The sequence below is a fragment of the Balaenoptera acutorostrata genome, chromosome 3, assembly GCF_949987535.1.
Source record: "Balaenoptera acutorostrata chromosome 3, mBalAcu1.1, whole genome shotgun sequence".
Taxonomy (NCBI): Eukaryota; Metazoa; Chordata; class Mammalia; order Artiodactyla; family Balaenopteridae; genus Balaenoptera; species Balaenoptera acutorostrata.
In genome coordinates, this window is record NC_080066.1 from 36593452 (window position 1) to 36664785 (window position 71334).

Sequence of the window (71334 nt, forward strand, 5' to 3'; positions counted from 1 at the left end):
CATCATTTTCTTGATTTTCTCCACATTTTCTTAAGTTATCTGAGCATCTTTAAGATAGTTGTTTTAAAGTCTGTCTAGTATATCTGCCATTAGGTCTTTTTCAGGAACAGTTTCTGCTGATTTATTTTTTTCCTTTGAATGGGTCAAACTTTTCTATTTCTTTGTATGCCTTGTGATTTTTTTTGTTGAACACTGGACATTTGAATCTAGTAATGTGGTAATTTTGCAAATCAGATTCTCCCTTTTCCCCAGCATTTGCTATTTTTTGCTATTTTTGTTGTTTTGATTACTGTAAAATCTGTCTCTTTGCCAAGGATCAGCCTGAGGTATAAACTTAAGGTCTTCTCAGGTCTTTTCTCAGCCTTTTGGGCATGTATGGTTACTTTCTAATTTTCCCCATGAATACGGTTGCTTTTTAATATACTAGTCTTTAATACCTGGCTCCCCAAAAGGTAAAAAGTGAAAATGAAGGATGGGGGTTGGGGGGGGGTGGGGGAGGGAAGGTGCTGGTCCTTTAAATCCCCAGGAAGTCACTTCAGCTAAAGCATCTTGCAACAATGGAGAGAGGTACTACGACAACAATAGCTGCCCCCTCTTTGTCTGTACATTTGTGTTCAGAAACAGAAATCAGAGCACAGATCCCCAATGTTTGGAGGATAGGTGACTTTTTGCCCTCCCTGGCTCCTACAAGCTGTTGACTGAAAAAAAAATGCACAACGTGAGAGTTGTGAGTTAAGTTTTATTTGGGGCAAAATGAGGACTATAGCCTGGGAGACAGCATTTCAGATAGCTCTGAGAAACTGCTCCAAAGAGTGGGGAGGTCAATATACATGTGATTTTGGTGAAGGGGGAGTACATGCAATCAAGCACATATTTTTTGCAGTTTTCTGCTAGTCTTGTGAAGGTTACTGATAGTCACAAGGAGCAGACATCACCGTAAAGGATTTTAGTGCTTTTCTAGATATGAGGAGATACAAGAATTGCAAGAATTGGACTCCTGAAAATATCTAACTATCCGAAGACCTGTTCTGCCAATTTTTCCCAGAGCACAGAGTGCCTCATTCCTGATCTCCACCCTGAACTCCTTTCAGGGGGTGTTGAAGGTCAGCAGCTGCAGTGGCTCATAATTTGATCCTTATAGAGGTAGATGGCAAGTGCCAATTTGTAGGTGACAAAGCTGTGTGCAAGCTGCTCCAGGAACACGTGTACTGCCATGCAGCTGGTTGTGAAGGATGGGTAGCTGCTACTGTGCAAAGAGCTGAAGTTGACCAAAATTAACAGCGATTTACTGTCCAAGTCTTCCCCTAGAAGTTACCAGCCTTCAACAGAGTCCAGAGTTCCAAAATAAGTACATCAGACAGATTCAGCTAGTGGAATTGTTATTTAGGTGGGGAGTCAGATTCCTGGTGCCTCCTACTCTGCCATCTTCCCAGATCCTCTATTTCACTTATTTTCATTGTTTTCATTTTGGTAAACAACTGCTTTTGGCTATGCTCTAGCCTTGAGCTCAACTTTTGTGTTCCACAAGTTTTGATAACAGTGTCTTCATTTTTTTTGCTATTAAATTATGACTTTATTGTCCCATACCAGATAATGCAGCCTATACTACTTGTATTATTTTTGCTTTGGTACCTTTGAGGGTTTTTTTGAGATTTAAAATACGGTTAATTTTTGGTAATGGGTTAAAATACATTTTAAAAAATGCCTGAGTCCACACAGATACCACAATTAGAGACAGAACAGGAAGAAGGAGGAAAGGGAAGGCTGTTAGATGCAGAGGGTCTCCAAGCTGTGCTCCGGGGATTACCACAGGAGCAGCGGCCCTCTGGAGCGGGGAGGGGAGGGGTCTACGTGGAATCAGGTCCAGTGACTTCCTGGGGATTTAAAGGACCAGCACCTTCCCTCCCCCACTGGGGGAGGGAGCTACGTGGAATCAGGTCGTCCCCTCCCACATGCTTTGCCGGCCATGCCCTCGGGCCCCCTCCACTTCCAGGCGTGCGACTCCTAGAAGGAGAGCCTAGGGACCTGTCCTAGATACACGTGGGGGGCGCTGCAGCTGGTGACGAGGGGCCTGAGGGAAGGGAGGGGCGAGAGCTTCGGGGCCCGCAGGTCTGAGGAGGCGCCCGCGCCGGGCCGCATGCAGCCCACCGAAGTCCCACCACCCGGAGCGCGGGGCTCGGGTGATCTCGGTGCGCCCAGGGCGGCCCAGACGCCGCAGGGGGGACCGTCCCCTCCAGCTCCGGCCTGGGCGGCCACACGCACCTCCACCTCCCGGCCCAGCGGGGACGCGCGCAGGGCAGCTCGGGGCGGGGCCGGCGGAGGCGCGCGGCCTCCGGAAGCGCCTCTCCCGGAAGGTAGGGAGGCGGTGCCGGCCTCGGGGGGCGGCCTCGGCGATGGCGGGTGGGCGGCGGGAGCGCTGTTTCTAGCCCCCAGAGCCGCGCCGCTGGAGGATGGCCTCGCTCGGACCGGCAGCTACGGGCGAGCAGGTCCCGGGGGCTGAGGCGGAGCCGGGCGCCGCGGGGCCGCCGCCGCCACCGCCGCCGCCGCCGTCCTCTCTGGGGCCCCTGCTCCCCCTGCAGCGGGAGCCGCTGTACAACTGGCAGGCGACCAAGGCGTCGCTGAAGGAGCGCTTCGCGTTCCTCTTCAACTCGGAGCTGCTGAGCGATGTGCGCTTCGTGCTGGGCAAGGGCCGCGGCGCCGCCGCCGCCGCTGGGGGTCCGCAGCGCATCCCCGCCCACCGCTTCGTGCTGGCTGCCGGCAGCGCCGTCTTCGACGCCATGTTCAACGGCGGCATGGCCACCACGTCGGCCGAGATCGAGCTGCCCGACGTGGAGCCCGCCGCCTTCCTGGCGCTGCTGAGGTGAGCGGCGGGCGCCGAGCCGGCCTCCCCAACCCCGCTGTGTCCCTGGGCAAGGCTCTCCTTACCCTCCCGGCCTCAGTTTCCTCCCGAGTCTGTGATGCTCGGGAAGGGCGAAACCGAAATCTGTCGGCCGGGACGGCTGCCCGCCGGCTGTGAGAGTAAATATTAGTGTCTAGGGCCAATTAGCGTGCGTTTTCACGTTCCAGTAGCGGGTTGTTGCCCACGCTTGGGAATTAGAGAAGTGGTGAGGACAAAGTATGGGTCAGGTTGTCCTGATTGCCCATTTGCGACGTTTTAGGTTTTTGTTGGGGGAGAGGGATACTTGGGAAGTCTTGTAGACGAGATGACCTTTACAATTTTTTTTAATTTAATTTTACTTTTATTTTATTTTATTTTTATGGCCTTACGCCTTTTTCATTCGTGTTAGTTGTCATGATCCAGGACAGTGAATATCAAAACAAGTAAGTTTGGCGTTAGCTACCTTTTGTTCCTGCAGACAAGGTTATGTTTGCTTAAAAACGAATCTCCCTTTCGATGTTAAGAGTTTGCTTTTTGATTATTTGAGGATAGAAGATTGACTTCTGATTAATTTTATTTAATGGAAGAGAGCTAATAGTTTGGCATTATTAGTTTTATTCACGAAAGGCCATTTAGGAAGGTATAGGTATTGTTTTCTACAATTTTACAAATGGGACTGCGGCCCAGAGAAGTCAAGTAACTTGAAGAGGTAACAGAGCCAAGTGTGTTTCAATATACCAAGATGGTTTTAGCTGCCTGAGTAGAATGTATCATTAAAATAGCAGTCTTGGGTGGTACTGAGACAAAAACAGGTAGGTCAGTGGAACAGATAAATACTCCACAAAGGCTCACAGCTCTCAGGAAGATCAAGGAAATTGAATACAAAGTTAACACAACACAGGTAGAAAAGAAATACTAAAATCCCATTAATAAGTGGATAAAGACAGGATAGATAGGGAAAGAAAAAATAATAATTAACAATGAATGTTTAACTTCGATAGTAATTAAAGAAGTGCAAATTAAAAAGTGTAGTACTTTTCCTCTTCTATTAAACCCTCCAGTTTTTTTTTTAAGATAACATCTGGGGAGCCCTCTCTGACAGAGGTGGTGGTAAAACAGTCTGGCACTGTAGATTGTTTCCCCCACAGGTAGGAAGTATTCAAGTACTGAAAATGTTCCCCACAAAAATATTTAAGGCAGGATTATTTATAGTAGTGAGGAGGTAGTCAAGCAGAGAGAATGGTTAGATAAATGGTGATAGGTGCATTTGATGGAATGTAGTGCAGCAACTAAGTATGATATTCATGAAGACTAGGTAATAATATTAATGTGGAAAATGTATATAATTAGCATTTGAAACTGTGCTCACTATGATTAAAAACTGGGAAAAGAAACAGCAAATGTATACTTAGAGAAAAGGAGAGAAGGAACTATACCAAAATGCTAACCAAAGTTGTGTTGGAATGGTAAGATGATGTTGACTTTCTTTTTCTCTTTGTTTCTCATACTTTTTATAATTTAGTTCAATTACATTTATAAAGGGGGAAAAACAACTCAAAAGCTAGGGTCTAGCTCATTTTGGTTTTTGGTTTGAAGTCAGCCAGGAGGATTGGTTATAGCTCATTTAGATTTTCTAAACTAGAAGTATTCTTTAATGAGCTGTTGGTCCACCTGCATTGTAATCACCTGGAGTACTTGTTAAATTTGTAGGTCTCTTCCTCCCTCCTTACAATATTGTAATGTTTGGAGGTGGGACCTTGAGAGCATATTTAATACTCTCCCTAAATACTGATACGTGAGAGCCACTGATCTAAAAATATTGTTGGGTAGCTTTTTCCTTTAAAAAATATTGAGATTGCTAGGATAAGAATGTAGAGGGAAAATGCTGATTTCATATTTTCACTGAAGCTGTTGATGAGTCAATCCTTTCCCATCAATAGAAAATAAGTGAATTAATCTGAGTCCTTGAAATTTTCCTGTTTTCAGCGTAGTCGTGGTATTTGTCCTTCAGGTTCTAGTCATTGTTCTATTCTGAAAGTGATTTTTAAACTTAGGTTATTGGCTGGTTGTGAAGCATAGGTGCTGTACTTACCTATTATTGTGTGACAAAAAGATGTCTCACAGTACTTGCTGAGGTGGAAAAGCAGGTTAGCTTGGGCATACTTTTATGTTTACAACTTGAATTAGTTAATATTACTTAAAGGCTTTTGAACTTGAGTTTGAAGCACTTTAAGAAACTGCTCACTTTGATCTGCCAGACCTTTAAGTGATTTTCTTTAGTTGCTCATTTGAGAAATACTGCCTCCCTTGTTATGGACTTCGTCTTCTTTCTCTATTATATCCACATATCCAGTCCTGTTTGTTCCACCTATTTAGCAATCTCTTGAATCTTCTCTTTATCCCAAGCACCTTTACCATAGCTGAGACACCTGCTGTAAAAATCTCCTCTTTTATTTCCCCACATGTACCCCTTATCCCTTCCGATCATTCTTTGTACAATAGCTGAGGTAACTTTATAATAATACAGACCTTATTATATTCTTTTCCTAGTTTAAACCCTCCCAGTGACTCCTGATTGTTCTTAAAATAAATCCGAATCCTTAATGTGGTCTCTAAGGCCCTATCTGGTCTGAGACCTGTCTAGAAAAAAGAAAAAAGAAATACTGCCTCCCTGTGCCAGTCACTGTTTTAGATATTGGATACAGCAGTGAACAAGAAAAAGTCCCTGCCCTCGTGGAGCTTATAATCCAGTAGGGAGAAACAAAGATATAATGTCAAGTACTGGTAAGTATTTTAAGGAAAAATGATCAAGTCATGAGGGAAGGAGCATTCTAAGCAAGGAAAAACATGTTTAAGGCCCCAAATTTCTCCTGTTAGAGGAATTGCAAGAGTAAACCAGTGTGATTTGAGCAGATAAATACAGGGGAAAGTGGTAGAAGATGAGGTCAAAAAGATAGGCTGGCCAGGATCATGCAGGGCTGTAGAGCCTGTGGAAGGACTTGGATTCCCTCTGGTGTATGGTGGGAAGCATTTGAACAGGGGAGCGATATGATCTGGTTTACATTTTTAAAAAACTCATTCTGGCAGTTGTTTGGAGATTAGACTGTGGAAGGAGTAAAATGAGTAGCAGGGAACGAATAAAAGAGGCTTTTGCAGTAGTTCAGGCAAGAGCTGATGGTGGGTTATATATACCAGGGTGGTAGTGATGGACATGATGAGAAGTAGTCAGAATCTGGATATATTTTGAAGGTAGAACCAAGAAGATTTACCAGACATCCAAGGAGGGATATAAGAGCAGCCAGTTAGAAATACGAACCTGGAGTTTAGGGAAGAGCTTCTTGCTGAATGTAAATTTGAAAGTTAAGAGTAAATGGTATTTAAACCATGAGGCCAGATGAGATTACCTAGGGAAGGAATGTGTAATAGACTGTGAAGAGAAGGAGGTACAGGGATGAGCTCTGGGACCCTCCAGCAGGTAGAGATGTAGCAGAGGAGGAGGAGCATAGGATGAGACTGAGACACAGCTGTCAGTGGAATTAGAAGGGAAAGCAAGGAGCCCACTTGGTGTCCTGAAAGTCATGTTAAAGAAAGTGCTCCAATAAAGAGGGAATTGTTGACTATGTCAAATGCCGCTGAGAGTTGGGTAAAATGAGAACATTGAATTGATTATTGGTTTTGACAAAATGGAGGCTATTGATAGCCCTGGCAAGAGTGATTTCAACAAAAGGATTAGAGTAGATTGGGGAGAAAATATGAAGTGAGGAGCTGGAGACCACTAGTATAAATAATCCTCTCAGGGAGTTTTGTTGCCAAGAGGAACAGAGAAATGGAGCGGTGGCTGGAAGGAGACATGGGTTCCTCAGGTGACAACTATTCCTCAGGTTCTGTCTTCAGCTGTCTTCTTCCTTTCTCCCATTAACCCATGGCACTACATACTCCCCCAGCTATATTGCCAAACTTGTACTCAGCCCGAACCCAATTTCCAGCTGGACAATCACAAACGAATGTCTAGTACCCATACAGATGAACATGTCAACCGTAAAAATATCTAACACTTAATGAGTGCTTGCCACGTTCCGCTTACCGTTTGTTCCTAAGCACCTTGTGGGAACTCAAATTCCAGAACAGTCTTTGAGGCAGGCACGCTTATTAGGCCCTGTCTCAGTCAGCTTTTGCCACAGTAATGCTATAAAGCACCCCAAAACTCAGGGGCTTAAAAAAAAACAATCATTTATTCTTCCTTTGAATATTCTTGTTCTGTGGGTCAGTTGGGGATTGACTCAGGTGGGCTTGGCTCCAAGCTGTAGTTTGGTTCCAGTCTGTTCCATGTGTTTCTTATCCTGTTTGGACCAGTCTTGAAGATTCAGCCCCCTTCTCTTAATTTTTTCCAGCATTGCTTCAGACAGACCACTGCCTTTAGACTTAGCTCTCTCCATTCTTCACACTGTTAACAAAGTTATTTCTCTCACATCCAGACATTATCACGATTCCCCTGAATCTCTTAATGTCTTCTTTTTGCATACAGGATGCAGTTTAAACATTTCAGCAGGTATACAAGACCTTTATGATTTGATATCTATTCCCCTTCCTCTCCATCTGCTCAGTGCCCCGACTCTACTGATGGCCTTTCCCTTATTTTAGTACTTGCCTTCTAAAGCCTCCTTGCCTTTGTACTTAGTCTTTCTGCCTAAAAGATTTCCACACTTAATTACCACCCTTCAGATATGCTTCAGGCTTTATCTCCTCTATAAAACATCATTAATTTTGCACTCTGCCTCATCTAATCTCTTGTAGCAAGTTTTGTATCTATTGCTGTACAACAAACCGCTCCAACACTTAGCAGCGTAAACATGGTTTTATTATCTTTCAGGGTTCTGTGGGAGGTTCTTATAGCATATTCTTCAGGTCTCCCATGCAGTCATAGTCTGATAGCAGTTGGGGCTGGAGTCATCTGGAGGTTTGATTCAGACTGAGTTGGCTGAACCTTTTTCTCTCTTTCTCCATGTCTTCTCCAGCTGATCTTTCCAGCAGGGTAGCTTGACTTCTTGGATAACAGCAGCCCATGGCTCCAGAAAGCACAAAAGTAGGAGCTGCCAGGCATCCTCAAAGTTTAGGTCCCAGACTGGCATAGTGTTAACTTCTGCCACATTCTGTTAGTTAACGAGAGGCAAACAGGATTAGCCCAGACTCCTTATGGGACGGATCTATATAAGGGTATGGATAGTAGGAGGTGTGATTTACTGGTGCCATCTTTAGAGATTAGTTATCAAACCATGCCTAATGCATAATTCTGTTATAATTACGACATTACTTTTTAATCATTTTATTACCATACCATAAGCTTTTTTTTTTTTTTTTTTTTTTTTTTTTTTTTTTTTTAAATGGAACTGATATGTTTTTTTTTTTTATATTTATTTATTTTTTTATTTTTGGCTGTGTTGGGTCTTCAGTTCGTGCGAGGGCTTTCTCTGGTTACGGCAAGTGGGGGCCACTCTTCATCGCGGTACGGGGACCGCTCTTCATCGCGGTGCGCGGGCCTTTCACTATCGCGGCCCCTCCCGTTGCGGGGCACAGGCTCCAGACGCGCAGGCTCAGCAGCTGTGGCTCACGGGCCTAGCCGCTCCGCGGCATGTGGGATCTTCCCAGACCAGGGCTCGAACCCGCGTCCCCTGCATTAGCAGGCAGACTCTCAACCACTGCGCCACCAGGGAAGCCCCCATAAGCTTTTTATGGGCAGAGCTATCTCTCCCATATTTGTATTTCTAGGACCTGTCTTAGTGTCTTGTTATTATATAGTCCCTCAATAAATGTTTTTGAGTAAAATGAAAGAATCAGTAGTGATACACAGTTTCTTGTACATGATCTTGTGATTTTTCTAATTTAAAATGAAGTTTTTGCCTTAGTCTTTTAATTTTTAAATTAGATTAAATGTAACCTAAGTTTTATCTTTTGGAAAGCCATTCATCTTCGGGGAGAAATCAGAAATAGTTTGATGACCTGTAATTATTCCTCTGTGCTCTTGTCCTTAGAGGTAGTGTATCAGAGCTGAAATGTTCACTTTAAAATACAAAGTATTGTGCTAATATTATGTTTAATTTTTAATTATATTTTGTAAACACTGGCTTACATAGTTTTTATATTATAGCAGTTTTAATAATTAAATAGAATGTAGAGAAAACATGTATGTATTGGTAAAATATGAACCAAGATGATTCTTGGATTTTCAAGTAGCCTTTTTTCTTATTAGAAATGAAAATGGTTTCCCTACCAGTGTTAGCTAGAAACCTGTACTGAATTGTCTAGTCGGCTAACATGTATTCATTAAAGCTTAGCCAGGTGCCCACACTGTGTCCGATGCTGTAGGAAAGATATAGGGAAAAAATATAAGAAACACAGAGTTCCCTTTCTTATTGTTTATAGTCTAGTATTTATTTATAACTTGCATTGCTCCAAAAAGAATTTAAAATGTCTTACATGAAACACAAGGATAAGAAATAAAAGAGAGCCAAGATGAAGCCAATACAAAAATGCATGCTATAGGTACTCTACAAACTTAATTTTGATAATTTTAGCAACTATTACAAAAAGAAACCTGGCTAGTCAGTTACAATTCATAGTGTTTGTAGATTAAAAACAAACCAACTGCTTAGGAGATGCACAACTCTGTCTGACAATAAGATCAGTTAAAAAAAAAATTCCTGATGCAGTCCCCTCATAAAGAAGGCATTACTGGGACTTCCCTGGTGGTGCAGTGGTTAAGAATCCGCCTGCCAATGCAGGGGACACGGGTTCGAGCCCTGGTACAGGAAGATCCCACATGCCGTGGAGCAACCAAGCCCGTGTGCCACAACTACTGAGCCTGCGCTCTGGAGCCCGCGAGCAACAACTACTGAGCCCGTGCGCCCTAGAGCCCATGCTCTGCAATGAGAAGCCCACGCACCACAACGAAGAGTAGCCCCCGCTCGATGCAACTAGAGAAAAGCCTGCGCGCAGCAACAAAGACCCAACGCAGCCCAAAAACATAAATAAATGAAGGCATTACTGACATGAGTAGTATCCTCAATCTGTCTTTAGATATAAATGTAGATGTTTCTTAAATATATTCGAGCCAAAGGTATATTACTGAGGTATAATTTCATAAAAGCAATTTGAATGGGGTTTTGGACCATATAGAATAGTCTAAAAACACAATTCTTTGGTTCCTGGAATGTTCTTCCTACCGTCTTTTCATCTTTTAGATCTCAGGTAGAAATTCTTGTAGGAAGCTTTTCCAGATCTCCCTGTCGCCCACTTACAGATTCTTAAAGAACCATGTACTTCAACTTTGTGGATCTGGTTTCCTTAAGTTTGAATCTACTCAAACAAATGGTAATAAAGGCCCCACATTTCAGCTCTATATTTTATAACTCTAGTAATTTTTGCTTGAAAAAAAATTAAGACAGATGTAAAGACTTCTTCCTATCTTGCCCTTAAAACAAAAACTTCCCAGGTTTCTAGTTTAGGAAGGGAACTGAGCATGATGTTAGCCTTCTCTCTGCCCCAGTTAAACTGTAAAGAAATACAAAAGAAAATAAATCCATTACAGTGAAGACAAAAAAAGGAGAGAGATTGGAAGCCAATGTAGAAAAGGAACAAGGCAGTTGGAAGTGTGTTGATGATGAAATGGAGTGGCCAAGTCTGGAGCCCAGAATCCAGAGCACGAGGAACTACAGTGGTGGTGGGAGCTGCCTTTCCTGGCTGAGCCCCAGCACGGCTCTTGGTGGAGAGTTGGTAGTGCAGAGGGTGAAAATGAGAAGGTAGGGTTAAAACATAGGCATTAATTTAAAGCCTGTTTATAGGCCATCCCCTCAAACCCCCTCTTGTATGCTAACTCCCGGTGACATCTGACAGGCTCCTCTTTAAATAAACTAGACAAACCACCTGGGGAGAACTAGGGTGCTGATTTGGTTTAGGGACTCCAGGGTAATGGCATGGGGGGGGGCAGTTGGTCTCTCTAACCTAAAGGCTGCTTTCCCACTCTAATGCAAGGTGCCAGTCAGCAAGCCTCCCACATGCACAGCTCCCAGCCACCCTTTACATTTTGGAGAAGGTTTTAGCTGGAAAGCACTCCTATACTTACACAGCAGCAAAGAAAACTTACCAGCTACCAGGATATTCAACTGGAGATAATCATTAATCTTTTGACATATAAGGAAAATCAGAATATGAATGATAAAGACCAATAACAGCTGATCCTCAAGGAAATAGGTAATTCAGGGAACAGAAAGGAACTTTTAAAACTTGGAGACTTGAGAACATTTTTGCATCCATAAAAAGGAGACATAGTGCTGTGGAGTAAAAAAAAAAAAAAAGGAACGCTCAAGAAAGAAGCAAGAATTCTTAGAAATTTAAACATGTGATTGCTGGGGAGAAAAATAGAAGGGCTAGAAGACTGGCAAGGAAACCTTCTGAAATGCAGAGGAAAATAGCAGAGAGAAACGAAGCAATATAAAAATAAACAGCTAACATTTACTGAGGCTAAGTATTTGTCAGGCATTATTCAAAACACTTTGTGTATTTTAACTGATATTAATCCTCACCAGAACATTATGAAGTAGATACTGTTATCCACATCTCTTTTCAGAGAGGAACACAATGATAACTCGTTTAAAGTCACATAGCTATCAGGTGATGGAATAGGCTCAAACCCAAGCCATCTCTCCCTGAGTCCAGGCAAATTAAAACAGCCCTCACCTGACGGGCCTGATAGTCTAGCACTAAGAGCAGCCAGAGGCCCAGAAATGGCGTGTTACGGTAGACAGCTCTTGCATTTCCTCAGCCTCTGTTTCCCCATCTTTAAAATGCAGGTAGCAGCACCTACCCTCCTTGTGGGAGGATTAAATGAATTGGCATCTGTCAGATGGTAGCGATGCAGCAAATGTTCATTTTCTCTCTCTCCTTTTTATTCATTCCCCTACCCCTGACTATAAGGGACTAAGTGGTTTTTTCATTCCCTGTACTCATCACCAAGTGGCACGTGACGTTAAATGAGTATTATGAGGGTGATACAGATGGCTGACTTGAAAGGTTTTTGAAAAAATGTTTGAAAACAATGTAATCTTGAAAACCAGCAACCTTCACTTGAACCTGAGACATAGGGAAGTATGAGAATGCACAGCCTCCATGGAGGTAGTTGTAAGGATAATGATATTATTAGAGGAATGCCAGCATTTGGTTAGGGTGGGATGTTAGGGGGATATAACAGGCTAGAATTTCATCTTGGGCGGTGAGTCTGCCCACCAGAATAAAAGAAGAAATTGAAAAGCAGTGGATAGGGACATGAAATAGAACTTCCTTTCCTCACTTTACTGTATAGAGTGTTCTGAAAGATGTTAATGGGTTTTCCTTTTTTTTTAAAAAAATATATTTATTTATTTATTTTTTGCTGCGTTGGATCTTCATTGCTGCGTGCGGGCTTTTTCTTGTTGCGGCGAGCAGGGGCTACTCTTCGTTGCGGTGTACAGGCTTCTCATTGCAGTGGCTTCTCTTGTTGCGGAGCACAGGCTCTAGGCTCGCGGGCTTCAGTAGTTGTGGCACGCAGGCTCAGTAGTTGTGGCACACGGACTTAGTTGCTACGTGGCATGTGGGAATCTCCTGGACCAGGGCTCGAACCTGTGTCCCCTGCATTGGCAGGTGGATTCTTAACCACTGCTCCACCAGGGAAGCCCCCTAATGGGTTTTCTTAAACTCCTATTTTACGACTTGGGTCCTGGGAATATAAGTGTAATAAGTGTTCTTTCTAAGTCTTTAGTATTGCTAAAATGAAATACTTGTTCTTAATGCCTTATTTCTCCAGCACCCTCAGCTATCCTGAGTGTAGCTGAGAACTGGGCAGTAAGCACAAAGGTCTCTGAGGAACCACAAAGGAGCCCTGAAGTGGATATGCAGAAGCTTCAGTATAGTTCAGCAAGAACTGCCCAGGCCTTCTCTGAGAATCTTATGCTTTATCTGCACTTCTAGGAATCTGATTTATCTAGTGACCTAGCAGTTAGAAGCAGCCAACCGGGGTGGGGGAAGTGTGGGGGAGGAGGTATTGGTTTGATAGTATTTTGAAAGAAAGTTGGATCTAAATACTCAAAAGCACATAGCAATATGGGGTCATTTAATATACTATTAAACTGTTTTATTCCTCCAAAGCCCCAGTACTCTAGTCTTTGGTCATAATGCTAATTCTGGGATAACAAAGAAAGGTTAAAAGATGCCCAGAATAAGAAGACACCATTATCAGGAAATAAATGGATGTTTGACATTTAGAGATGTGAACTTAAGCCATCTGTAGATTTGCTTACAGGAACATCCTTTGATGAAGGAGACATAAATGAACCACTCATCCTAAGCTGCTATAGGTGCTAAAAGACCTCTAAAAATTTGACTTGGAGACATGAAGATCCCATGATCTTCACTTAACTTTAGTCTCCTCTATAAAGGGACACTGCCTACCTCTCAGGATTGAGTCAGAATAAAATGAGGTGATGTGTGTGCAAATGCCCTGTAGCCCTGGAAAGTTTGATGTACTTTTCAAGTTATTTTGCACTTTGCTCATTATCTTTTAAAATATTCCTCAGAGGTTTAACTCTGATGGATTGCTTATCTAAAACCCTACTGACCATCTCTGCAATTTCCACTTGTTTCCTAGATTTCTGTATTCAGATGAAGTTCAAATTGGCCCAGAAACAGTTATGACCACTCTTTATACTGCTAAGAAATATGCAGTCCCAGCCTTGGAAGCACATTGTGTGGAATTTCTCACCAAACATCTGAGGGCAGATAATGCCTTTATGTTACTTACTCAGGTAAGTAAATGTAGCTAAGGTATGTATCATTTAGCTTTAAAAATTGGGTACAACTATATATGAATATTTACTGTTTCCTGGAGAATTAGTCCTAGATTATTATTTTAAAGCATATAAAATCTTCTGGTATCATTCAGGGAAATACATCAGAGTCATATAATTTTAGAATAGAAAAGCAAATTAGAGTTATAGGTAAAGAAACTGAAGCCTTATATAAATAGGGCATTATGACTCAAAGTTATATAACTGTTTAGGATAGGAGTTGAGGTTAGTATCCAGCATTGTTCCTGCTATGATTGAGAGTATGATAGCATGAAGCTTTCTGGACATTTTTGTTCTTGATTTGTGTTGCGTCTGAAATTAAGATTGAATATTTCAAGTCCAGAAAAGTTGTAAGATTTACTGTCTTCTATCTTTAAGCTTGCTGACCCACTTCTGGAGGAGTTAGAATTTAAGAATATCCTTACTTTGACATTTAAAAAAGTTTTCACTGAGTATACTATACATGCAGAAAAGTACACATATCATAAGTGTACAGTCTGATGAATGTTTATAAACTGAACACATCTATGGAACCATTAACCAGTCTTTAACTTATACTATTTAGCATCTGTTAAATGCCTGTAATCTGAGCTCCATACATGAGATATAAATAAATTGTTGTTGTTCTTTTTAGACAGTGTTATGATGCCCTTTTACAAATTTGTTTTCAAAATCCTAAACTAGTCTATATAACCCTGTGCTAGGGGTTGAATTGTGTTCCCCAGAATTCATGTGTTGAAATTTTAATCCCCAGTACCTCAGAATAAGACCTTTTGGGGAGATAGGGTCTTTACAGAGTTAAGCAAGTTAAAATGAGGGGCGGGGGGGGAAGTCTAAGCTGATAATATATAATCCTACTGAATATTAGTAATGGAAATAATCATGGCTATTCCTTAGCTTAACCCTCTCATTTTCCAAATGAAAAATCTAAAACCTGGCTAGTTAACTACCTGCCCAAAGTCTCACAATAGGCTAGGTGGGGCCAGAGCCCAGAGCTCAAGTTTCCCAGTTCTACATCCATTTTGTCACACCAAAAATGACTGATGGCATTTTTTTTTTAATCTTTGGCCATTAAGTATTTATAGTTATAGAAGAAAGAACATGCTGGTGTCACCTCTTCTTAGACATAATCACAGAACTCCATGTCTGTATATATTGTATGCCAGACACTAAGCTAGTCCCTTTGTATATATTATCACATTTACTCCTCATTACAGCTGTGCTGTTGTTTATTATTATTATCCCCATTTCAAAGATGAAGAAATGGAAGCGTAAAGAGGTAAATATCTTATATAACATGAGACAGCAAGTGGTAAAAGTGAGGTCTCAACCTTAAACCAGTAAGGTACGGTGATATCGATGATAATAATAGCAAAATGTATTGAGTGAGTATTGTGTGCCAGGTACCATTCTGAATACTTCATATGCATTAATTCATTTAATCTTCACAATAACTTTAGGAGATGTAGCTATTCTAGGTGAAGATTTTCTTATCATCCCCATTTTATAGACAAGGAAATTGAAGCACAGGGAGGTGAAATAACTTGACCAAGATTATATAACTAATAAGTGATGTCTCCCTGCATTTTTTTCCTCTTTTGAATTTGTGATGAAAATCTAATAAAGAAGTTGATAGTCATAAGATTCTTTATTGTGTAAAGAATTTTGTTGTGTGTAGAGAGGGTCACTTAACTACTCTTCTTTTTTAAATTCAGTCATAAAATTTAGAAACCAATAGGACTTCCCTGGCGGTCCAATGGTTAAGACTCTGCACTTCCACTCCAGGGGGCACGGGTTCATACCTGTTCGGGGAACAAAGATCCCGTATGCTGCGCGGTATGGCCAAAAGAAAAAAAAAAATTTAGAAACCAGTAAATTAAACTTTGACAATTAAAATACGCTTTCTAGTTCAGGAGGCCAAGGTGGGGCCTGAGAGTCTGCATTTCTAACAGACTTTCAGATGATGCTGGTGCTTCTGGACTACACTTTGAGTAGCAAGGGTTAACAGATGTAATTGAGAAAAAGAAACTTTTCAGTGTCTTATTGGTCTTAGAACTCAGCATTACTCCAAAGTTTTCATGGTGGGGTCATGTGAATTAGCCCACAAATTGTCATGTGAACATCTTGTTCCTGCCAAGTGAGTCATTTGAACTGAGCATATTCATTTACTTGAGAGGACCTATGCTAGTTTCCCTCTAAAACAAAGAGCCAGTATACTGTACCAGCATAGATTACAGAGGGAAAAACACCCTCTGTGAAGTGATACAATCATTAAAAATAGTGCTATTTTATCAGGTAATGCCAGACTCAAACTAAATTTAGAGAAAATTTATTTTACTCCTAAGTAGCAGCAGTAGATTCTAAAGGAAACTTGATACTGTATCTGAGTGACTGAAATATTGCTACTCTGAATTAAATAATTTTTACCAAAAATTTTTTCCTAGAGTAAAATATCAATTTTTGCGTGAACACTAACTCACCTATAAAAACTGAGTTGGCCAGTTAAAATATCTGCTGACATTAGAATTTTAAAAATGTACTATTTTTCATATTTTAAAAATACAAAAACTATGATCCTAGACTGGATCCCATGCTAGAAGGAACAGTGTTATAAAAAGCATTATTGGATCAGTTGAAAAAACTGAAATACAGACAGTAGACTTCTGTTTTGTCCATGCTATTAAATGTAAACAGAGCTGACCCTAGGCCAAAAGGAAAATTGGTCATTGGCACACCTATCATCATATCTCGTTTTTCAGTGTTATGGTTTTTTAAAAATTTCATTTCTCCTTTTTCAGTGTTACAGTTTTTAAAAAAATTCATTTGAGTTTGAACACCCCCATTTTTAAACTTGTTTTTTTGAATTATAATATGCATCCTGATAAAGCACATATTGTAAGTTTGACTTCTGACTTCTTAAAGCCTAGCTTAGCTTTGCTAAAATCATACAGTATACAGTTGATCCTTGAACAACACGGGTTTGAACTTTGTGGGTCCACTTATATGTGTAATTTTTTCAATAGTAAATACTATAGCACTACATGATTAGTGGTTGGTTGAATCCAAGGATATAGAGGAACCTCAGATACAAAGGGCCAACTATAAGTTATATGTGGATTTTGACTGCACAGAGGGTCAGTGCCCCTAACCACCAAGTTTTTCAAGGGTCAGCTGTATACTCTTTTGCTCAATATATACAGTACCTTCTTTTGCTTACCATTAAGATTGTGGGATTCCTTCATATTGTTGTGGGTAGTTGTAGATCGTTCATTCTCATTATTGTGTAATATTCCATCACGTGAATTTACTTATTTGCTCCTCTGTTATCACGCCTAGTTTTTGCTTAGGTTCCCAGAACTTTCATGCTCTAAAATTCTTGTACTTTATTCTCTTCCCCCAATCAAAACAGGAAATGGAAAAAAAAATCTAATCTGTTGGTACTGGTATGCTTGACAGTTGATATTACCGTTTAGTGAAAAGATCTTAAGACTTGGACTTAAGTACTGGCTTTGGAGCATAACTAGCTAGATGTTACTAGGCAAGTCAGTATACCTCTCTGAGCCTCTGTTTCCTCATCTGGATAATGGGATAATGTCTGCCTTATCTAACCTAGAGTGTTTCATTAAGGATAAAATAAGTGATGTATAAGAAACAACGCAATGCATATATAGGCATATGAAAATAAAAATAACAGGGTTGTTAGTGGTAATATGAATTAATTGTTATCTCAGCAGGGCATTTGTGCTTTTAGCTTTTCTGATTGTGGAATGAAAAGTTTTAAGCACATATAGACATTATAATTGTATTTTAAGTATGTGTTTTTATATAATTAGCAATTATAATTGTTTACAGTATTAGCTTTGAATATATACAGCCTGAAAGTAAAATAACTATGAAAATAAAATAACTAGCCTTTTATATGTTTAGGCTCGATTATTTGATGAACCTCAGCTTGCTAGTCTTTGTCTAGACACAATAGACAAAAGCACGATGGATGCAATAAGTGCAGAAGGGTTTACTGATATTGATATAGGTAAGTTCACTGTGAATTAAAATGTTACCTTTTGGGGTGGGGCAAAAAAAATAAAATAAAATAAAATAAAATGTTACCTTTTAAGTACAGTAATGCCTTACTAGTCAGCCTTGTTGGCAGACAAGCTGTTTTTAAATTAGTGGTTTTTCCAAGTGATTTAAGTCTACCTCTTTAAGAGTTTTGCTTTCTTTATTTTGCTGAAGTATTCCTAAAAGTCTTAACTACCTCATTGCCTTTTAAAAGATGTCAAATCAAACAAATATTCATTGAATGCTCACCATATGCACGGCATTATACTGGGGTCCTATAAGAAATACAAAGAAGGGTAAGATGTGAATTTTCTTAAGGAAACTATCATCTAATTGGAGAATCAGGGAACGAATATGTGAAAATTAAGATTTAAGACATTAAATAGAAGGGATGACATACGGCAAAATGTGACTTTCGCCTTTTCTGAACTAGATACGTAGAAAATAATTACTATGCAAATCCAGAACGTGAAGAGAGCACCTCACATTGGAGTGTTAGGAAAATCTTGACCCAGAAGGTTCTGACATGGGCCTTAGAGAATGGATAGCATTTGCATAATGAACAGGGGAGGGCATTAGAGGCAAGTGGAACCGCACGAAGAAGTGTGTGTAGAGGAAGGGCAGTGCAAGGCAGGTGAAAACCAGCTTGTGGAGGACAGTGCAGTGACAGGCTGAGGAGTTTGAATTTTGTCCTGTAGGAGAGCAGAGAGAGCTGATCCAGGCTTATGACTTAAAATATTATCACCATCATGAACCCATAATATCTATCTTTAATCTTGTCTTCTTCTGGGCTCCAAATTTATATACCCAACTATTTACTTGACATCTTCATTTGGAGATTTTATAGGCATTTCCAACAACACAGCTAAAAGAGAGCCATTGATTTCCCCCCAACTCCCTGTTAAATCTTTTCTGTTCCTTTCCAGTTTTTTCTCATTCTTCCCTAATGGCACCACCATGCGCAACTAAAAACCTAGAAGTTATTCTTGATTACTCTCTTTCATACCCCACATGCAGTTTATCAGCACGTGCTCTCTGCTCTCCACTCAAAAATGTATCCTGGGGGAATTCCCTGTCAGTCCAGTTGTAGGACTCAGTGCTTTCACTGCCGGGGCCCAGGTTCAATCCCTGGTCAGGGAACTAAGATCCTGCAAGCAGCACAGCACAGCCAAAAAAAAAAACAAAGGTATCCTGAATCTGACCATTTCTTACCATATCCATTGCTCCCACCTAGTCGAAGCCACTGTTCTCTCACCTGGATAACCTCTGTGGTCTCCTGTTGTCTCCCTGCTTCCACTCACCCTTGCTTTCATACTGTCCATTCTCTACACAGCAGCAGATTGTATCACATCCTTGCTTCCAGTGTCTTCCCACTGCAGTTAGAATAAAATTCTAACTCCTTACAAAACTTACAAGATCCTATGTGATCAAGCCTTGTATTAGTCAGGGTAGGCTAGGCTTGGCTGTGGTAACAAATAGACCCCAAAATGCAAGCTCAACACATTTGCACAAATAAACCCCCAAAATGCACACTGGCTTCAACACAGTAGAAATTTTTTTCACACTCACGCAGCAGTCCAGGGCAGTGTTCCTGGCCAGTGAGTGGCTCTCTTCCATCTTGTGGCTCTGCCATTTCCTACAGCCTGCTTATTATCTGTATCTTGGTAGCACATGGGAAAACGCCTTGGCAAGGAAAATACCCACATCTTAAAAGCTTTGACCTTGAAATGGCACCCTCATTTTGCCTCTTATTTCATTGGACAGAATTCAGTCACCAGATCCCACCTAACTTAAGGGGAGGCTAGAAGATGCAGACTACTCACATCCCAGGAAGAAGAGAAAACAGAATTTTTGTAAAGAGCTGGCAGTTAACTACCTGCCTCTGTCTGTAGCTGACCTTGTCTCCTACCATTCTGCTTCTCATTCACTATGTTCCATATCCACTGGCGACAGTTACTTCAGTGTTTTTGAGCCTTTGTATTTTCTATTCTTTCTGATTGGAATCCTTTTCCCTGTGAATCTTTGTATGGCAACCTCCTTTTTTTTTTTTTGGCTGCTTTGGGTCTTCGTTGCTGTGCATGGGCTTTCTCTAGTTGTGACGAGCAGGGGCCACTCTTCCTTGTGGTGCACGGGCTTCTCATTGCGGTGGCCTCTCCTGTTGCAGAGCATGGGCTCTAGGCACGCGGGCTTCAGTAGCTGTGGTGCATGGGCTCAGTAGTTGTGGCTCGTGGGCTCAGTAGTTGTGGCTCGCGGGCTCTAGAGCGCACGCTCAGCAGTTGTGGCATACGGGCCTAGTTGCTCCGCGGCATGTGGGCTCTTCCCAGACCAGGGCTCGAACCTGTGTCCCCTGCATTGGCAGGTGGATTCTTAACCACTGCGCCACCAGGGAAGCCCCTACCTCCTTTTAATCATTCAGATCTCAGGTTAAACAAGACCTGAGACGGGCCATCTCACGCCTACGTAAAGTACCACATTCCCCTAAACAATCCCTGTTCTGTTACTCTGATTTATTTTTCTCATAATATGTATCACTCTCTGAAAATCTTATCTTGGTCTTTGTCTGAATATGTATATATTGATTGTCTACCTCCTCCTTCTAGATTGTACACTCCTTAAAGGCAGAGACTTTGTCTTGTTTACCGCTGTATCTCCAGCACTGAAAGTAGTAGAACATAGTATGTGTTCAGTTAATATTTGTTGACCAACTGGGCTGACCGGCTATGTCTAGAATGTTGCCTTTGCTTCCCACCTTGGCTAGTTCTCACTCAGTCTTAATGTCTTGGCTCAAATTATAACTCTTTCTTAAGAACTGCTACCCTCCCCTCTTCCATGAAATTTAATATATTCCTGTTTCGATAACATCCCTTTCTTAGTTTGCCTGTCTGCTGCACATTACCTTGGGAAGGATTTGTGCTCTTCTTGCATTATGCTGAAGGGCAGGGACTAGATTTGGTTCCCCCCCCAGCACCTGCACGTTGTGTGCTGTTGAATTTTTGTTGAGTTACTGAATGTTTGAGAGCCCTAAGCACTGCCCACGTTGGTAATGAAACATTGCTTAATCCTAGTTTCCTTCCCTTTAAGGAGCTATCAAATGCTCCACTTCAGTCTACTGTCATTTGAAATAATACTGCCTCCATCTGGGTGACTCACTCTGAGAAGTTGTTTTGTAAATAGCTCCTCCATTAGGCATGCCATTGGATCCTGGGAATCTTGAAGTAGGTACCTTGCACAGGATGAAAACCTTATAAATATTTGTTGATTTGATTTGATTTGATTTGCAGTGGTTTGTATTAAAACCCAGTATTGTATGATGTTTATAAATATCCTATGTGTTTTTATGATCTTTATTAGGCTCTCAGCTGTCATTTCTTATTATAACACATCTGTCAATAGAGGACCTATGTGTTTTCACCTCATAGTGTAGTTTGTTGCAAATGTTAAAAATTGGGAATGAAAGAGAATTCTAGGATCTGAAAGAAAGACCTGGCTTCAGGAGCTTTAATAGCTATTTTAGATTCTGGGGATGCTTTTTCTCCTCTGGCATTTGAATATGTGCTCCAGAGGGATATGCTTACCTTTTTCCAAGTAGAGAGATACCGTCTCTCTCTTGTAGGTTTTTGCCAAAGGAAAAAGATAATATGTCACATTGATAGAACAGAATTAATTTACATTATGCCAGGGGCAGTATAATGTGCTTGTTTTTTAGCCTTTAAGTTTCTACGTTTACCTTTACTGAAGTTTTTAGCATACAAGGTAGAGAAATGTAGGTTCAAGGTTGTCTGTTTTTCTATTGAATGATTAAATATTATGGTCATGGTATATTCCTAATCCTACAAGTATTGAGGTATGTTGACTTACATTCATTTATCTTTGAAAAGGTTTCCTGGGACCTTAGTTTATACTCATCTGCTCAGCTACCGGAGGAGGAAAAAGCTTGATTTTTAAAAAAATTATGTTTAACCTCTTCATTTTTAACATATTGTTGGGCCCCTTCTATGTTCCAGGGACTGTGATATCTTTGCTGTAATGATACCTATGTTTGTTATTAAACAAATATTTGGTTCTGGTATGAATGTGTAGACCATTGCATAGTAGAATTTTGTTTTTAATAAATTTTTCTTAGGTGTGTGTTTCTGGGCAATTTAATTATATTTTAATGTTTTCATTGATTTCTGGTCTACTGTCGTTTAAAATAACTCAGCCTATTTTAATTTTGCCTATGATAAGAGGGAAAAGGATTCTGAGTGAGGACCTGAGTTACGGTCATGACATTTATACTTGGATGTCAGATAGGGCTTTCAAACTTAATATGTCCAAAATTAAGCTTCAGATCTCCCCTCTCACCACCCCCCACCCTGCTTCCACATAGTAGTCTTTCTCATCTCAGTTGACGCCACTGTCATCCCTCCATTGCTTAGACTATACACCTGGGAATTATCCTTTACTCAAGCTCTCTATCACCCCCTATATCCAATCTGTTAGGAAATCTCCAGTCTCCTTTCAGAGTATACCCTGAATCTGATCATTTTTCACCACTTCCGCCTGGTCCAGGCCACCATCACCTCTGACCTGGATCAGCGCAAGAGCCTCCTAATTGATCTTGTTTCCACTCTTGCCTCCATTACTGTCTCTTCTCATCACGGCTGCCAGGGTGGTCGTTTTAGAACATAAAATGTCACAGCTCAAAACCCTCCAGGGGTTCCCTTTTTCACTCAAAGTAAAAGCCAAATGATTTACAGGGTGCTGCATGATTGCACCCCGCTTCCCACCATGTTTCTGGCCTCGTCACCTACTACTTTTCCCTCTTGCTCACTCTCCTCCAGCCACACTGACCTCCTGGCTGTTCCTTAGGTATGCCAGGCACACTCTTATAAGAGAGCCTTCGCACTGGCCAGTCCTGGAGTGCTCTTTCTCTCGAGGTGTGTTTGGCCTACTGACCCCACCCCCCCTCGACCTCCTTCAGGTCTTAACTCAAGTGAGGCCTATCCAAAGTATCCTATTTTAAGCTGCATTTCTGATTCCCCTTACCCTGCTATCTTTTCCTACATTTATTATGTAACACAGTATAATTTACTTATGTTTATTGAATGTTTCCCCCATTAGAATGTAAGCTCCATGAAGGCAAGGAATTTTTAACTTTTTGTTTAATGATGTATCCTCGGTGTCTAGAATAGTGCCTGGCACATTGTGAGTGGTTAATAAGAAATATTTGCTGAGTGAATGAATGAATTGTAATCTGTAGACTTTATGAATTTGTTCATTACTGATTGGGAGCCTTTTGCTCTGACTTACTTATTATTCTTGTTCTGAATATTTGAGTTTGCTTGCTGAATGGCATGAATATATAAGGAGATACTGTATCTAAGCTTCCATGTATGGTAAGTAGTAAGTTGAATGTTAACCTTATAGTAATTTTTTAAAGAAAACTTTGCTGTTTAATTCCTTTAATTCTTTAATATTTTTAAGTGTAGAGTCTATAGTTTTAAGTATCCTATTTTTATTGAGATTTGAAAATTTTATATAAGCATGTTTGTCAGTATTTTGTTAAAGAGCAAAATATTCCTAATTTGACATATTTTTTATTTTACCTGTAGACACACTCTGTGCAGTTCTAGAAAGAGACACTCTTAGTATTAGAGAAAGTCGACTTTTTGGAGCTGTTGTACGGTGGGCAGAAGCAGAATGTCAAAGACAACAATTGCCTGTGACTTTTGGAAACAAACAGAAAGTTCTAGGGAAAGCACTGTCCTTGATCCGGTTCCCGCTGATGACCATTGAGGAGTTTGCAGCCGGTAAGGCTGTAACTTGTCCAAAATCTACTTGAAACTATTTTAATGGGCAGTCAGTCTCCTGTGTGAGAGAGGAAAAGAAGCTGTTTATGTATGTGCATTTGTGTGTATAATTTCATTCAATTCTCCTAATAGCCCTTCAAGATAATATTGTAGGTTATACATTTATGTATTGTAAAATTATATATATTTTATATCTTTTTAAATATTTTGTATATTATAAATATATAAAAATTATATGGTATTTTATAGGTTTAAGAACTGAATCTGAGAGAGGTTAAGTGCTTACCTAAAGTTACAATGACATATCTTTCTGACTCTTAGGGTTGATGCTTCTTAGTTCTATGACCAGTTCTTGTTTCCCATATCAACATTGAGTATCATCTGCTTTTAAGTCATGGCCAGATTGATTTAAAAGAAAAAAAAAAATCTCATAATGGTTTAAAATTATATTTCTTTATGTTTATTGGCCATTTGTATTTTTTCTTTTTTCTTTTTTTTTTGAATTTTTAAATTTAATTTTATTTATTTTTTTATACAGCAGGTTCTTATTAGTCATCCACTTTATACACATCAGTGTATACATGTCAATCCCAATCGCCCAATTCACCCCCCCCACCCCACCCCCCGGTGCTTTCCCCCCTTGGTGTCCATATGTTTGTTCTCTACATCTGTGTCTCTATTTCTGCCCTGCAAACCGGTTCATCTGTACCATTTTTCTAGGTTCCACACATATGTTAATACACGATATTTGTTTTCTCTTTCTGACTTACTTCACTGTGTATGACAGTCTCAAGATCCATCCACGTCTCAACAAATGACCCAACTTATGGCTGAGTAATATTCCATTGTATATATGCACCACATCTTCTTTATCCATTCATCTGTCGATGGGCATTTAGGTTGCTTCCATGACCTGGCTATTGTAAAGAGTGCTGCAATGAACATTGGGGTGCATGTGTCTTTTTGAATTATGGTTTTCTCTGGGTATTCATTCATGACTTTTATTCTTTTGGGGTATTCACATTTTTCTTTTTGATTTATTATATATATTCCAGTATTCTCACAAGTTGTTTTTGTTTTTGCTGGTCAGAATCAATGTTTGTTTGTTCTTTTTGTAAACTTTTTAAATTAAAATATAACATGTACATAATAAAGTGAACAAATAGAGTAAACACACCTATTTAACCACACATATCAATTTACAGTACATTACCATACCCCACCAGTCTCCATCATGCCCCTCCTAGTCCTTAATCTCCCTTCCGAAGGTGACTGCTTTCTGGCTTCTGTAAATGAGTTTTGTCTGTTTCTAAACTTAATGTAAAGGAAGTCCTACATTCAGCATGTGTTCTTTTGTGTGTGGCTTCTTTCTCTTGACATGATGTCTGTTAGATTCATCTGTGTGGTTGTGTGTGGCAGTAGCTCATTCTTTTCCATTGCTGTGTAATCTGTTGTATGGACGTGCCATGATTTCTTTATCCGTTTTACTGTTGGACATTTGGGTTGTTTGTTTGGGGCCATTAAGAACATGCTTACACCTCTCACTTGGTGTACATATGTGAACACTTCTGTTGAGCAGGTGGCAGTGCAATTGCAAAGTCATAGAGTGTACACATGTTCAGCGTTGGTAGATCCTACCAAATAGTTGCCCAGCGTAGTTGTAATGGTTCACACTCAACTGCCAAACTAAGAGAGTTAAGAGTTCATTTCAGTTGCCTCACATCCTCTCCATTATATGCATATAATCTGACAAAAGACTTGTATCCAGAATATATTATAGATACATATAATGTATATACTTATAGCTAATATCCCAGTCTGTGGATTGTCTTTTCATTATCTTAATGCTGTCTTGATAAATAGAAGGTCTTAATTTTAATGAATTAACTTATCAGTCTTTTCCTTTAAGGTGAAGGCTTTTTATGTCTTAAGAAATTTTGCCTGCCTCAGGGTCATGAAGATATTCTCTTAGGTTTTCTTCTAGGAACTTTATTGTTTTACATTTAACTTTTTGGTCTGTAATCCAGTTGGGTTTTTATTGTTTGTGGTGTTTTTTCCACACATGTGTATGGTGTGAGGTAGAGGTCAAGGTTGAATTTTTTTCCCCACGTGACTATGTATTAAAAACTATCCTTGCCCCCATACACAGCAGTGCTAACTTTGTTGTAAATCAGGTGACTGTATATGAATGAATCTATTTCTGGAATGTTTAGTCTGCTCTACTGTTACATTTGTGTATCCTTGAACCAATTCTGTGGAGTTTTCATTTCTGTAGTTTTAAACTGAATCTTGAAATCTGGTAGTGAAAATCCTCTAGCTTTGTTCTTCTGGATTACCTTGGCTATTCTTGGTCTTTTGTATTGATAGTTTCATATACATAAATGTTTTAATCAGCTTGTCAGTTTCCACCAAAAAAAGTCATGGGATTCTGATTGGAATTGCATTGAATCCATAGATTGGTGTGGAGATAATTGACATTTTTATAATATTGAGTCTTCCAATCAATGAACATTGATTTAAGTCTTTTTAAAATTTCTCTTAGTAATACTTTGAGTTTTCTGGTAGAGGTCTTGCATATTTTTTGGTAGGTTTATTCCTTATGTATTTTATTTCTTAAATGTTATTGCAATGATTAGTTTTTTAATTTCCGTGTCCTAACTGATTGATTGCCAGTATATAGAAATACAGTTGATTTTTCCTGTATTGACCTTGTATCTAGTGATCTTGCTAAATTTATAAATTCTAATAATTATTTGTAGATCATTGTGCATAGTCTACATGTACAATCATGTGATCTGCAAACAATAATAATTCTATTTCTTCCTTTCTAATCCCTAGACATTTCTTTTTCTTGCCGTATTGTATGACCTAGGACCTTGAGCGTATTAAGAAGTATGGATAGTGAACATCCTTGCTTTATTCTAGTCTTAGGCAGAAAGCTTTCAGTATTTCCCCACAGAGTATGCTTGCTGTAAATTTTTTGTAGATACTCTTTATTGGGTTAAGGAAGTTTCCTTCTATTACTAGTAGTCTTCTAAGAGTTTTATCATGAATTTTACCAAATATTTCTCTTCTTTTGAGATAATGATACAGTTTTCCCCTTTATTCTCTTAGTATAGCTTAATACAGCATTGATTGATTTTCCAAGTTAAAACTTTGGATTTCTTACATAAACCAGACTTGGTTGTCATGCATTATTCTTTTTATATATTACTAGATCCAATTTGCCAGATTTAAAAAATATTTTTAGGACTACTTCATGAGAGAAATTAGGCTATAATTTTTCCTTTCTTGTAATGAAATTGTCAGATTTTGATTATCAAGGTTATGCTGGTCTCATACAAAAGTTAGGAATATTTCTCTTTTCTGTATTCAAGAGTTTATGTAAAATTGGTGCTATTTTTCCTTAAATGTTTAGGGGAATTCACCAGTGAAGCTGTCTGGATCTAGTGTTTTCTTTGTGGAAGGTTTTTAATTAGAGATTCAATTTCTTGAGTAGAGTAGGACTTTTCAGATTTTCTCTTTCGTTTTGTAACAGTTTCATCTAGACCTTTAATTTGTTAACATGAATTTCATAACATCCTTTTATTATCTCTATGTTTGTGAAATCTAAATTATGTCCCCTATTTCATTTCTGATATTGGTATCTTGTGCCTTTAATCAGCCTTGCCTAGGAGTTTATGCATTTTATTAATTTTTTTCCAAGAACTAACTTCTGGCTTTATTAATTTTCTCTATTGTGTATGTGTTTTCCATTTCATTGATTTCTGCTTTTTTCTTTATTATTTCCTTCCTCTAATTTTAATTTTCTGGGGGTTATTTACTTAGTCATTATGATTTTTTGAGATAAATACTCAAAACAGCGACTTTCAACTTTATTTTTTTGTGTGTATACATTTAAGTCTATAGTTTTCCCTCTAAGCATCTTTTTTTTCCCCCACGAGTTTTGATATGTTGTATTTTCATTGTCATTCAATAAAAAATATTTTCTAATTTTCATGGTAATTTTTTTCTTGACCCACGGCCTTATAAGTATATAGCTTAATTTTCAAATATTTGGGAATTTTTCTCCCTAGCTTTAAGACAGAAATTTCTGTTTAACTCTTTAGTCTCTTAGCAGCTCCTTTCTGCTTGGTTTTTTGGTCTCATAGTTTTCTCTTGCTTGTGCATAGCTTAGGAATTGACAAATACTTTTTTTAAATTTTATTTTTGGCTGCGTTGGGCCTTTGTTGGGTCTTTGTTGCTGTGCGCAGGCTTTTCTCTGGTTGCGGCCAGCGGGGGCTACTCTTCGTCGCGGTGCGTGGGGCTTCTCATTGTGGTGGCTTCTCTTGTTGCAGAGCACAGGCTCTAGGCGCGTGGGCTTCAGTAGTTGCAGCACACGGGCTCAGTAGTTGGGGCACACGGGCTTAGTTGCTCCACAGCATGTGGGATCTTCCCGGACCAGGGATCGAACCTGTGTCCCTTGTATTGGCAGGCGGATTCTTAACCACTGCGCCACCGGGGAAGCCCAGGAGTTGACAAATACTTCAAGGAGAAATTATGCACAAAATATTGGTCTTGTTTGTCTATTAAGTATTCTCTTCCGGGTCATTGTCTGGCTGCCTTGGTAGCTTTGAATTACAGCTTTTGTCTCTTCAGTCAGTTGAGGACTACCACAGTTTCTAGGTTGCCAGTTTCTGCGTGGCATTTATGCCCTGTGAAGCAAATCAACAAATATCCCAAGGGGAAAAGTGGTGACAAATATAGGGCTTCATCTCAATACATTTCCCTTCTCAAGCACTGACTGCCTCAACTGTTCTCTGTTAACATGAAATAGCTATTTTATGTACTGTTTCATCTATAGTTGTTCTCTGACCTAGGCTATTCCATCCTACAGACTTCTTAATATTTTTATGTAGTCAAATAATGTTTGTTTTTTTGCTGTTATGTATGTTCTTTTCTGTTATGCATATTATTTCTGTATTAATATTTTTCAAAAATGTTTTAGGGAGAGCTCCCCTTATGTTCTCTATTTTGCTGTTGAGTGTGTGTGTGTGTGTTTTCTGTATAGAGATTAGGAAATAATAAATTCTGCATTTACTTTTTCCCCTCCAATTTTCTTAATTCATTTCATAATAAAACGATATTTATTGACCTTCCCTATTTAAGATAAGAATGTTAGCATGGTGTTCCATCCTTTCAACCTTTCCAGCCCACTTTATGGTAACTGATTATGCACCCACATAACATACTACAAAAACACAACTATATTAGACTTAATTATAGGTTGTATTGGATTTAGTGTTTATCACCAGTTCTTTTATTATACACCTTCTTGAATTCTTTATTTTGATTCACTCATTTGTTGACTTTATTCTTGATTACTTTCTTTAAATAGACATATGGTATATATCTGAGAACGTTTTTCATGATCTGAAGACTTCTTTTTTCAACTAAGGAAATTTTATTATACAGGCGTACCTTGGCGATATTGTGTGTTGCAGACCACAACAATAAATTGAATATCGCAATAAAGTGAGCCATACAAATTTTTTGGTTTCCCAATGCACATAAAAGTTATGTTTACACTATATTATAGTCTGTTAAGTACAATAGCATTATGTCTAAAAAAAACCAAAGTACATACCTTAATTTAAAAAGACTGTATTGCTAAAGAATGCTAACTAACATCTGAGCCTTCAGCGAGTCCTAATCTTTTTGCTGGTGGAGGGTCTTGCCTCGATGTTGACGGCTGCTGACTGGTCAGGGTGGTGGTTGCTAAAGGTTAATGTGGCTGTGGCAACTTCTTTCTTTTTTTTTATTTTTTATTTTCACTTTTTCAAATGTTTGGCTGCGTTGGGTCTTCGCTGCTATGTGCAGGCTTTCTCTAGTTGCGGTGAGCAGGGGCTACTCTTTGTTGCAGTGCACAGGCTTCTCATTGCGGTGGCTTCTCTTGTTGCGGAGCATGGGCTCTAGGCGGCGGGCTTCAGTAGTTGTGGCGCGCGGGCTCAGTAGTTGCGGCATGCGGGCTTAGTTGCTCCGCGGCATGTGGGATCTTCCCGGACCAGGGCTCAAACCCGTGTCCCCTGCATTGGTAGGTGGATTCTTAACCACTGCGCCACCAGGGAAGTCCTGTGGCAATTTCTTAAAATAAGATAATAATGAAGTTTGCCACAGTGATTGACTCTTTCAGGAACCATTTCTCTGTAGCAGGCAATGCTGTTTGATAGCATTTTACCCACAGTAAAACTTCTTTCAAAATTGGAGTTAGTCCTCTCTCACCCTGCCACTGCTTTATCAATTCAGTTTATGTAATATTGTAAATCCTTTGTTGTCATATCAACAGTCTTCACAGCATCTTCAACAGGAGGAGGTTCTGTCTCAAGAAACCACTTTCTTTGCTCATCTGTAGAAGCACCTCCTCATCTGTTCAAGTTTTATCATGAGATTGCAGCAATTCAGTCACATCTTCAGGCTCCACTTCTAATTTTAGTTCTCTTGCTATTTCCACCACATCTGCAGTTACTTCCTCCTCTGAAGTCTTTGACCCCCTCAAAGTCATGCATGAGGGTTACAGTTTACTTCCTCCAAACTCTCTTTAATATTGATATTTTGAACTCGTTCCATGAATCATGGGTGTTTTTAATGGCATCTAGAATGGTGACTCCTTTCCAGGTTTTCAGTTTACTTTGCCCAGATGCAAATAGCGATTCAGAGGAATCGCTACTGTCTATGGTAGCTATAGCCTTACAAAATGTTCTTCTTAAATAATAAGGCTTGAAAGTCTAAATTACTCTTTGATCCATGGGTTATGGAATGGATGTCCTGTTAGCAGCCATGAAAACAACTGTACATCTTCATGAGTGCTCTTGGATGACCAGGTACATTGTCAAGGAACAATATTTTGAAAAGAATCTTTTTTTCTGAGCAGTAGGTCTCAACAGTGGGCTTAAAATATTCAGTCAACCATGTTGTCAGCAAATGTGCTGTCATCCAGGCTTTTTTGTTCCATTTATAACACAGAGTAGATTTAGCATAATTCTAAAGGGCCCTAGGATTTTCAGAATGGTGAATGAGCATTGGCTCCAACTTAAAGTCACCAGCTACATTAGCCCCTAACAAGAGTGTCAGGCTGTCCTTTGAAGCTTTAAAGCCGGGCATTGACTTCTCCTCTCTAACTATCAAAGTCCTAAATGGCATCTTCTTCCAGTAGAAGGCTATTTGTCGACACTTGTCTACATTGAAAATCTGTTGTTTCATGTAGCCACCTTCATTAATTATCTTAGCCAGATCTTCTGGATAACTTGTTGTAGCGTCTACATCAGCACTTGTTGCTTCACCTTGCCCTTTTATGTCACAGAGGTAGCTTCTTTCCTTAAACCTCCTGAACCACCTTCTGCTAGCTTCAGACTTTTCTTCTGTAGCCTCCTCATCTCTTTCAGCCTTCATAGAATTGAAGAGAGTTAGGGCCTTGCTCTGGATTAGTCTTTGTCTTCAGGGAATGTTGTGGCTGGTTTGATCTTCTATCCAAACCACTCAGACTTTCTCCATATCAGCATTAAGGCTGTTTTGCTTTCTTATTATTTGTGTGTTCACTGGAGTAGCACTTTTAATTTCCTTCAGGAACTCTTCCTTTGCATTCGCAACTTGGCTACTGTTTGGTGCAAGAGACCTAGCTTTTGACATGCCTTCTTACTCAGCATAATCATTTCTGCTTTTGATTTAAAGGGAGAGATGTTTGACTGTTCTTTCACTTGAACACTTAAGAGGCCACTGTAGGGCTGTTGTTTTCATTTTTTTTAGTAAATTTATTTATTTTATTTTTGGCTGCATTGGGTCTTAGTTGCTGCACGCGGGCTTTCTCTAGTTGCGGCGAGCGGGGGCTACTCTTCGTTGCGCTGCACGGGCTTCTCATTGTGGTGGCTTCTCTTGTTGAGAAGCATGGGCTCTAGGCGTGCAGGCTTCAGTAGTTGTGGCACACAGGCTCAGTAGTTGTAGCTTGCGGGCTTTAGAGTGCAGGCTCAGTAGTTGTGGCGCACGGGCTTAGTTGCTCTGTGGTATGTGGTATGTGGGATCTTCCCAGGCCAGGGCTCAAACCTGTGTCCCCTGCATTGGCAGGCAGATTCTTAACCACTGTGCCACCAGGGAAGCCCAACTATAGGGTTGTTAATTGGCCTAATTCCAATACTGTTGTGTCTCAGGAGGAGACAGAGAGAGATGGGGAACGGCTGATCAGTGGAGCAGTCAGAACACACACAACATTTATCAATTAAGTTCGCTGTCTTATGGGTGTGGTTCATGGGGCTCAAAACTATTACAGTAGTAACATCAGAGGTCACTGATCACAGATCATCATAACAAGTATAGTAATAATGAAAAAGTTTAAACTATTGAGAGAATTACCAAAATGTGACACAGAGACACAAAGTGAGCAAATGCAGTTGAAAAATGACAGCAACAGACTTGTTGATGCAGGGTTGCCACAAACCTTCAATTTGTAAAAAATGTATCTGCGAAGCATAATAAAGCTAGGTATACCTGTAGTCTTGAATTATTGCATCATCCTATTTCTTATTGTTAGTTCTTCAGGAACACTAGTTACCTGTATGTTGGTCTCTGCTCTTTATCATCCATTTTAATCACCTTAAACATTTTAATTCTTTTGTCTTATTTGTCATTCTGAGAAAGATACATGAGTTTTCACCCCCATCTCTCTTCTGATCTTACGCAGTTCCAGTTATGTTCTGTTCTTTTTTTTTTTTTCTCTAAAATGCATGTTTTAAGTTTGTAATTGTATTTTTTCTTCTTTACAATCTTTACTTATCCAGAGATTGCAAATGAACCACGGGGCCAGGTCTGGCAGGTTGATAAATTTTGTGTGTGATATTCTAAAAATTTATATTAAAAATTAGGGCGTTTTATGTTAAAATCTGATTTATAGCTTCCTAAACCAAATTTCTAGTGTTTTGCAGTCTCTTATTTAGATTGTTTTTACCAGCCTTGGAAGGAATCTCCTGGCATCTTTTATGAGGAATAGCATTTATTCCTGGGTAAATTTAAGCTGTTTGGAATTTTCTCTTCCCAGAAACAGTGAATGAGAAAACTATAGCGTGTGATATGCTGCTTCCACAGCTCTTCCAATCTTAGCTCCTGACCTCTGCTAATTTCAAAATCCCACAATGAAAGCACTGTGCCATCATCTGTTTCTACCTCTAAATATTCCATTGTTTGATTACAGCCTCAGACAGATGGGGAATGGAGAGGTAACGATAGCTCTGGCTGCCACTGTAAGCACTTCTCCAACTCTCCTCTTTCTGGGAAACAGAATACTCAGGGCGAATGGATAGAAAAATCCTGGGATCTTTCTGTGATCTCAGGGTTTCATCTAAGCTTTGATTTATTAATGATTTTAACACTTACATATTAGGTTAACCTCGGATGAATTTAGTAAAACTTTTAAATTAAATATATGCTAAAATTATATATGCTGAGATTTTTCTACCTCATTGTTACTTTACATCTTTCACATTTGAATTCACATTATTATGGGGAGAATTACAAAGTTAGGAATTGCAGTGAAGTTACTTTTATTGAGGTTTATGTTTTTATTTCTACAGGTCCTGCTCAGTCTGGAATTCTGTCAGATCGTGAAGTGGTAAACCTCTTTCTTCATTTTACTGTCAATCCTAAGCCCCGAGTTGAATACATTGATCGACCAAGATGCTGCCTCAGAGGAAAGGAATGCTGCATTAATAGATTCCAGCAAGTAGAGAGCCGGTGGGGTTACAGTGGAACGAGTGATCGAATCAGGTATCTGCATATTGTAGATTTGGGGGTGGGGTGGGGAGGGGCAGCGGCTCGCATTTGGCTTTTATGTTCATATTGTGGGAGATAATTAACCACATTTTATTTTATACTTTGTTTAATACATTTCTAACTTGATACAACAGTCAAGAAGTCGGTGAGGCTTACTGGTCTCTCCACTGAATTATGAGTGAGGGAATCTCTTAGGAAACAAGTAGAGTAAGAAAGGATTGACTTGGGCCTTCTATTTTGTGAGTTTTGTTTGGATTGCCACTGCTGGTGAGCTGAAGTCTAGACCTTAATTGATCAAACACTATTTTTACAGTCTCAGGGCTATAATTTAATACATTTACTCTTACTTGGTTTAGTGTGAGATTTTTATTTGCATAGATGTTGCATGGAAAATATCTCAGTATACATTTATAAGAACTTTGAATGGGAAAATTTTTTTTTAATTTTAAAAGATGCATGCATATAATCCTTTTGGAATTTATATTTGCTCTACCGTGTTTCTTTAGGTTAAATGTCAAAGTAGAATATGTACCTGTTTTCATAAAACATGCCTTTTGGATTTTCATTTACTTAATATTAATAGCACTTTGGTATAAAACTAGAAACTAACAAGAAGTTTGTTTAAAACTAGAACTCCAAGAGGGAGAGGACTCTTACAAATATTGGGTTAAAATGGAAATAAAAATGCATTTGTAGACTATTTAGTAATAATTCACAATGAGAATACTATATGTGAGAACTTACGGGATGAGGCCAAAGTGTCACACAGAGAATTAGCAATAATTAACTACTTTTATTAAATAAATTAGAGTAGAAATAAATGATTTCAGCATTAACCCAAGAAGCTAGAAAATGAATAGCAAAAGAACCATATGAAAAGAGAAAGGAAATAGGTAAATGTAGAAATTAATGAATTAAAAATAGTAGAATTGTTAAATATAAGCTGGTTCCTGAAAAAGACCAATAAAATAAGCAAACCTCTGGCAAAGGTAATAAAGAAAACATACTTACATCTACAGATAATAATGGGAATATAATAATATTCTGAGGAAATTTTAATTTTAATTCTGGGTTTACTCTGTGCTAATAAATTGAACATCTTGATGGAATGGATCATTTTATAGGCAAATATAAATTATCAAAATTGACTGAAGAAGAAAGCCTGAATAGACCAATTACCATGGAAGAAATTAAAAGTTATCAAAGAACTGTCCCTTCACAAGGTGGTTTTGACAGGTGAGTTTTATCAAACATTCAGGGAACAGTTTGTTTCGTTGAACATTCAAAGAAGAAAATACTTTTTGGTTAATTATTGAAAGAAGCATAATCCTTATACAGGAATCTGACAAGGCAAAAAATTTTCTAGGTCAATCTCACTTATATAGAAAAGAAATAAAATAGTGTATTGAATCTAGCAGTACCTTAAAAGAATAATACTATAACAGCAAATAGATATAAATAAACTATAGTCCAATTTTTTTAAAAAAGTGATAAATCAGGGTCAGAAAAATACATCCAGTGGAGATAAATATGCAAGATCCATGTTCTGACATCTTACGTTTGGTTCTAAAGCTATAAAGTTACAGAAATTGAACAGTTTATCACATGAAAAGTACACATATTGCTCAGGAGAAGGGTGGCTATTTCAGATACAGAGACTTAAGAGAAGTTTCTCCTGTGGTTTCTTAGAAAGGGGACACTGAGCAGTGCAATGACATCATTTAAAATAACATCCATCCAACTGAGTTTTGTAAGGCTATTCCTAATAACGTCCATCAATGCAAAAGGAGTGCAAAAAAAAAAAAAAAGGCAGATGAGAGTTTGTTTGGAAATTGAAAGAATGGCACAATACTAGGAAATATATTACTATAATTCACCACGGTAGCAGATCAAAGAAAAAAAATTTATTTTGATAGATGTCAAAAAGACTTTTGATAAAATTTTACCCTCGATCCAGATATAACCATTAATAGGCTAGGTCTAGAAGAATACTTCTTTAACATGATAGACTATTGAAACCTCAAGATAGGGATGCCTGGTAACCTTGCTATTTTTCAGTAGTGTTCTTAAAACTCTGATTGATGTAGGTATAAAGATAAAGAAATATAGGTAATTAATACAACGTTGTAAATCAACTATACTTCAATATAAACAAACAAAAAGAAATATTGGAGAGGAAGAGGTGTTTTTCATTTTTTGCAGATAACGTCTATATTAGTAGTTCTTCACTCCATCAGACCTAGTTCTCCCTTTTTTGTAATAAATATTTTGTATTCCCCCTTTATTAACCTGAAATGAAATTCATAGATAATGTGTTTCATTTTTTTAAAATGATATAATGGCCTAGTTGTAATGTAAAGGACAGTGAATGTAACTGATAGTAAAATCAAATGTGTACTTCAATATGTAGACACTTGGGCAGCACCGGAAGACAAACAAGCAGTCAGAGATAGTACCTGTACGCACCAGCACACTGAGACAGCTGTAGGTGCAGGGAACAGGTGTATTATACTCATGTCCCAAATACCATGAGCAGCACTGCTGCCAATTTTGTCATTTTCTTTAAAAGTTTCAAATAAAGCAAAGTACGGTCCATCCTGTTTATCCAGTTTCCATATTTGAGAACTCATCTACTCGCTAGAATTTAATTATAACCCCCAAATCAATACCAGCAGCGCTTTCTTAGTCATTCACAGGAAAGATTTTAGTTGCCTGGGAGCATGCTTCTGTGTGAGATCAAACAAGGAGGATGCTCTACGTTCTTATTCCAGCGCTTATACAGAGATGGAGATGGTAGGGGGCAGTGCAGTGCAGGACACTACAGCTCTGTGGCCATGGGACAGTTTGAATCCCAGCTCTGGCATCTGTTCGTGGGGTGGCCTCAGGCAAGTCACTTAACACTCCTTAATTCCATTTCTCTTTTGTGAAACACAGAAAATGGAATATACTAGAATGAGTCGTTCTTAGGATTTAAGATTAGAATCCACATGAGTGGTGTGTGAGTGTGTGTGTGTGTGTGTGTGTGTGTGTGTGTGTGTACACATTCCCCCTAAGAGCAGTGGTTTAGTATTTGCTAATTCTGTGTTTGCACCAACTATAAAATAAAACTACCACAAATAATGAGAAATGACTGTATGGTATTTCCTCGATTTGTATAGTAGTCACCTCTTGTAAAAGTCAGTGAATATTAAAATTGCTGTGAAAATCTTGGTTTATTAATAAAAAGGGATTAAGTTCAAGTCTCATAGTTAAAAACAGGTTTTTCATCTACATGAATGGACAGGACACTTGAAAGTTGGTTGGGATTCTTTGTTTTGGGAGACTTTCCTAAGTATTGCAGTAAATCTGGTGTCCCTGGCTCCCTGTCAGTGGTGCTTCATATCCTTTGTGAAAACAGAGCCTGCCTCCTTGGGCATAGAACTCCTTTTGAGAACAACTAGTCCACCCAGACAGCCTCAGGATCAGTAAAAACCTATTAGAACCAATAAAAAAAGAGTAGTGGCAACTTATAAAACGTATATGCAAAAACCAGTGATGTTCCTGTGTCATTAAAATTCAGTTACAGAGATGGGTGGTGTTGATGGTTAACAACAGTGTCAATTACTTAATGCCACTGAATTGTGCACTTTAAAATGCTTACGATGGTACATTTTGTTATATATTTTGCCACAATAAAAAAATTTTAGGGAATTCCCTGGCGGTCCAGTGATTAGGACTTGGCGCTTTCAGGGCGGTGGCCTGGGTTCAATGCCTGGTTGGGGAACTAAGATCCCGCAAGCCGCGTGATGCAGCAAAAAAAAAAAAAAAAATTAATGTTTGAATTTTCAGTTAAAATGGTGAGTAAAAACAGACCCCACTTGCAATAGTAACAAATAACATAAAGTAGCAGGGGTAAATCCTATAGGAAATGTACAGTATGGTATCTTTATAAAGAATTGGAGAACTTCGACTGGAATCAGACAGTGTCTTTCCAAACTAACCTTTCTGAGTTAGGCAGTTCCTTGTAGAAGTCATATGTTTTTGGTAGGGAGGAGTGGGTTGGCAAAATTATTCTCTATTTAATCTGCAAAAGTAAAGGTTTCTGGGGCTTCCCTGGTGGCGCAGCGGTTGAGAATCTGCCTGCTAATGCAGAGGACATGGGTTCGGGCCCTGGTCTGGGAAGATCCCACATGCCGCGGAGCAACTAGGCCCGTGAGCCACAGCTACTGAGCCTGTGCTCTAGAGCCCGCGTGCCACCACTGCTGAGCCCGCGTGCCACAGCTGCTGAGGCCCGCGCGCCTAGAGCCCGCGCTCCACAACGGGAGAGGCCACCGCAATGGGAGGCCCGCGCACCACAGCAAAGAGTAGCCCCCGCTCACCACAAGTAGGGGGAGCCCGTGCACAGCAACGAAGACCCAACGCAGCCAAAAATAAAAAGTAAAAAAAAAAAAAAGTAAAGGTTTCTTTTTTAAAAGAGTGGGGTTAATCAAATATGAAAAATATTGTAAAGCTATTATAGAATGTTATACGGAACATACTACAGAGTTCAGAAACCAACCTAATGTAAATGAACATTTAGAATGTGAGGAAGGATTAACCACTGGGAAAATAAAGTTAGATCTTTACTGATGCCATCTTCCAATATTTGTATAAATTATAATTTTAACGTTAAAAGAAAGGAAACCGTGAAAGTGCTGGAACAGAATGTTTATTTATTATGAGGATGAGATAGGCCTCTCTGAACTTGGCATAGATCATAATTTGACTACAAATAATTCAAAATGTTACATCCAAAACCACCATAAAGTTAAAAGATAAATGACAAATAGGAAAGTTTTTGTAATGGATGTTACTGACAAAGCATATAATAACTATATAACATGGTCTTTCGAATCCACATGAAAAAGACACTCATCAGCAGAGAAAAATGGGAAAAGAACATGAGTGGGTTTTTCATTAAAGAGAAAATCCAGTAGAGTAAGCATATGAGCAAATGTGTTAACTCAGTAATCACATATAAATAGAATTTGTCAATTATCAGTTTCTCAACAGCAAAAAGAAATGAAGATACTTGTGGTTGTTGAGAGTGAGATAGAAATGATCTTCATGCCCTGTTGGGTGTAAAGTTTTATAATCTTCCCAGAAAGCAATTTGATAAAGTTCATCTAAGGCCTTAAGAATATGCCTTTCATTTTCCCCAGAAAATCTACTTCCAGGAATTTATTCTAGGAAATAATGAAGGCACTGTGAAATGATTTAGCTATAAGATTGTTCATCATGGCATTGTTATATAATAACAAAAATTGCAAATAACCTAGATTATTTAACAAGTAGGAATTGTTTAAATATAATGAATCAGTAGTAGTTTTTTACCCCTTTACATGACGTTACAAAAATATATATATTCTGACATGGTTTTTAAAATAATACATATATGTTCATAGAAAAAAGTCTGTTTTTCTATTGTTTAAAAACAGAACTAAAAGTCTGAAAAGGAAGTGCACCAAATTGAAAATGAAGTTGTCTCTAGATGGTAGATTTAGAGATGCTTTAAATTTTTCCTCTTGTTTGCTTAGCCACATTTTCTAACTTTTTTTAAACAGAGAATATATTGCTTTTTTATAATAAAAAATTATATTATAAATAATATATTTAAACAATTTTAAGGTGATCCTCATACTGGGAGTTTAACATAGTGATTAAGAGTGTGACCTTTTGATCCATGCAGACCTGGGGTTGTGTCCCAGCTCTGCTACACATTTTGATCCAGGCAAGTTAATTTCTCTAAACCTCAGTTTCTTCAGCTATAAAAACAGGATGATAAAAATCATACTGTGTTACTTAGTTTATAGAGCTGTTATGATGACTAAAGGAAATAATTCATGTAAAGAACTGAAGCTCGGTGCCTGGCACAGGAAGTGCTCATAAAGTGGTAATGGTATGGTAGTAATAATAATAAAACTTGAACTTGTTACTTCAGTTCTTAAAGTATGAAATGTTGAGGATAACTGCTTTATATTATAGATTATCTCTTATTATACAGTCATTTAGTGCCATTTGTGCTTGATGCTAGTTTTTATACATTTATAAAATGGAGTAAGGTGGGTCTATTTCTTAACTATGGTGACTAGACTGGATCTGCTAATTGTTCTAGTGTGAAATCTCATTCTGATCCACCTGTGTAACTTAGGTCCTGTCCCCAGACCTCCACCACCAACTCTGCTACAGCAGCCTGCTTCCTTCACAACTCTTATCACAATTTATAATTAATGATTTATCCCTTTGTTTACTGATTTATTATCAGTGTCCTCCATTAGGCTATAAGTGCAGTAGGGGCAGAGACTGTCTTGTTGACCATTATTTCCCCAGTGCCAGGCCCAGTAACTATTCATCGAGCTGAAGAATTGTCAGAGTTTGGGACGCTGCACATCAGGTCTGATGGCTGACACATCTCTCGTCATGAAGGAGATGTGCAGACAGATTTGGACTAAAATTATCATTACAACAAAAGTGGGTATTTAGGTTAAATAAATTGCTTGGCTCAAAAATGTACAGTACAGAAAACAGATTCTACTTAAGTTCCCAATAAGTTACTCTAGCAAGAGTTTTTTGGTAAGCAGATGACATTTCCAAGGATGTTTAATTTTTGATAGTTTTCTTTATTATGAGCAAAATTAGATGTTCTGAGTAACACTTAAAAAATGTATAAGCCTTTGGAGTATGAATGCTTACTGAATTATGTATGTTATTTTATATTTGGACTCATTCTCTCAGGTTCACAGTTAATAGAAGAATCTCTATAGTCGGATTTGGTTTATATGGATCTATTCATGGTCCCACGGATTATCAAGTGAATATACAGGTACACTTTTTTTTGCCCACTGTATACCATCTGAAATATATAACAGGTGTCATTTTACGGTAAGATATTGTTTCGGCAAAATCCAAATTTCAGTATAATTATCACAGGCATCAGAAAGCCTATTAGTATTTTAAGCCTAGAGGGTTCCATTTTACAATTGATCTAAAAAGTGTAGTTTCAGAAAATTGAGGTCCTGGGGTCCTTAACAGAAGCATTAACATATAAGGAGCTCTCCTTTGTCCAGGAAACCCTTCTATTAGTTCTTCCTGCTGTGTACTGACTGTCTCAAAACACCCATCTGCTTTTTTCATGGTACTTTGAACCCTAGGGCTTGAAACTGTCTAATTTCCTATAACTACTGGTAACACCTCTGATTTCTGATTGTCTGACCATACCCTGCCCCATTCTTAGATCTGCTCCACCTCAGTTCTTCCAGATACGGCACAATTACTTAATCTCGAAGAAAGTGAAGCACCTCTCTCCTTCCCTTTCAGTCAACCAGTGTTCTCCACACTTTTTTTTTTTTTTAAACATCTTTATTGAAGTATAATTGCTTTACAATGGTGTGTTAGTTTCTGCTTTATAACGAAGTGAATCAGTTATACATATACATATGTTCCCATATCTCTTCCCTCTTGCATCTCCCTCCCTCCCACCCTCCCTATCCCACCCCTCTAGGTGGTCACAAAGCACCGAGCTGATCTCCCTGTGCTATGCGGCTGCTTCCCACTAGCTATCTATTTTACATTTGGTAGTGTATATATGTCCATGACACTCTCTCACCCTGTCACATCTCACCCCTCCCCCTCCCCATATCCTCAAGTCCATTCTCTAGTAGGTCTGTGTCTTTATTCCCGTCTTTTGATTGCACATCCCAGTTAGTAAAATTATTTTTGAAACACATCTACATTGTACTTTTATTTACTATACACATATACCTATGCAATACTATACTTATTTTATATTATACATAAATTAAAACACAAAAATAGAAATGAAAAAAGGAAGTAAACAATGTTTCAGACTTCTTTCAGCTGAAAAAACTGCTCTCTCTAAAATGTTAATTAATATACTATTTTTAATAGTAAAAACATTGGTGAACTTTGTGATCAAAATGCATCATTGACTTTCAAGATACACAACAATTCAAAGATCTGGTCTGGTCTGGGGACTTACCTGGTGGCGCAGTGGTTCAGAATCTGCCTGCCAGTGCAGGGAACACGGGTTCAAGCCCTGGTCCAGGAAGATCCCACATGCCGTGGAGCAACTAAGCCCGTGCGCCACAACTACTGAGCCTTCATGCCACAACTACTGAAGCCCTTGTGCTTAGAGCCCGTGTTCCGCAACAAAGACAAGCCACCGCAATGAGCAGCCCGCGTACTGCAATGAAGAGTAGCCCCTGCTCGCCGCAACTAGAGAAAGCCCGTGTGCAGCAAGGAGGACCCTACACAGACAAAAATAAAGATCTGGTCTGATGACAGCCAAAAAAGATACTTCACTACCTCACAAAGACACCTTGTTCCAAATGGAAGAATTGCTTTATTGGCTGTGCTAATGAAATCATGCTCATTTTTAAATTCTATCCACTAACGTTTATAGTGAAATTCAGCTATAAATTAAATCATTCATGTCAATTCCTTGCTCTTGTAAACCAATTAGAAAGTTTGTTTTAATATTTTTAATAAATAGGGTCAAAAGCCACTGAAATTGTTTATTTGAAAGATTTTAAAGGTTAGGAAATTTTGTTTCTATAATTTTTAATGCCAGAAAACCACAGCAGACCTCTCGGGTATAAAAGATTTTCATGATCACTCTCTGTTTTACTTTATATATTGTTAAGATCCTATCCATAGGATCCATAAGCCCACTTAAGCAGGCTGTATAATCTGCAGGCCTGGGAAGGAGTGAGGGCCTCACAGTCATTCTCTTCAGTTGTGGAACCCCTGTCTTCCTTCAGCACCCCTCACGTATTACATGAGACACCAGATTCCTTGTGTACAGTCTGAGGGAGGGCATCGGGGTTATAGGTATATTAAAATGATAAAATATAAAATGAATAGAAGTAGGACTTCTCTTTATTTTCTTCTGCCCAGTGGCTAGTCTCATGCACCCTCTAGATAACACTACCAGATAGACCTGTCTGGGTTTGAATCTCAGCTCTACCATCTCCAGGGTGTGACTGTGGGCAAATTAGGTAACCTCTCTGAGCCACAGTGTCCTTGTTTACTTTGACAGTAGTGGTACCTCCATTATGTTTTTGTGAGGACCGGTTGAGATGATGCATGTAAAGTGTTTGGAACATAGTCTGTTGCTGTCGTTGTTGCTGTAGTTGTATAATTTGAGTCTCACAGTAGCCTTAGGAAGAAGGCAAACAAGTTTTTTTTCCCAAATTAAAAGATAAAACTGAGGCTCGGAGAAGTGAAGTGGTTTACTCTAGATTACCTGCCACAACGAAATCCTATGTCTTACTACTTTATTCCAGGGCACCATCATGTCTTTTTTTTTTTTTTTAATTGAACTGTGATATACTGTAGTCCCTCAGTATCTGCAGGGGATTGGTTCTAGGACCCCCTGTGGATACCAAAATCCACAGATGCTCAAAGCCCCTTATATAAAATGACGTAGTACAGTCAGTCCTCCACATCCACAGGTTCTGCATCCGCATATACAGGGGGCCGACTGTACATACAGAAAAGTAGACATAAGTGGTTCGTAAACTGTGAACACACTTGTGTAACCAGGAGCCTGATCAAGGAACAGGGTATTACAGCACTCCAGACATCCCCTTGTGATCTTTTCTGGTCACTATCCCACCTGAGGTGGCCACTGTCCTGATCTCTCGCTGCATGTACTGGTTTAGCCTGTTTTACTCTTACCGTTTTTACCTGATGTATGCAAAAAGATGGCTTTGTGAGCCTTGGCCTCCGCACATACTGTTCCCTTGCATGAAGACTTTTCCCTTATAACCTGGTAACCTCTGAGTTGAGCTTTTAAAACTCTCTTCTGTGGAGCCTCCCCACTTCGTGACAAAATCAGTTTTTCCTCTCCTCCTCCACTTCATCTTACGCATAGCTCTCTACTGCAGGTGCTGTACTGAATTGTCATTGTTTACTTGTCTTCTCTAATGACTAGAAGCTCCCTGAGGGTGTCCCTCAGTGCCTGGCACAGATTATGGAACTAAATCGAAAAGACGGAATTTTCATATTTTGAATATCCACATAGGAAATGCTACAGGAATTTCCCAGTGACAAGACATAGGCTAGCAAGGAGTAAAGGCTCATTTCCCTCAGGTATCTAAAATCCACACAGTCTAAAACACCAGTTCCCAAGCCATGTGTCTTTTTTAGAAGCTCCTCTCTCCTGCAGCCAAGGCCCAGTTATCTAACATCCTCCCCATCCTTACTGCGGTAAATGCATTTTCTGACAGCGTGTTTAAAGCCATCTTTGGTGGTTAGAGACAGTAGAGAAAAATTACAGCAGAGAGATGTAGTAGTCTATTCTGCTGTGCTGAAGGGCTTCATACTCTCTTCTGCGAAACTTTGTTTTAACTTTAATTTCTCTTTTAAAAATTACAGATCATTGAATATGAAAAAAAACAAACCCTGGGACAAAATGATACTGGATTTAGTTGTGATGGGACTGCTAACACATTCAGGGTCATGTTCAAAGAACCCATAGAGATCCTACCCAACGTGTGCTACACAGCATGCGCAACGCTCAAAGTAAGAGTCTTCCTGAATGTTCCAGGTGGTGAGCTGGCGGGGCCCGCGGTCTCCTCTTGCATGTTACAGAGAGCATGTTTCAGTAGAAGCTGAGAGTCACTAACAGTACAGCCTTGCCGGAAGCAGGGAAGGTAGGAAGGTGGGAGCTAAAATATTCCACTGCTTTGAGAAGAGCAGTGCCTCAGAAGAGCTCTGCTCTGAAAGAAATAGTTCTTCATAAGAAATAGCCCTGTGTTTGAGTAGGAGATTGGAAGTTTGACAGAAGATAAAATAAGACAATTATCTCCTTAAAACCATTTCACTGTCCTCTGATAGCTGAGCTCTACATTCAGTATTTTTAGTCATTAATTAGCTTGTAGCAAAAACTACATTTTTCCTTAAATGACTTGGCATAAATTTTTATACAAGAGCTATAACGAAATACAGTAGATCAGTAATATAATTAAAATACCACATTAAACTGAGTGCTTATTAAATGAAAATTACTAATGAACCTTTTGTTCTCATTTAGGGTCCAGATTCCCACTATGGCACAAAAGGACTGAAGAAAGTAGTGCATGAAACACCTACTGCTAGCAAGACTGTTTTTTTCTTTTTTAGTTCCCCTGGCAATAATAATGGCACTTCAATAGAAGATGGACAAATACCAGAAATAATATTTTATACATAATTCAGCATTATAATACATCCTGGCTAAATAGTACCATACAGTCTAGTCTCAAAGGCATAAAAAACTGGCCACAGAAAAGAGTTTGCGTGTTATGAATATTTATAACTGTAAGATAAGAGACATTTTAGTTTCTTAGAAAAGATAGATAAGTGTTGACTTAAATCTCTGCATGATTTAAAGGGAGATTTTCCATTTTCTTATAACCTTAGGGGAAAAAAGAACCGGTTTAATTGTTTAAAAAAAAAAACAGCTATTTCAGCTTTATCTTGCATAATTTCATAGATTAGCTGACTCATAATCTTTCAGCAGTTTTATAACTGAAAGATTCTTGTTTTATATAGCTGGTTTGTTTTTTTTTTTCTGTTTTAACTGTTTTGAAGGTTACATAAGATGAGGTGGGTCAGTATTGCTACAGAATTCCTATTAACTCAAATAACTAATTTCAGAAAATGAAGAAAACTGACCTCATCTTTGGAGTTTCTAACTATCTGGTGGTTAGCATTTGCAATATTGCTAGAAATAGGCTTAACAAACGCCAAAGAAAATCTTCAGTGCATTTACAGAAAAGGATATTTTATAATAGTATAATATGTTACATAGTACAGTTTTAAACGATAAATGAAATTTGTACGAATTCACAATAATGTGATATAAACAAAGGGTCTAAAGGTGTACTCCAAGACTGGCTTCTTTATCACTAAGCTGCACCACTGTACGTGTCTCCCTCTGGGGGGATGCGGTTGAGAATTCCCAAGATTGAGGTGATGGTGGTGGTGCTGATGGTGGCTGAGTAAACAGACATCAGTTCAGCTCTGGCGATAATCTTACACAGCAAGAACTGGAATGAAATACTAGCATCTCTAACAGCTGCTTTGAAACTTTAAAGATATCCAACAGAATCACTCCTGAAAAGTATACTTTCTGTCACCTACACAGTTCTAGCCAAGAAATAAAATATGTTTAACATTCATAACCTCACTGTCAACAGGTACAGCTGCCTAAGGAGGGGATAGGAAGTATATTGGCAGAATGACATTTACACACTTTTATAAAGCAAAATTTTTATATAAATAACATTCTTTTTCTTTCCCTTCAAAATGATTATCTCATTAGAAATGTATGTGTGATTAAGTTTAAGCTATATCAAATAGTTGTGGAAGATGTGTAGAAATCACAATTCTTTTTAAGTATCAACTTAAAAAGAATTTTTTCTAAATGGTAATTAGGATAAAAAAAATTTCCATCTAAAGTAGTATTCTATTTGCTATTTTCAAGAAGGTAGTGAGGTGTGGTGGTGGCAGAGGTCTCATGTAACTGAAGGTAGTCCTACAGGGGACAAGAAATGGAACCGTTTACTGACATGGGACATCCCCTGGAATTTTTAAAAAATAAATATCTATTGTACTTTTATTAATTTTTTTGTCATTTGTCTTTTCTAAAAGTTGAGTGTAAGACACCATTTTGGAACAAAGCTTCTAATTAATTGAGGTTGAACCTTATTTTTAATTTATGGAAGTAATGCAACCCATAGTAAGAATGCCTTACTGTTGCCTTAAAGCAACTATAGCAGCAACAACTGTTGCCGTCTGCTGCTTCATCAGTTTTTTTCAGTCTCAGGTTTTTCTCCCCTGTTCTACTCTCAGTAGGTGAGAGAAAGGAAACTGTTCTTGTTATTTACTCTGATATAGTGTAAGGACCATCTCGCCATCGTTTAGTATTAATAGAGCTACCTGAGTGACTCCTGGGTACCAGGCTCTGCACTGAGTACTTCACACACGTTCTCATTTGCTTCTCACAACATCAGTATGAGGGAAGTACTGTTATAATACCCATTTCACAGGCCAAGAAATTCATGATTTAAAAGGTCAGTAAGTGGTGGGAAGCAGAATTTAAACCCAGATCTATCTCCCAAGCTACAAAGTTGGGAAAATATTATTTTGCTGGGCCCCAAAATGCCACCATTCTCAAACTTTACAATGAGACCCAAAAAGATACTTGGCTAATCTGTATTTACTGTAGAATATAAGCAATTTCTATTTTTTAAAAGAGTGATTACTCCAGTATCTACCCAACAAATTGTGATTATTTGTTTGCATTATAAAAGTGTTCTTTCTTTAAGGCCCACATAAGTAGTGCTTTTAATTTGCAAGAAAAAAATTTACCGGGAAACAGATAACCTTAATAGGACTTTAGAGAGAGCCAGGTCTTCAAATGCAGTATGTTAAATGCAATACGTTTTAGACAAAACATTGTTCCCTTTCGAGTCCTTTCTCCTTCAAACAGTCTGCTCCTTTTTGCTTCCCGGTTCTAGTTATCCAGATTCAAAACCTGAAAATTGTCCCTTGAATTAGACAATGCATCATTCATAAGAGAGGACGGTGCTATAGTAATCCCAGCCCCAAGAGCTACACGGCTCATTTAGTCTTTTGCCAAGTTTGCACACATAAAAAAATCCATCTTCTCCATTGGCAAAGGCTAAGATAAGATTGAGTTTTTAAACTGAACTTTACTAAAACCTGAAAGAAATGTAAAAGAAAATAGGAACCAGTATAAACATTTATAATGGGTTTTCTGCCATTTGGATCATAGCCCCTATTTTTTTTTTTTTTAACCATTGGGCAGTATTTTTTCCAACTCTCTCCTTTCCAGAGGCAAAGATTCTGGGCAGAAGCAACAACAGATGTACAGTTTGGGTGGCAAATGGAGCTGATGGCTTTTCCCTTCCCCCTTCTCCACTCCCCACTCCTGAGTGACCTTTGGGAAAGTCTGAATGGTCCTTGCAGGGCACCTCTTCCCTCGCTCTGCCTTCGCTCATCTAGTCAACTGCCAGGTAACATAATAATCCACGATTGCAAGTGCCCCCTTTATTTCCATCTTAACTGTCAAAGCTTTAACTGAGGCTGTCATGACTTCACCCCAAACTAATTCTATATAATGCTGATTCAGCTTTTGTGCCCCAATTCTTAACTGATTTCAAACAAAGAAAATATGGCTTTGGTGTAACACCTGGTTCACTTTCTTCTACCAAAGCCTTCACACTGAGTGGCCTCAGTGTCCAAGTGGGTGGACAACCCAGCCAAACCTAGCTTTCCATTTTCTTGCTAACCTCCAGTAACCTTCACCATTTCATGTCAATCACTCCTGCTCATGACCACACCATGTACCTTGTCATATGGACTCGCACTACCTCTGAAATGGTAAATTCAGACTTTACACTCTCTGACCACAACCTTCGATGCCTCTTCAGCTCTCACACATACTCCATACATGTGTCCTTGAACCTCAAGACTGCCATTCCCTTGACCTCTCCGTCCTTTCTGTCAACCCTCTTCCTTCCCTACCCTAGTAGACTCCACCTTCGATCTTTTGGTTTTTTTCCTTCTCCACTTTTGATCTTTGATCACCATTAACCATTTCAGTAACCCTCAACCCCCTCATCCCCACCTGGATGAAACCAGTTGTCTGCCTTACCTTCAACTTCCTGGCTGCTGGGTCCAGGCATTTAAAAATGATATAACTGTACAAGACTGGGGTCATGATGATTTCATGGTCTCCAAGTTCAGCTAGACCATCAGTGTTGCAGAGTGAGAGTTTCAACAGTTAGCTCTTTGACATTCTCCAGAGTATTTAAATCTGTTCCACTCTCCTCACATCTTCAACACCTCCTCTCCTTCAGCTAATGAAAGAACTCCAGCTCCTCGCATCAAACCTATACACACAGCTATATGTGCACCTAAACTTTTCCTTCTCTTGTGAAGGAAGGGGTGTCTGAGTAAGGCTTCTTGTAGACAGGTCAGTCTCCACCTGTGCTCAGAACCCCACCACCTCCCTCTGTTGTAACTTCTCCTCTCTTGGCTTATTCCTATGCATATTCAAATGTGGTTAATTCTCATCCAGTTTAAACAAGAAAAAACATCTTAACGTCATGTGCTCATCCAATACCAGTTACTCCTTCACAGTGAAATTGTATTATTTTCTACACACATTATCTCTTTCCTCTTCTGCACTGAAACTGCTAGCACCTAGGTCGCTAACACCGCTCGTTTCTGTTTTACATGCCCTCTCTGTGGCACTACTCCCTGTTGACTACTCCCTCTTGAAGTACCCTTTCTTGGCTGCTACGTACTCCTACATCTGGCCAATGTCATTTGGTGCCTTCGTTTCTTTACATTTTCTTAGGGTTCTGTCCTGGGCCCTCATGCTCTGCACACTCTCTGGGTCTTTATCTCATCCACGTGCATGGCTTCAATTACCATCTATTTTCAGAGGGCTCCAGAATCCATCATCAGTCCACATCTCTCAAGCTTCAGTTACAGACGTTCAGTTACCCCCTTAATATTTCTACTTAGTGTCCCACAGCTATCTCAAACTCATTATGTCCCGGACTGAACAATTCACCTCTGACTCCCAAACCTGCTCCTCGGGCCCCAAACCTGGGCATCTTCCCTGACTCTTCACTCTCATTCCCACATCCAGTCATTCCCCAAGCTCCGATCATTCTAGTTCTTGAGTATGCTTGAAATGATCAGCTCTCAGTTCTCCATTCCCACTGCTACTACTCTGGTTCAGGCCACCATCTTCCATTTAAGAGGGAGGTCTCCCTACCTCTATTCCTCTATTGGCCACATTGCAGCCAGTGATCTTTCTAATCACAACAAATGTGACTCTACCAATCCTTTGCTTCAAACCCTTCAATGACTCTGATCTTGCCTCCGCCTTCTTCAGTTTCATCTTTTGCCACTTTGCACATCAGAATATATTTCCTCTCCTTTTACATTGTGGCATCCTCAGCGCCTGGCACAAGGTAGAGGCTCCATCAGTACACGGAAGGTACCCAAAGGCTAAAGCAGCAGGAGACTCTACATCCACTTAAGGGCCATAGGAAGCAGCGTGGGGCTCTGCACCTGCTGGTTGGCTGCAGCAGCGAGAAAACACCTGGCCCTGTGCGCTCTTTGCCGCTCACTCCAATCCTTTCTTCCCATGAGGAAACAAGACCAGAGGGGGGTGGGGTGTGGTCACGACTCGACCAGAGCCCAGCTCCCCATCTCTCGGCCTCCTGAGCCGCTTTTCTAGGTGGCGAGGTTCCCGCGCAGGTCCGGGAAGAACGAGGGGTCTTGCTCCCGCCAGCCGGAAGATGTCGCCCTCGTGACAGAGCAGAGGCGCAGGGCAGAGAAGCCGCTCCTGCCCGCTGCGTGCGCAGGTGCAGAGGACTCTTCCGGCGTCGGGCCGCCTTCCCTGCCGCCTCCTTGGCGTGGATGCTGCGGCTCGGCTCCGGGGTGAGGAAGGTGGGGACAGGACCCGGTGCTCGGGCTGCTGCCCGGCTCCCTCTGGGCACCGAGATGCCTAAGAAAGCTGGTGCAACGAACAAGGCCAGTGGCAAGTCCCTTGGCACTGGGAGGGTGGGCTGCAGGAATGCTGGTTGAGGAGCGCGGGAGAGAAGCGGGACCCGCGGGTGGGTAGAAGCTCCGCCAACTGCATGTTGTCTCTGAGTTCCGGGCCTCCCGCTCCCCGTCTCTCTCGGATGCGCCGCCGTCCACCGTGGAAGTCGGAGGGCCCGGGCCGGCGGCGCGCGAGGCTGTGCCTGAGCTGTGGCTGCCGACCCCGCCGGCCTCGCTCCCACACTCCCAGGCTCGCGCTTCGTGTTCCGGCAGTGCAGTGCGGCCTGTGCTTCCCTGGGAGGCTCTAGTTAGCGTTCTGTCTCCTTCTCTTGGCTGGTCTTCGCACCCCTCCCTCAGTAATGCACCACTCCCACTTCCCTTCCACCGTCTCTGCAGGGCTGACTCCAATCGGTTCCTAAGACCCGGCTCTAAGACTGCCTCCTGCCGGGAGCTTCCCCAGTGTCCCGAGGCGGGACTGCCTTCCCCTTCTCTGCGCCGTGATGTCCCGTGCGTGTGTGGTCGGCGCTCCTAGCACAGTGTATTAGAGTGATTATTTGTTCTTTTTCTCTCGCTGTAGTCTGAGCTCCTTGAGCTCCATGTGTCCTTATTCATCTTTACATCTCCTTTGCCTACATTCTGCCTTGGTGCGCAGTTCATGTTTGTTCAATGGAAAGTTCCTAGTACAGCTTCTGGCACACAGTAGTCCTTTAAATACCACTGTTGTTCCTTCCTCCTCCCCTTCCCCCCAGAACACACGGATATACACCGTCCAGCCATAGTTGTTCACAAACATTTGTTAACTTTTGCTGCTTGAGATACAAAGATGAAAAATGAATAATCGCTGCTCCCTGAGGAATGGGAAATACAAAGCCGACAGTAGGAACCAGTTCTAAGTCAGGTCTTCCAAGGCAGGAAAAAAGCACTTTGTGGGGTTGATGGGAAGGCTTCATGGAAGAATTGATTTGAGCCATGAAGGATGATGGAAAACCATTCTGGGTGGCCAGAAATCCCTGGACGTGACCGATTAGCCTAGTTTGTCTTGGTTAAGGGTGAAGAGGAATCATGGAAAGATCACATGTGTGGGAAAGTATTTTGTAACTGTAAAGTTGTAGTGTGACTGTTGTTGTCGTTTTAGGGTAAAAGCCAGAGCAAGGAAGCAGAGAGACCAGTTCCTCCCTCAGGTCCTGTGGCAGTTGATCCCAAAGGTTGCATCACCATAGCCATCCATGCCAAACCTGGTTCCAAACAAAATGCTGTGACAGGTATACCTGGCCACTGGGGTGGGAATCTTGTATGAACCACTCGTCTCCTCTCCATCCTCCCTTTGCCTTGGCTTGCTGAAAGTTCATCCTGTATGGTCAAGTATATTTTTCACACCTGCAGTTAGAGGCTTCTCCATTTTTAAATTCTGGATTCTAATGTAAAGGTGTAATCTAGTGTTTAAAAGGAAATATACCATATTTAAAGCATACCAAGTTAGATGAAAAAACCATTTTGTATTGTCCTTTTTAATACGGTATTTTATGAACCAGGATTTACTGTGGTGATCAATTCAAAATACAAACTGCGAATTGTTATGTTGTACACCTGTTATGTGTCAATTATACCTCAAAATTTAAAAAGGTATTTTAGAAAGAACATATATAGAAACGTGTAGCCTAGATGATTCTTAGTTTGTCCTATTCCAAAAGTGGAAACATTGGCCAGAGAAAGAAATGTTTTGGTTGATTTTTTTTAATGACCATTGGTCCAAGGAGGGAGAGAAAACCTCAGATCTGTGAACATGATCGTCAACACCTGTGTGAGCTTATTTCAAATCAAAACTCTACAAGATATTTCTGGGCCCAGTTCTTTCATCTGTCAGATGAGACAGTTAGAAGCTTTTAAGCTATTCCCTGGAGTCCAAAAGGTGCCTCAGGAATCTCTGCAGTGGGCAAGGGGGAGGTTGGCAGACAGGACTCCTGAGTAGCTGTTTACATTTGTTTTAAGTGTTGGGGCTTCAGGGGAGGTTGGGTGGGGTGGGAGGCTTCTGATTGGGAAAAAAGTTTGATCTGAGTTATCTTGACAGTCTTTTTCACCCACTAAAGCTAAAGCTCTGTATTCCAATTTTTTAAATATTTTGAAAACAAGACCTCAGAATTGGGGTGCTAGGCCTGGTTTGTGTTGATGGCCATGTTAGCTTGCCTATTTGTTGGCTGTACCCTCCTTGGCCAGCATTTTCTAAGTAGTCACTGTGGACACTGTCTGCTGTTGGAATACCATGTTTCATCAGATCTAACTGGCCATCATCTATAAGGTGCAAAAGTACTTTGTGTACCAGTAAGACAAAATCCACATCAACTAAACACTTTCTTTTCCATTTATTATAAGATACATCAGGATTTCAAAGATATTAAAATGTGAAAAACTGTGCATCATAGAATCAGTGACAGGATAGGAGGAGGGTTGTTCTACCATTTCATTCCTGTGGATTCTGTAGCTGTGTTTACACAGGCAAGATGTAAGTGTGTGGAAATGCCCAAGTAACCCCAGATGCAGGACCAGCTCAAGCTCATTTGCAAACTGCTTTGAGTGTATACTTCTCTCTCAGAAATAACAGTGGAGGATTGCAGGCAGGTTGCTCTTTATAAAGGCTGTATTGATGAGGGAGTCTGGACCACTCTTCAAAAAGCAGTGTTCATTGTCCCTGGATTTCAAAGCATGAATTCAAATTTATTTGTGAATCACAATGCCACTTTCTAGCCATGTGACTTTGGACACATTACTTCTCGGTTCCAATTTCCTCGTTTGTAAAATGGAGATAATAAAGGTATTAATATCTTCATAAAATTATAAGAATAAACAAGTTAATATTTGTAAAGCCCTTAAAACATGTTTGCCCTTAAAATTAGTGTATGTAAGCGCTGTGTAGATGCTAACTAAATACTACATTTTAAAAACATCAAAGAGACATTTCACATAAGAGGTGAATCTAATCCAGTACTCCCACTTTCCTGATGAGGAGACCCCGAACAACCCTCTACAGTTTCGTGAGCTGCCTGGTTCATCCACCTCCCAGTGACATTGCGGGGCTAACACCCAGCTCCTCTGACTCCCTGCCTGGGCTCTTCCTGTTAGACCAAGTGCAGTTTCCAGCTCCTAAATCCAGGACTCTGTAGGCCCATTTTGGTCAGCAGGGTGGGGTGGGGTAAATATCAGTTTTCTTCTCTGGATTTCCGTAATGGTAGAGGCATATTTATGTTTATGTTCCCTTAACTGTGATTAATCATTCTTCATTCAGCAGTTATTAATTGAAAACCTACAATATGCCAGACAAATGCAAACACTTTTACAAAATATGCTCACTGCGTGAAGAAAAAGAACTCCACGAGGATCAAGTCCACACTGTTTTCATTCCAGATTTGACAGCCGAGGCTGTGAGTGTAGCTATTGCAGCACCTCCGACAGAAGGAGAGGCTAACGCCGAGCTTTGTTGGTATCTTTCCAAAGTCTTAGAACTCAGGAAGAGTGATGTGGTTTTGGATAAGGTAGGTCTCTCTCTCTCTCTCTCAACATCTTTGAGTACTACATCAGTCATGACTTTTAAAATACCAATTTTTTTCTTTTCCAAATAATTGAAAAACCAGTTGTTTTTAATGCTCATAATCATTTAATCACTAAAATCTGTGAATTCTTCCTAATCTCCTTCACTCCTAATGCCTCACTCCTTCAGACTGAGCACACGCTATACTTGTATTCCTTAATTGCCATCATTTCCAGCATTTTCTCCTAAGTTCATTCCTGTACCTGCTCTGTCAGATTAATCTTGCTTGTCTTTTCCCTCAAGTCATCACCATACTAGAAAAATCTAAAATGGTTCCTGTTGTCATCTCCATTAGTGAGTGCATCAAGCATACCTGGTCCCCCGTGTTATCCTTGCTTACTAGGAGAAGCTTATTAGGAAGAGAGACGACTCATGTTAAGTTATTAATACCATGGGTTTGCACTAGGGGTGGATATCAAAATCACCTGGAAATGATTTCTAGAACACAGGTTCCTGGGCATCACCCCAGACTTAACTGAAATAGAATCTGCAGGAGTAAGACCCACTCGTGTTTATATTTCTTAAAGCTCTACCTGTTTTCCAGTGCTATACTCTGTAACTCCTACCCAGGATCCAGCGGGCACTCAGAGTCATTGGTTAGTAGACGGTACCTAAATGTCCATCTAATCAGGCCACTGCCTCACCGTCGCCCATGCGGCAGGTCATTTCGGATTTTCTCCAGCGCACGTGCTCTGGCATTTGCCCGAAAGACTCCCCACTCTTCCACCTGTGCAGCTTCTACCCATCTAGATAAATACCTGCTCAAAATTTACCTTCTTTAAAGGGTGTTTACCTTTTTATAGTTGTCTTAAGCAGTTGTGGAATCACAGCACTTGGATATGTGGTTGCTTTTTGTTCGGAATTTTCAGAAATGTGTAACAGTATAGAGAATACCAATTTGTTTTACATTTGGAATTATTTTTATACAAAGTTTATATAAAATTGCAATATTTGTTTTGGTAATTTAAAAAATAATTTAAACAAAAGTATTACTTGAAACCAGAATATTGTACATCTGGATTCCATATTCATTTTGAAAATTTAATGCCTAGCTTTTATTATTACAGAAATTGATGTATGAAGGTTAAAAACTCTGGAGAGTTGTAAAAATATTGTAGTAAGGTGGAATCCAAGAGACAGCCTTTGGTTAGACCAGAAATGGCTAGGAGAAAGTGGGCACTAAGCTGTCAGGAAAACACCAGCCCACCTGTAACAACCCCTCAGCAACTGAGGTCTGCTGTCTCTAATAGCATTAGACAGTTTAGTGTGTTATCCTGACACTGTTGTTTTTTCCTTTTGGTCCAGGGTGGTAAATCTCGTGAAAAAGTGGTGAAGCTTTTGGCCTCCACAACTCCAGAAGAGATCTTGGAGAAACTGAAAAAGCAAGTTGAAAAAAAATAAAAGCAAGAAATGAAAAGTACACCGTTGAGAAACTTTTTTATTGCTAATGATGAAAAGACTGTTAAAAAGGAAAATATATTTAAAGACACAGAATGTGGAAATACACATATATTTAATAAGAACAGGACACAAAAAAGAAGTATGAAGATTGAAAGTACTGTATGTTGAATTTAGGTTCTAAAATCCCTGATCCCAAACAGCTTGGGACATGTTACTCTGATTTCATGGTGTTAACAAAATAACAGAGCTGGAAAGGATATTTAAGATGACCTGATTCAGCCCCTTTCATTTTGTCATGGGGCTTCTGATGTCCAGAATTTGAGTGTATTCAGGATCACATGGTGTAAGATGGCAACTAGAACCTAGACCCCTTGGCTCCCAGTTGAATGCAGTTTATCCCAATTGTAAATTAAAATATTTCCACAGCACTACTGGAATTCTGGGGATGGCCTTCTAATCCAGTTTACAAGTGACAGAGGAAGACCTGTCACTGCTTCGTAGTGTCACTTTGTATTTTAAAATGCTTATGTATTTTATTATGTAAAATGCAAAATTTTTTTTCTGTGTTTTTTTAAAATTCTGTTGACCATTTTGTTAAAAAGTAAATAAGAATAATCAAGGCTTGTAATTTAGGGAATTCCCCGGCAATCCAGTGGTTAGGACTCGGCGCTTTCATTGCCAGGGCCCTGGTTCAATCCCTGGTTGGGGAACTAAGATTCTGCAAGCCATGCAAGACACAGCCAAAAAAAAAAAACGACTTGTAATCTAATGTTAATTTTCATTTTTGAGAAGTCATGAATTTTCTTCCTCCTTGGATGGTAACTGCAGTCATCAAATCTGGTAGTTCTTAAGAATCTCCTAGGGGCTTCCCTGGTGGGGCAGTGGTTGAGAGTCTGCCTGCCAATGCAGGGGACACGGGTTTGAGCCCTGGTCTGGGAAGATCCCACATGCTGCGGAGCAACTGGGCCCGTGAGGTGAGCCACAACTACTGAGCCTGCGCGTCTGGAGCCTGTGCCCGGCAACAAGAGAGGCCGTGACAGTGAAAGGCCCGCGCACCGCGATGAAGAGTGGCCCCTGCCTGCCGCAACTAGAAAAAGCCCTCTCACAGAAACGAAAGACCCAATACAGCCAAAATAAATAAATTAAAAAAAAAAAAAAAAAAAGAATCTCCTAAGATCCTCAAAAGAAGACAAGATCTGGAAGCTATTCAGTATTTGTAAAAACCTATCAGAAGTCATATCTATATTGAACTTTAAAAGCTAATAATAAATATCTTGTTTTTAAATGTTCAATAAAATTATAGTAATTTGTTAAGGTGAATAACTTAACCTGATTACCTTTGCTGATAGAAGAGCCGATCTGCAGTTGTGTACTTTGTCTAAGTACATGAGAAAAATCTATTGACAGACAAAAATCTTTAAAAATATAAAAGCCACAAAAAGGACCAATAAAAATTACGGACGGTAAAAGAACTGGGAGCCACTCATCTAGTACAGCTTACTCTGTTGAGAGGAACCAAGGACAACCAAAGTTAGGTGGCTCATCCAAGATCAGAGTAAACATTAAGGGCAGAGCATGGGTTACGCTCATCTGCCTTCTCTTCTAAGCCATTTTGCCACATTCCCTCCAAATGTGCTTCTGTTTTACGTGGTCTTGGCTTCGGAACCTTTTCTGTTCTTTTTCAGCATTGTTCTGGTGTGTGCTCTACAGGCATTTTACTTGTGGTTTTTACGTGAATCACTGTTTGTTAGGATGCTTTCCTTGATAAGTAACAGAAACCTAACTCATCTGGCTCAAACAATAAAGGGATTTATTAGCTCACATACCTGGAAAATCCAGAGGCAGGGTTTACTTAGAGGTTATTGACTCAGCAGCTCAGTGATGTCATAAAGGACCCACTTTCTTTCCTTCCCCTGACTTACTTCAGCAGTGCCAGCTTCACCCTCAGGCCTGTTTCCCCCATGGAGGCAAAAAGGCAGCAGTTCCAGGCCTCTTGTCCACCTGTCACCCCCTCCAGTAGAAAAAAAGGCCTCTAAGAAGAGCTGTGGTATTTCTTTTCCAAAAGCTCTCAATCAGCTCCTCCTTGTATCTCAGCCCAGATTAGGTAACACAAAGTTTCTAAACCAGCCCCTACTGTCAGGGAATGCCATGTTATAACACAGGTTACCTAAAACAGTGACTAGAGAAAAGAGGAGAGTTACTCTAATTGTTATAGACTAATCAAGGCCCATCCTAGAGCTGGGGATGGGCTCAGCCTACTTGGAAGCAAAGGAGTGAGCAGAGAGAGGTAGATACTTGAATACAAATTGGGAAAAGTTAGAGAAAGAGAAATGGATGCTGGATAGGAGTCAACAAATACCCGTCACAATCGTCTATTTACTTCATTTAAAATGGCCATTATTTTAACGGACTTTTTTGCCTAATCATCACTTTTTTTGAGAAACACACTATCTTTTTAAAAAGAACATCCTTACTTTGTCATCAAAAAACTGTTGGCAGAGGTAGGAACTAGTTCAGCAGCTGTGTTTGAGGACATGTTTCCCTTTCTTCCTTGGCAAATGAGGTTGCCTTCAGCAGTCTGATGCTCTCTTGACCCACACAGGGCTGTTCCCCACTAATAACAATCACAGCTAAGGCCTGGGCACCTTGAGCTGCTGTGGAAGTTTAATTAATGCAGCTTTCTGCAGCTGGGCCCTGTTCTTCCCCCAAGGATATTAAGACAGGCCCAGTGACCTAGGACAAGGACACAAAATCCCCAACCCCTTTAACGGTTGTCTAATAACATGACTATAGCCGTGCCTACCCCCGTTAACTGTAAGTGAATACTTACACGGTCTACAGAGTGACCTGATTACACTGCCTTTCTCATCCTGTGCTGTCCTGAGGGTCCAGCCTTTCAGGCAGCCCATGAACAAGGTTTGAATGATACTTTTCCAACTCTGATGACTAGTGTCATGGTGATGTTCTAGCACTGCATCTGTAATCTGTCATTCCCCACCTTAATACATAGTTACTCATGCAAAAATGATTTAAGAATAATTTCTTAGTAACTTGGGCGCGTACTACTTGCCAGATACTGCTTTGCCTACACTATATGTTGACAATTGGAGGCAGAAACAGGGAACTTGAACTCCTGATTCCTGGGAGCCATTCCTCACTTGTTTGCCAGCTAGGTATGGAGAGAGAACCAGAGCATGCAGGTGGCACCTTTGCACTGTTTAAAATTCCAAACAGCTAAAAACTCACTTGAGGAGGCAGTTCTTCTCTGGGCTGCAGGCCACCAGCATCCCCCCTCTTACAGATTCTAGGGATTAGGTTAAGTAGTTCCTTAACTGTAAAGCAGAATATAAATTTTAGAACCCATCATGGCCTCCCACTTCAGATTTTTTTAATGCATGTGAATGGAGACTAAAAAATTTTAAAGCTAGATTTTCAGTTTATATCCAAGAGGTGGCACCATAATGCAGTAGCAGAAAACCACACATAAAGAAGGGAACGGACTCTTAATTCCTTTTGAAGTGAGCAGTACTATTAGGAAATCCCTTCTGTAGTGCCTGACTACCAATGTCACAATCTCTTATCCTTCTTGTCTAGTCTTCTCAGAGACATTCCTTAGACTTAGTCCCCTCATACCTTGAGTTTAGCATAGGCCAGAGTGTGGCATTAACCAGGGCCGGCTGAGTACTCAGGAGTCTCGGGTCAGTACTTTGGTGGAGCCAGCGAGGTCCTGAGTGCCTTAATTTTGCAGCTTTCAGAAATCCCATGTAGTCAGTGTTTTTGAAAATGGAATTGGCCTGGAAAATTGACAAGGAATTAATTTCTAAAAGGATGCCAATTTATTAATTTAAGAACGTACCTGCCAAAGAGACTGTGTAGTGGGATCCTCAGCACCTTCTGTCCCTTTGGGAAATCTCTTCAAGAAGCCAGTCATCATTTGAAGCTTGGAGAGCTTGGGGTCAGAGCCAGGGAACTTAGAGGCCAGGAGCAGGGAGCTATGACTGTCAGGAGCTCCCATTTCTGCTGCAGGGATAGACATATTTATCTTACCAGCCCCTCTCCCGGGACAACACTGAACACTGATGCTTCATGGCAGAGGAGCTCCCTTTTTGCAGGCTCCAGGAGACCACCTAACTCTGCTCACATAGGCTTTTTTCAGATAATCCTTATAATTCAACTGATGATACAAGTTTTCAGCATTTTATAATCCTATTCTAGCTGTGTGCCACAGGGTCCATCTAGTCCCCTTATTAGAGTTTGGCAGGGGTGAATCCCCAAACTTTGCAGCACAAGGTACAGAGTCTGTGGGCATTTCTACATGCAACTCATCTCATCCATGATGTGGTTTTACTATCAAAGTGTCTTTGCAATTGTTTCAGAGTCTTAGGTTTCCCCAGAGATACCTTGGGGGATTGGAGCGCTGTGGAAAATAAGGGAGCAAGTCAACAGAACTCCAAGCCTTTAGTCTGCTTCTAGAACTGTGCTGCCAATACAGTTGCTGCTGGCCACATGTGGCTCCTGAGCACTTGAAATGTGGCTAATCAAATTTAAAAATAAAAAAATAAAAGCATCGTAGAAATAAAGGCCTTGCTGGAAACAACACAACAGAGAAAAGGGCTGAATATATGACATGGAGTTTAGAGGGCAGGCTAGAGAAAGGTGAGCAAAGACAGGAAAATGACAGATACAGAAGTCAGACAAAGGAAAACCAACACATGCATAACTGGAGAAGAGAAGCAAAGAAATGGAACAGAACAAAGATTTAAAGATATAATCAAGAAAATATTGGAGGACTTCCCCGGTGGTCCGTTAAGATGCCACACTTCCACTGCAGGGGGCATGGGTCCGATCCCTGGTCAGGGAAGTTCCGCATGCAGCGCATTGCGGCCCCCCCCAAAAAAAGAAAGAAAACATTGGAGAAATAGAAGATAAACTTACATAATGAAAGGTGCAGTGTCCTAGGTGAAATACTGACAGTGATCAACAATGAAACACAACCTAGTAAAGCTCTCCTAAAGTAAAAAAGCCTGTGGCCATCTAGACAAAACGTTGAAGTCATAGGGAGAGAGGAGACACATACATGAATACTCATATGTTGCTGATGGGAATGTAAATTGCTACAGTGCTTTAGAAAATGTGGCAGCATTTATTAAAATGAAATAATACAGGTTTTTTAAACCCAACAATTCTACTTTGAGACTACCCCACAGAACACATAAAATAAAAGCATTCAAAAGATATATGGACAAAAGCAATATGGCATTGTTAAGTAGGGGCAAAAAAGGAAACAACCTAAGTGTCTACCTATAGGAGAATGATCATATAATCAATGGTATATCCATACTATACAATATCATGTTATTAAAATTAAGTCATTAATTTTTAATCTATAGCTAGTGACCTGGAGTGATGTCTATTATAATCTGTTGTGTGAACAAAGAATAATATACACATGTGTGTGGGTTTATATATATAACCTCACTTTAGTAAGAAAGGAAAAACATGCATATACCAAATTTATATATATATATTTGTGTGGGCATGGTGAAAGAGAAGCATTCACAACAGACCAAAGTCACTGGTTGGATGCAGATTATTCATATTTGTCTAGTTTTACTTTTTACAGTATTATTTTGTATACACACAAAACATATAGTAAAGGAAACTTTAAAATGAGAAACACACAAACACACACACACACACACACACAGGAGAAAGCCCTGGCCTTTAGCAATTACAGCAGCTTTATTTACCTGATTCAGACAAAGAGGCTGGTGATCCTTTAGGGAGTTGAAGGCACTGGCAGTGGAAAAAAACCATGAGATCATCATCACATCGTCCCCTGAAGCTGTCTCAGGAGAAGTCACTGAAACCCGGAGAAAATCTAACCGGTAATTAATACGTGGGGCTCTCTGTATCCCTTAGGGACAGGAATGAAAACAACTGAATTAGCCCATCAGCACATGGAGACTGGTGAAAGATCTGAGCTGCACTTTTTGCACCCAAGGCAGCCCAGAGGTACCCCACTCTGCTTCGGGAGGCACAAACCTGACACTGAATGGGCACTGAGTATGTGCCCAGCCCAGTGATGTGTACTTTATGCAAATGCTTTCACTTAATCCTTCAAGGGGGCAGTCAAATCACATATTAGCAATTTTGATGAGGATGACTTGTCCTCGTTAACCTCCTCCCATGCCATCCTGTAACTCTTAAAATCTGAGGGGTATTATCCACAGCTCATCCCGTTTTCCAGTCTGACAGCACTGATAACAAGCTACTCAGATACAAATGTATCTCTGGCACATGCGGGCCTCAGCTGTGTCACACCAGCTTAAGTCACTTCCTCTTAAACCCTGGCATATCCTGATACAGCAGCCCTACTGACTGAGACCCGTGGAGCCGGTCTGGCCCTCTCTCCCTCCATCTCCACAGGTCATGGGATCTCTGCTCCCATCCCTATTTCTCCCAAAAGCTGGTCCCAGTAGAGGTCAGTCAGACCTCTAGAAAGGAGGAAATATTTGCTCTCAAGGCTACCTTAGAGTCCAATGGTATAATCTACTACTTGAATCTAGTTGTTGATTTGGCTCCAAAATAATTTGATGTAGCAGGACCCAGGAAAATATCCATTTAGATATAATAGAATGTCACATCTGAATATATCTGAATTCTTAAGTATTAATCTAAAAATTAACATCATTAATTTCTACAAATGTCAAGAATATTTACTGCTGTTGGTCTTAATTCATTCTAAATTAAAAACTGGAAAATTTTAAAAGCATACCTAAGCTTATAAATAGAGGAAACATTCTCTGAGTGACCTATATAATTAGGTTTTTCACACAGAATTAGCCAAAGCCTAATGTATTTCGAAGTTCCCATTTATATATATATATCAAATATGCTTCTTTGGTTAAAACACAAGACATTGAAAGACAAAGCCCAAACAAGCTTTTCAGTGAATAGTTTATATATAATACCTCAATTTGTCTAACATTACCAGAGTAAGCGCTGTCACAAGTAACATTTCCAGCTAATTGAAGTTATCCAACAAGCCACCTCAAGCTGGGAATATTTATTTCCTACATTTCTTTTTTTTTTTTTTTTAAACTGATATTGGGGCACTTTTTTTTTTAATATTAATTTATTTATTTTATTTATTTTTGGTTGTGTTGGGTCTTCGTTTCTGTGCGAGGGCTTTCTCTAGTTGCGGCAAGTGGGGGCCACTCTTCATCGCGGTGCGAGGGCCTCTCACTATCGCGGCCTCTCTTGTTGCGGAGCACAGGCTCCAGACGCGCAGGCTCAGTAATTGTGGCTCACGGGCCCAGCCGCTCCGCGGCATGTGGGATCTTCCCAGACCGGGGCACGAACCCGTGTCCCCTGCATCGGCAGGCAGACTCCCAACCACTGCGCCACCAGGGAAGCCCTACATTTCTTAACAAGAATAAAAATTCCCGGGCTTCCCTGGTGGCGCAGTGGTTAGGAATCCGCCTGCCAGTGCAGGGGACACGGGTTTGAGCCCTGGTCCGGGAAGATCCCACGTGCCGTGGAGCAACTAAGCCCGTGCACCACAACTACTGAGCCTGCACTCTAGAAACTGCAAGCCACAGATACTGAGCCTGCACGCCGCAACTACTGAAGCCCAAGCGCCTAGAGCCCGTGCTCTGCAACAAGATAAGCCACTGCAACGAGAAGCCCGCGCACCACAAGGAAGAGTAGCCTCCGCTCACCGCAACTAGGGAAAGCCCGTGCGCAGCAACGAAGACCCAACGCAGCCAAAAAAATAAATAAAATAAAATAAATTTAAAAAAAGAATTATAGCCTTTAAAAAAAAAAGAATAAAAATTCCCTTTCACTGTAAACAATAGTGCTAATTAAAAGAAGTCAAAGGCCCAGAGCATAGATTGCCATACACAGCCAAATCTCTGTTTAGGTTGAGTGAACCAAACAGAATACAAAGTCTAGGAAAATTTTTAAGGTGTTAAAAAACTGTGAAACAGGAATCTAGAAAAATGGTACAGATGAACTGGTTTGCAAGGCAGAAATAGAGACACGGATGTAGAGAACAAACGTTATGGACACCAAGGGGGGAAAGTGGGGCGGGGGGTTGGTGGGAATGAATTGGGGAGATTGGGATTGACATGTATACACTAATACGTATAAAATAGATAACTAGTAAGAACCTGCTGTATAAAAAACTAAAATTAAATTTTAAAAAACTGAAAGTGTAGTGCTTTCATTAGAGTTCAAAATCAGTGATACCAGTAATCTTCAGGGTCAAAGATCATTTCTTTCCTTTTTGGCATTCTAAACTTAAAACTGACATTTCATTACCCTTAATTCTGTCATAAAGTTCTATATTTTCCTTTAGGAGAATAAAATACAAAGGGAAAATTACATCCTTGTCTGTTGAGCATTATGTTGTAAGGAATGCAGCTTTGGAAACCAAAACCATGCTGGAGATCTTACTGGCTGTCTTTCTCCTATATAGTTTCAAGAACCTAAAAACTATTCTTAGAGCAGTGACACAAGGTTACTACACTCTGGATAACCTCAAATCCTTCTAGCACTCAAGGAAAAAAAAAAAAAAGTTCTCTAAGTCTCTAGCAATCTGTCTCAAATGGATATTAATTTGATGTGTTCCATAATGAACATTCACCATTCTCAAGTCAGTGCCAATTTCCAAACAGCAAATGCCAGTAATTTTGGCTCAACTTTTATATAAACTTTCTTTCTTCCATATTTGTTTGTTTCTTTTTTTTTTTTGGCCACACCACAGGATCTTAGCTTCCCAGTCAGGGATTGAACCCAGGCCATAGCAGTGAAATTGCCGAGTCCTAATCACTTGGAACGCCAGGGAATTCCCTTCTTTCTTCCATGTTTGAAGTGTTTGTTATTTTCTGAAGGATATAATGTCTTATTCTTTTGCTAATTCATATAATAATTCACATAAGGAAACAATCGCAAATCTTTCATTCTCAAGCTGCCTACCTCATTTTCTATGTTATTCTACATACTTTATATCAACACTATGCTTTACAATTTATCAAATCCTTCCCTCCCATTGATTAAACAAATGTTTATGCAGCACCAATTATGTACCACTGCGGTTTTAATGGTCACAAGCTTTAGTTTCTGTTCTCAAGCTCTTGTATGTTTGGTCACTTATTTTTATGATAACCCTGTGAGAGTGACAAGGGAAGGTGTTGTCCCCATTTTTGCAGGTGAGCAAATAAGCTCAAAGTTTAAGTGATTTTCTCAAGGTCAGATATCTTGGAGCCAGGATTCCTTATGCTTAATCTATATGCTATTACAACAGACTACCTATTTGAGATTAACTCCATTTGACATTTCTAATTCTTTCTTCTCCACTTTTAAATGATCCTGAAGTTGGTTTGATGTTCTTTTCTGTCTCTCCCACATGAAGCAGAAACCATGCCTTTACTTCTTCCTGGTTTTAAGCACACAGGGAGCAGTCTGATAATGACTGTTGCTTAAAAAAAAGAAAAACCACCACCACATACATTACTCATGCAGAATGCAGAAATAACTCATGTTAAAAGGAGGACTCTTCTCATATTTTCAAGTAGAGTTGATACTCAGACCATATGTACCCTACTGTTACAGTGTTAAAATATTTAAATACTGTTAGAAAATACCCTTCTTCTGAGCTTCCCGAGAGGCATCCCTCCCTCCACCCCCGTCCCCTGGATCCAGATCTCTAATTAGTGTCAACAGCTGGCACAGCAGAGGGCCTCCAGGACCCTGCTCTAAAGTTGTGGTCAGCTATTGTCCCAACTGGTCAGTGGCGGTGCTTTATCAGTTGACAGGTATTTTTAATAACCCATCTGCTTTCAGAGAAGATCTTAGGGTATAGTCAAACCATTCTTAACTCTCTGGGCTAAATATTCTGTAGTATCAAGACCTATCTTAATGTACCAGCACTGGCTTGTTACCTATTGATGTAATTACAAGGGTACATGGAAAACCCTTATCTTATTGTTAAAATTTTATTTACATCTGAGTGTGAGTACTTGGTTTATCAAATCCTTTCTAATAAAATAGTTACCTGAAAGAATGGCTCTTCAGGAAGCGGGGGTGGAGGGTAGATTTGGATCCAGAGCATGTAGAAGTAGTACCTGGAGATGTCAACCTCAAGGGCCTAGAGTGGAGGGCTAAGAAAGAAGGCAGCAGAAGGCAGATTCAGGAAGTTGCCTTTTAATACCTTTGACCTATGACGAAACTTGTACTCTTTTTTAATATTATTCTTACACTAAATAAACCTTTTTCAACAGATAGGAGAACAGAGTAATAAAAAATCAAAAAGCTCATCTCTAATGAATGGGCTAACTGCCAAAATTTGAGAGAGAATACTTACTTACAAGTATTTTATTTGAATAAAACCATTATAATGGCCATTAAAATGATGTGAAATACAATGATCACTCTGAAAGGAAGTTACAGCATCACTGGATTTACAGAAGAGGAAGCAGCAAAGGTGCACATTTGGAGGTGAACATAACATTGTAAAATCAACCCACATTAAATACCATAAAAGTAAATACAAAATGCAGCATTATTTACATATGATTGAAAAGGAAGGGAACATTGCAGAGTTAAACTTTTGTATAATGCGTGAATTTTGACCTGGTATGTTTAAGTTAGCAAAAAACCTTAGAGTTTGTATAAAATTACTGTGTGCCTTAATCCCACCTACCACTACATCAAGACATTGAAACTGAGAATGATTCCTTCCTGATTTTACAGCTTTATTCTTGATATCCCTCTAAAAAGAGACCAAAACGATTGTGAAGATGATTCATACCTATAGAGTAATTACAAAGTACCACAGTCACATAATAACAAAAGCCAAATGAAATATACTATAACTGTTTTCAACTACTACTATGTACAATATATCACAAGTAAGCATAGTTGTGCATTTAGGAGCTGATTGTACTACTTCTGTAAAATATTAGGAATGAGCACATCCGAGTACAGGGATACTTCCTTACCTTACAAAGTAAAAGCAAGCATTTTCTATGTAAAATTTTTATTTCTGTGTAAAACAAAGAACTCCTGAAAGTCAAACAAGGAAAAAATTCACAACATTCAAAGCACTATTAAGTCATGAAATAAAGAAGAATCTGAGGTAGAAGTCAAGCAATATAAGCCACAACCTTTTTAGGGGAGTATTTATTGATATTTCCAGCAGCCATCATATCTCTCCAGTAAGATCTAATTTAAAAAATGTCTCAAGTTCCAAAAAATCAATCCACTCTCTACAATCAGATGTAAAACTATGACCAACAGAAAATACAACATAAACTTTTGTCATGTGAACAGAGTAAATGGTTTTACTAAAAGCTGCTGACATTTCTATCAGTAGTAGCCATAGGGAGGCCGTTGGTTGTAACCATAGTGTCCATATTGATGGGGGTAGTAAGATTCTGGTCTGTGCTGCGGGTAGTTGTTACCCCAGGATCGTCCATGCCACTGATTGGATCGATTGTCACTTGGCCACCCCCGTCTGCTATCCCTACCCCTAAACTGTCTGTTATCTTGCAACCTACAACAACAAAACAAAAAGATTTTTATACTTCCCTTAAAAAAAAAAAAAAAACACATGACAAATCTATCCTGGTGCATTTCATTTCTCAATCTAATACTCAGTATACAAAAGAGTAAAAAACATTTTTCTCTAAAGAATGTTACAGCACTAGTTATTCAAAACTTTCCTAAGATTCAGATCCAATACTATACTGGATATATTCAATACTTCGCAGAGAAGAGTTAGACTACAACACCAAACCCCAAACAATAGGATGGTTCTGAAACCTATTCAATTGTTCAAAAGCAGTATGGTAATATTCCTTTGATCTATTTTGAGGTATCAACTAGAAGTAATTTACATTGTATAAACTTCTTTCTAAAGTAAAACCAAAAACAGTATCTTCTTTATGGAATTTAATGCAAAAGTTTTGTAAAAGACTCTAGGTTTTTAAAGCATATTTGCCGAGAAAATAAAATATTATTCCAGAGAAAGAATATTTTTTAAAAAAAACATTATAACACACACACGATTGCATAGCAAGGGAAAAAAAATATGGTGCTGACAAAATATTAAAAGCAAATATTTACCAGGCACTTACTGTGTGCCAAGCAGTTACTAGGCACTCGGTATACCACACTGCACAAAAACACTGATTCCTGCCCTCACTGGCCTTGTGGGCTAGCAGATTCAAGCTATCCTCTCCCAGATCAGCCATTGGCATTTACTGTTCTGAAGTAATACATACCGATTGCCTCTATTTCTTTGGTTCCCACCAGCTCTGCTATTCCATTCCTCAACAATTGGAGGGGACTCAGGAGGGCGTTTCAGGTATTCCTGGTACTCTTTGTCATCTTCTGTGAATCTACTGGCAAACATCTCTTCAAAATTTGGAACAGCTTCAGAAGTGTCAGTCATTCTGAAATTCTGTACAGTTTTTAATATGTTTCTATTAGAATTTTTTAAAGTAACACTATCTTCACCAGACAGTGGAAAAACAAGAAGTAAATACTTTTAGGCAGGGTATTTATAAAAGTCCTTGTGTACTTTTAAACCTAAGATAGACTAGATTCAATTCAATACTTCTTGATTACTATAGTACAGGCAATGGGCTAACTAGGAGCCTGGGATACAAAGATGAACAATGTATCATGAACCCTGCCCACAAAGAGCTCTCAGTCTAGCAGAAAAGACAGATATGGTGTAAATATAAAGGGAGGAGCAGCAAACGTCAAGAAATGAAGCTGTCAAAGTGGACAGGGGTCAAACTGTGAATAACTCTGTATTCAATGCAAACAACTTTGCCCTTTTTCTGGTAGGCAGTGGGGAGTCATAGGTGGTTTAAGCAGGAAAGTCTCAAGAGCAAATTTACTATTTAACAGGTAGAGAACAGATTAGTGAGTTTAAAGGCAGATTACTGCAATAATATAGGGGACATGCTGAGGGTTTAATCTGAGGCACTGACTGTGGGAATAGTTTTAAAAGAATTCCAGGAGAAATCAGTCACTGAGTAGATGCTGTGAGGAGAGAAGGGAATAAAGGATAACTCCTAGGTTTCTGGCCAAATAATTGGACAGGTTATGGTGTCATGGGAACTACAGAAGGGTGGGCGAAGATCCACACTGAGTTGAACTTAGCTATGGTATGTACATCCACGTGGAGGGTCTGGGATTGAGAACTGGGTGGAAGATGAATATGGGAGACACTGATTTTGTTGGTGGATAATGCGGTGAGAATGAATGAGACTCCTTAGGAAGGCAATGGGATAAGAAAGAGTATCAAGAAACAGAATTCTGGAGAACATCAACATATAAAGAAGTTAAAGAAGGGATAAGAGGAGACCACACACAGATGAGAGAAGAACCAAAAGAGATTATCATAGAACGCAAGAGAATAAAGAGTGAAAGGTCATCAGTGTTGAATCGTAAAGTAATAGGAAGAACCAAGAAGAGAAAATTAATTGGATTTAGCCATTAGGAGGTGATTAGAGTAGCAGGGATTAAAACAGGACTACAATTAATTAAGAAATAACTGAAAAAGAAAAAAGAAAAAAGAAATAACTGGAAGGTAAGGAAGTAGAAATCTACACTGATTAAAGACCAAGCTTTCAAGAGGCTTGGCTGGAAACAAGAGACAAAACACAAAGGCCAGTAGCTAAGGGGTTACTGGAAGGTTATCTCTTCTTTTCCCCAGGCTACAACACCTGAAGTTGTTTGTAGGAAAATAAAAGAGCCAATAAAGAGAAAGAATGTAAATACAGTAAAGACATGAAAACAGAAAGGCCAATAAAAAGGCCTTAAACACAGCTACTAAAGTCTAGGGTAACTACTTTATAATGGTATTCAATATATTCTTATTCCAGGTTCTGTGACATATGAAAAAAACGACTATAAATATTATCTAATGGCTATGAAAACTGAAATTTGTATCAGCTGGGTTTTCCAGGGCAATTATGGATTCACTTTTGAAGCAGTATTTCTTCAACCAAATTTTCAGGTAGCCCTCTACCTCTGAGAAAAGATTTGACTTAGGTTGCAGCAGCCTAATCCTTGAGAAACCAGGGGAGAAAGAGTTCACTTCTTCTCATCTTCACCCAAGACCTGGAAGCCAGCCCTAGCAGTATGTTGAAGGTAGCCCCCAATTCCCAGTCCTTCCTTGATGTAGTCCCATCCCCTCCTTTCCTCACCTAAACCCCATCTTTCTGTGCTCTGCCTCAAGACCACTAAAATCTGTTCTTTGATTTGGGGCATATGTGACATCATGCTAAAACTTTAAAACCAAATCTCCCTTATCTGATGTCCTAAAATTATTTTTCTTCCTGTATTACTTCAGTTTACAATGAAAAGTTTTTGTCAAAGAGATGTGATACTGAAAGACAGCTTTTCCATTAGTTTTTCTTTCCTCCAAATCCCTCAAAACATATGCAAATATTTATAATACTACCTTTGTCCCAACAAAATTAAAGATTATTATTTGGATGCAAGAAACAATATCTACATGTCTTACCTTCCAGGCCTCTGCTCTCTTACAGTATGTCTTATTAAATACCAACGTGTCTGGGATTGGCAAACAGATGTCAAATTCTCAAATCCAGGGTATGGTTTAAATTCAGCAAATTAAAGGCGTGCCTTGATTTCTATAGGAATCACAGAAATCACCAGAAAGATGACCCATACCTAACCAGAAGGGCAGTAAAAATCATAAGCCAAGGCAAATGTGCTATTCTATTCTTATGTTCTTCCAGGATCCCCCTCCCACACATAAACGAATGTGTATCATCTTTATAATTACTGGTGAGAATGAAATTTAAATAGAATTTTAACTGATCCAAGCTTTACTTACCCCAGGGATTTGAGGCAGCTGTACTGTTAAATGTTTAGATTGTTTAGATCTATGGGAAGAAAAACAAAACAAAACAAAACAAAACAAAACTTGACTCCCTTGAAAGAAACCCTCAAAAGGTGTGTGTCGTGGGGACAGGAACCATAAAGGTTAATGAAGTGGCAGGATTAAAAGTGCTCTAAAGACTTGCAACGCTAATTCCAAAGAGGGAATTGGAGCTTAAAGTGCCACCGGAGAGCTAGAAGATGCCACTCACAACCAATGAGCTAGTTCGAGCATGAATAACAACTTCACAAAGTATGTTCTTTTCTGTTGGAAAACACAGGGTACAGCCTTTCAGATATGTACTAGAAGACTACTAATTTCTTGACCCTAAATAAAACCACACAGAACTTTCACTGCGGGCCACTAACCTTGGAAATGACTACCCAGAATGGGGTTTCGCTGCCCTGGGAGATGAACCCAGAGAACTAACCGACGAAGACACGGACTGAGAACCACTGCTTTTTTCAGTCCTCTCTCACAGCACACCAGCGCCTGTCTATCGAGGCTTTGACTGATGCGCTCCTTCTGAAGCACCTCGGCCCCAGGTGCGAGGGAAACTGAAGGCCGCGAGGAGTAAGCGGCTTCCGGTCTCGCCAAAGAGTCTAGTCTCGGAACGGCAGAGCCGGAGGACACCTCGCCGGCCACTCAGCTCGGCCCGCCCGGCTCCCTCCTCCCCGCGGCCCCGAATGAGCGACCCCCCTACCCCGCCCCGCCCAGGGCTGTATCTATCCCGCTCGGGCCGCACTCCGCCAGCCGGAAGCTCACGGAAACCTACCTCCGGCCCAGAACACCGTCACAGGACCTCCGGACCCCTTCAGCTCGCCAAGGTAATGGGACCACTTTAGCCAGACTCCGACCACCGCCTGACTTCCGCTTCCGGCGCGCTAAGGCCGAGGCGGGCCTGTGAAGTCTCGCGGTATCTTCGGCGCACCGTGTGGATTTTTCCCAATTCTTCCAACTCTGGTGGCTCGCCTGGAGCTCCACGAGGGTGGTGGGTTGGCGGGCTAAAGGTGATGGTGCCCACCGTGCGCTTTCAGTCTGCCTGGTGGCTGTGCCCCAAGGGATTAAAAAGACTTCTCCAAGAGACTTTTCCAAGGTCACAAAATTGATCAGTGGCAGAGCTAGAACTATAACCTTCAGGCATTCTTCATTTATTTTGAATTAAATTAATTCATTAATTTTTTGAATATCTTTTAGATGCCAGGTACTGTTCTAGGCCATGAAAACATCAATGAATAAGAATAAAAGCCCTGCCCTCACGGAGCTTATATTCTAGTGGAGGAGATAGACAATTAAAAAAAGTGAATAGGTATGTGCTATGAAGAGTAATTAAGCAGAGTAAGAGCACAGAGGGTAACAGGCTGCTGGTTTGGAAAGCATGGTCAGGGAATGTGTGCATCATAGTT

General features: G+C 39.9%; 3 protein-coding genes across 8 annotated transcripts; 2 read left to right on the top strand and 1 right to left on the bottom strand.

Moving 5' to 3' along the window:
* Positions 1 to 2330: 2330 nt before the first annotated feature.
* BTBD1 (BTB domain containing 1) lies at positions 2331 to 46044 on the top strand. Of its 3 annotated transcripts, XM_007194266.2 has the most exons (8): positions 2336 to 2860; positions 13554 to 13710; positions 17680 to 17785; positions 23409 to 23606; positions 33203 to 33395; positions 40155 to 40242; positions 43818 to 43964; positions 44476 to 46044. In XM_007194266.2, the coding sequence occupies exons 1-8, from the start codon at positions 2451 to 2453 to the stop codon at positions 44632 to 44634; spliced, it is 1458 nt and encodes a 485-aa protein (XP_007194328.2). In that variant the 5' UTR covers positions 2336 to 2450; the 3' UTR covers positions 44635 to 46044. The 3 variants fall into 3 exon arrangements, with proteins under 3 accessions (XP_057399121.1, XP_057399120.1, XP_007194328.2); XM_057543137.1 differs by lacking the exon at positions 23409 to 23606 and having other exon boundaries at positions 2335 to 2860; XM_057543138.1 differs by lacking the exons at positions 40155 to 40242; positions 44476 to 46044 and having other exon boundaries at positions 2331 to 2860; positions 43818 to 43920.
* A 3803-nt stretch (positions 46045 to 49847) lies between these two features.
* Positions 49848 to 55015, top strand: C3H15orf40 (chromosome 3 C15orf40 homolog). 2 transcript variants are annotated; one of them, XM_007194271.2, is made up of 4 exons: positions 49848 to 50003; positions 51148 to 51274; positions 53412 to 53539; positions 54901 to 55015. In XM_007194271.2, exons 1-4 carry the CDS (start codon positions 49890 to 49892, stop codon positions 54994 to 54996), a joined length of 465 nt encoding a protein of 154 aa, XP_007194333.1. In that variant the 5' UTR covers positions 49848 to 49889; the 3' UTR covers positions 54997 to 55015. The 2 variants fall into 2 exon arrangements, with proteins under 2 accessions (XP_007194333.1, XP_007194334.1); XM_007194272.2 differs by having other exon boundaries at positions 49856 to 49910.
* Positions 55016 to 65361: 10346 nt separating this feature from the next.
* RAMAC (RNA guanine-7 methyltransferase activating subunit) lies at positions 65362 to 70828 on the bottom strand. 3 transcript variants are annotated; one of them, XM_007194269.3, is made up of 5 exons: positions 70704 to 70828; positions 69884 to 69932; positions 69548 to 69677; positions 67290 to 67468; positions 65362 to 66559 (listed from the first exon to the last, which is right to left on the bottom strand). In XM_007194269.3, exons 4-5 carry the CDS (start codon positions 67457 to 67459, stop codon positions 66373 to 66375), a joined length of 357 nt encoding a protein of 118 aa, XP_007194331.1. In that variant the 5' UTR covers positions 67460 to 67468; positions 69548 to 69677; positions 69884 to 69932; positions 70704 to 70828; the 3' UTR covers positions 65362 to 66372. The 3 variants fall into 3 exon arrangements, with proteins under 3 accessions (XP_007194331.1, XP_028017751.1, XP_007194330.1); XM_028161950.2 differs by having other exon boundaries at positions 69548 to 69717; XM_007194268.3 differs by lacking the exon at positions 69548 to 69677 and having other exon boundaries at positions 70704 to 70827.
* Between the last annotated feature and the right edge of the window lie 506 nt (positions 70829 to 71334).

Coding starts and splice junctions, on each gene's coding strand:
- C3H15orf40 (XM_007194271.2), top strand. CDS start 49,890: ATGCTGCGGCTCGGCTCCGGGGTGAGGAAGGTGGGGACAGGACCCGGT. Junction 51,275..53,411: donor CAAACAAAATGCTGTGACAG/GTATACCTGGCC, acceptor TTTTCATTCCAG/ATTTGACAGCCGAGGCTGTG. Junction 53,540..54,900: donor GTGATGTGGTTTTGGATAAG/GTAGGTCTCTCT, acceptor CTTTTGGTCCAG/GGTGGTAAATCTCGTGAAAA.
- BTBD1 (XM_007194266.2), top strand. CDS start 2,451: ATGGCCTCGCTCGGACCGGCAGCTACGGGCGAGCAGGTCCCGGGGGCT. Junction 2,861..13,553: donor GCCTTCCTGGCGCTGCTGAG/GTGAGCGGCGGG, acceptor CTTGTTTCCTAG/ATTTCTGTATTCAGATGAAG. Junction 13,711..17,679: donor CCTTTATGTTACTTACTCAG/GTAAGTAAATGT, acceptor TTATATGTTTAG/GCTCGATTATTTGATGAACC.
- RAMAC (XM_007194269.3), bottom strand. CDS start 67,459: ATGACTGACACTTCTGAAGCTGTTCCAAATTTTGAAGAGATGTTTGCC. Junction 66,560..67,289: donor CAAAGAAATAGAGGCAATCG/GTATGTATTACT, acceptor TTGTTGTTGTAG/GTTGCAAGATAACAGACAGT.